Source organism: Mus caroli, chromosome 11, assembly GCF_900094665.2.
Source record: "Mus caroli chromosome 11, CAROLI_EIJ_v1.1, whole genome shotgun sequence".
In the NCBI taxonomy this organism is placed as follows: domain Eukaryota; kingdom Metazoa; phylum Chordata; class Mammalia; order Rodentia; family Muridae; genus Mus; species Mus caroli.
Window position 1 is genome coordinate 53724023 of NC_034580.1, and position 68605 is coordinate 53792627.

The following is a 68605-nucleotide window of genomic DNA, read 5'->3' on the forward strand; positions in this document are numbered from 1 at the left end:
TCTCCCTCTCCCTCTCCCTCTCCCTCTCCCTCTCTCTCCAAAGCCTTATGGGGCTTAAGCCACTCATCTCTGACCTCTTAAGAATCTTCTGGGTCCCACTTCTTCCCTCTTCAGCGCCCCCCCCCATATAAGAATGGCCAGTCTCAATAAAGATGACTTCAGTCCCCATGTCCCCATCCAGTCCCTGCCATAAGTCTTAAGAGGCCAGTTGGCAGGTCAGGACAGAGTCCCTCCAAGAACCTCTGGAGCACCACCAGCACTCTCAGGAATCCATTTCACAGCTCCTTAAATCTGTGTTCCCTCTGCTCCCTGCATACCTGCATCTCATTACTCTTAGGTGTGAGGCAATGACTCAAACCTAGAAGCCAGGTCCACGCTAGCTTTTGGTGAGTGTTGATGGATGGGCACTCTGACACTCTGGGTTAAGCTCAGCAAGAGCTGAGAAAGGCTCTGTCACCCTCAATCCACACCAGCATCTTTGTGACTGTCAGGTAGGTCGTTAGGGGATGTACTAACTGTTCTCTAGTTTCCATCAATTAGAGACTAGAAGTGTTGCCAGGTAACCTCTGAAGCCCACAGCAGAGACTCTCCCTCTAAACTCTCAGCTGTAGACTCCGTAGACTCTGTGCTCCTCAGTGAGGAAAACAAACAGAACTTGATTCATGATTTGATTGTTCTTGCTCTGTTACTACCAAAATTTCATGGCACTATTGCTGTACCAGAATACAGAGTTTGGAGTAAACCGAATCCCTGTTCCTAGACTCATGGTCACTGATATTTGGCTCCAGAATAAAGTATTTTCTTTCCCTTTGAGGTAAAAGCTGTGTTAATGGCAGCCCATACTAGCTTGGAGATCCATAGCTCCGCTGACTTCCAGGACTTTGTGGAAAGTCCTAGAATGGCCCAGAGAATTTATAGCAAGTGCTGACTCATGCAGTTGCATGGGATTCGACAGCTACTGCATAGCACAAGAGACCACTAACAGAGTGAGCAGTGTGGTGTGAGAGAAAACGCTCGCCAGCTACAGAGCCAACAGGGAACGAATAGCCACAGTGTGTGAAGAACTTGACTCCTGACGCTCGGGTCCAACGTTGTTTAAAAGAAGTACAAATAATGGCAAAACAAACCAGAAAGAAATGTTCAAATCCCTTAGTCCTCAGAAAAATGCAAACCTAAACTATGTTGGGATTTCATCTCACCCAGTGCAGAACAACTACCATCAAGAAAGCAAATGTGAGGGAGCCAAGGAGTGACTGCCAGGCACAGTTGGTAGGAATGTGGATTAGCACACCCACTGTGGAAATGCCCGTGGTGATTCCTCACAAAACTGAAAACAGAAAGTGTGATTCTGCTACGCCATTCCTGTGAGCATCCCCTAAGAATCTAAGCAAGCAACACAAAGGAAGAGAAAATTACCCATGAAAGCAAAGCACGTAGCTCTCACTATAAAGGGACCGGGTGTTCCCTCCTTCCTCCCACTCTGTGTTTGTGACAGGGTTCCTTATAGTCTAGGATAACCTTGAACTCTTTAATCTTCCTGACTACCTCTAAGGGCAGAAAGTATAGTGGGCACCAACAAGCTTGCAAGAGATATCTATTTTGAGCCAAATCTGAATGTATCGTGGTCCAGGAACACATCTTCACGTTGTCTCCAACGACACTGAGCACTGTGGACGTTTTTTACATGATTCTTTTATCATCACAAAGGAAAAAGAAAGTCCTAGGGGCCGGTAAGATGGCTCAATGGGCCAAGGTGCCTGCCTCCAGGCCTGAGTACCGAATTTTGATATCCAGGACCCAAGTGGTGGGGTGAGAAAAGTGACTCCTGAACGTTTCCTCTGATCTCTACATGTGTCATGGTAGCCATCATTTGAGAGTGTCTACAAACATTTGAATCCGTTAAAGGAAGAGTTGTGTGTGGTCTATTTGCAGTCTTTTCCTGGTCACTGCCCACGAGGCTGGGATGGAGCCACTACAAGAGGAGTCTAGACCTCCAGGATCATTCATAACATAGGAAATTCCACAAACGGTTTTACAAAGGCCTGTGCCACCAAACAGTTGTTTGCAAGTTTATTATCATCATATGGTTCCTTAGTTACTAGGGAGCAGGGAGGGACTTTTCTGGTTTAAGCCAGCCACCCTGGCCATCCTTAGCTTTAAAAGATCCAGTGCTAGGCCTAACCATTGACAATATTTTCTCTGGCTTGAAGCCTGAGATGGAGCTTAGTAACTCCTCCGTGGTGAACTCTTAGCTCCCTGCCATCTGTCCTTCAGTAGTCCAGAGATGAATGTCCAAAAGAGACTGAGAAAGCACAAGACCTTAGAGAAATAAGGGTTTTCCCTGCTGGGGGCGAGGGGGGTTAAAGGAGAAGAGGTTTATGGAATATAGACCCTTGGTAGGCTAGCTACCTTTGATAGACATTTTTTCTTTTCTCGTGGGGTCAGCTTATCTCAGACCACATGCCCTTTCTCCCCACTGCTCCACCCTTATCCTCTAGGCTGCTGTTAGACTTACAGCTTGCCTATTCTGAGGTTTTTCTTCACCTCCTAAACGGTCTCCCAGCTGCCATTTGAGCCCATTCTTTTATTAATGAAATTAAGAACCCCAAGAAGGGACCTTGATTTCCTGGGTATCATAATGGCTCCTCCTGAACTCCCCCAGATGTCTGGTAACACTTGTTGCCTGTCCTTCCTTTTAATTCTTCCCTAGGTGGACAAAATAACTTCTTTCCTGCATCCCCAGATGACATCAGTACTTTCTGCTGTAGACCTGTGAGCCCATGGCAGCAGGGTCCTGAAGACCCGGGGGCGCAGGGTGGGAATCTTTGTGATGTACGAAGGCAGCAGCTTACTGAGACTCTTGTGAGCTGAGAAGGACCTGCTCTGGAGGTCCTCTAAAGGGAAAGTGGCAAGGACCAGGGGCAACATCTGAGGACCTTTGGGTCAGCCTAGCCAGGAATGGAACATTTTCCCCGGTGAAGAGGCTGTTCTACATCTACGAAGCTACACCACGCCACTCCCCTTCCTTCTGTCCACCGACCCATCTGGCACAGCAAGGTTCCCACGGCAGGAGCAGCTACAGTCCTGGGGCTATCAGCACAGCGTGAGTGGTGAGCTCAGGACACAACCCTGTAGTTGCTACAAACGTGACGAAAGCCAGTGCAGTGGACGTTGTGCCTGCTGAGGTGGAGCTCTTTGGTGAGGCCCAGGAGCCTGGGGACCACTTTCAGAGGACCTTGAAGAGACTTCAGAGGTCCCTGCTTAGGGGCTTAGGAGCAAACCTGATGCAAGTGGAAACGGGGAGAGCCAACGGGAACTTTGTACAAATAAACTCCCTGGTTCCGTCCCAGGGAAGGAAGGAAAAACAACAAACAAACAAACAAACAAAAACAAAAAACCCTCTAAAGACACACAGATGTAGTGACACATAAACTCCTGCAGAGGGCGCCAAGAGCTAGAAACGCCACTAAGCGAAATTTAACCTTCTGTTTGCTGTTAATTTTTATTAATTTCATTCCGAGAGGGTGGCGTGTACCACTTTTCACCTCACCTCCTCTTTTCCTTTTTTTTTTCTTTTTCTTTTTGTTGAAGCTAAATTCACACAGCATAAAACAAACCACATTGGCACTTAAGACATTCACAAGTGTTTTTCAACTAGCACCCATATCTAATCTGAAAATAAACTCAGTGCCTAAAATAAGGCCTCAAAACCACTATGCAACCCAACCGTTCCACATCCATTTCCATCCCCTCCATTACTATGCATCTTAGCTGAATCCCTAACTAGCCCCCGCGGTTTGTGCTTACCGCTGAGGCACGTGGCTGGGTATCTCTTTAGCTCCCAGCTGAACCCTCTGGACCATGCATCACCGTGGTTGGAGTAATGTACTCAGGCCTGAGCCAATAATAAAAGAAGGCACACTCTGACTCAGTCTCCCGTGGGTCTGGGGGAAGCATCCCAGACAGCAGACCCCTTAAAGTCCCGGCATTTGAGAGGTAGAAGCTGAAGGATCAGGGAAACCTTTTTTGAAAATAACTTTAAATAAATGATAAAATGAATTCATTTTTAACTGGTAATATTAAGATTATACATAATTATGGGATAGCCCTGGAGTGATAATGTACAGGTGTGTAATGTACAGGTGGAACACCTATCTCTTCAAACATTTGTCCTATCTCTTTTTAAAGGGAAATTGTTTACGTGAATGTGTGGTTGAGTGACAGTACACACAGAGGCCAGAGGTGTTGGATCCCCTGGAGCTGGAGTTACAGGTGGTTGTGAGCTGCCCACTGTGTGCTCTAGAAACCTTTCGTGAATCCTCTAGAAGAGCAGCAAGTACTCTGAGCCACTGGCCCATCTCTCCAGCCCTGTCCTACTGTTCCTGTCTAATCTGTACAGATCCTCTGTGATCAGTACAGGTGCTCTGTGATCAATACAGATCCTCTGTGATCAGTACAGACCCTCTGTGATCAATACAGATGCTCTGTGGTCAGTACAGACCCTCTGTAGTCAGTACAGACCCTCTGTAGTCAGTACAGACCCTCTGTAGTCAGTATAGACCCTCTGTGATCAGTACAGGTGCTCTGTGGTCAGTACAGACCCTCTGTCATCAGGACAGATCCCCTGTGATCAGTACAGATCCTCTGTGATCAATACAGATGCTCTGTGATCAATACAGACGCTCTGTAGTCAGTACAGATCCTCTGTAGTCAGTACAGACCCTCTGTGATCAGTACAGATTCTCTGTGGTCAGTACAGACCCTCTGTAGTCAGTACAGACCCTCTGTAGTCAGTACAGATCCTCTGTAATCAGTACAGGTGCTCTATGATCAGTACAGATCCTCTGTGGTCAGTACAGACCCTCTGTGATCAGGACAGATCCCCTGTGATCAGTACAGATGTTCTGTGATCACTGTGATCAGTACAGATCCTCTGTATCAGTGCATTTGCTCTGTGATCAGTACAGATCCTCTGTGATCAATACAGATGCTCTGTGATCAGTACAGATCCCCTGTGATCAATACAGATGCTCTGTGATCAGTACAGATCCCCTGTGATCAGTACAGATGCTCTGTGATCAATACAGATGCTCTGTAGTCAGTACAGATCCTCTGTGTTAGCAGATCAGCACTTCTTGCTATTTAACACTTACCTCAGCATCCATTGATCAACCCCTTTGGCCCCAGACTCTGTTCCACAGCATTCCACTCTCACCTTCTCTGAGATCAACATCTTAGCTGCCATGTATGAGTAAGCTAGTGCTGTGCTCATTTCTCTGTGCCTGGCTCATCTGACTTAACATAAAAATCTCCAGTTCTGTGCATCTTGTTGCTAATGATAGGTTTCGCTCTGTTCCGGTTGCAGAGTCCTGCTGCCTAGCTTTTCGCCCTCCAGTGCTGTGGGTTTATTTAATTTCTCTTAGCTATCAAGAATAGGGCTGGCCAGGTAGTGGTGGCATATACCTTTAATCCCAGCACTCGGGAGGCAGAGGCAGGAGGATCTCTGTGAGTTCGAGACCAGCCTGATCTGCAGAGTGAGTTCCAGGACAGGTAGGACTATTGCACAGAGAGACCCTGTCTCAAAAAGAAAAACAAAACAAAACAAAACAAAATCAAAAAAAAAAAAAAAAAGAAAGAAAGAAAAAGAAAACCCTAGAGTGAAGTGCATTCAGCGTGCATCCATCATGTTTACATACTGGTATAATTTCCTTTGAGTGCATTCCCTGTGGTGAGACGCTTCATAGGGTAGTGTTCTTTCTAATTTTTTGAGGAATCTCAGTGATAGGTTATTTCTCTGCCGCTGAAACGAGCCAATTCAAACCAGATTAGATTATATTAAAGGCAGGTTTATTGGGAAGCTGCTCTCAGGTGGGCAAGTTCACAGGCCCCAAGGATTGAGGCTAGGGAAGTCGCCATGGGAAAGGGATGGAGGGGAGAGAGAGAGAGAAGAGGAGACCAGAATGTCTGGATTATATAGGGAGGAGCCTCTGGGGCAAGGACAGCCCAGCCTCTGGGCAGGAAAATTTAAGGTGGGGGCAGGGTATGCCAGGTAGGGACTAAGGGATGCTGGGAGAACCTGGAGGGCAGGTCTGCTTTGATATGTAAAGTAAGTACCTCAGTCCCTTGTCCCTTTCTGAAACCAAACCCTCAGGCTGCTGAGGGCTTCCTCTAGATAGTGTAAGTCCTCCGTTCTGACTCACAGGAACAGGGAGATGAGTTGCAAGGGGCACTGCTGCCTAGCTAACATAACTCATGGTTTCATGTGGCGCCCCCTGGTGTTTTTTACCAGAAGGTGCACCCCAAGGAGACAAGCAGAAAAGACCTTGGGCCTGGACTTTCTTATTAGTGCCTGGCCTAGAGCACCTAAGAGTCCTACACCGCCGGGTGTGGTGACTCATGCCTTTAATCCCAGCACTCGGGAGGCAGAGGCAGGCGGATTTCTGAGTTCGAGGCCAGCCTGGTCTACAAAGTTAGTTCCAGGACAGCCAGGGCAAGACCCTGTCTCGAAAAACCAAAAAAAAAAAAAAAAAGCTACACCATTTACTGAGTTAAAGTGAGCACTCTGCCCTGCACAGAGCCGAGTGGCCCTCCCTTACCCAAAGCCTCTAGGGACACCAACCCTTTTAAGTCAATAAGAAGGACAACCAGGTCAAATAGAGCCTGGCCCAGTGCCTCACGCAAGTGACAGGTGTAAGACTGGCTCTGGTGAAGCTTCCAGGACCTTACAGTGATGGGGCAGAGGGAAGAGATGAGGAAGGGTTTGCCCTGGATTTCTGGACAGGAGTTTCCACAGCCAAAGCCAAAATCCTGTCACTTTCCATACCTTGTCACAATGTTCCCAAAGGCAGCGGCACCAATGTGGCTGCTCTCGAAGGTCTCAATAACCAGAATTTATCTGAACTCCCCAACTCCTACGGCTGGCTAGGATCCCAGCACGAATAATAGATGTCCTCTTCTTTGGGCTCCTGATGTCCCCAAGTTGGCCCAGCTGCCACCCTCCTACAGGCCACCTCCCCTCATCTCCGTGCCTTCCCTTATCCCTCATCCCAGCGTCTTTATCTTATATGCTCAGTACAGCTGGCCATATGCCCCTTAGGGAGTGTTGTTTTTTTTTTTTTTTTTTTTTTTTTTTTTTTTTTTTTTTTTCTGTCGCAACTGCCCTTACCGAAGGTAAGAGTTAATTATTTTCTGATGGCAGTGACCAGACTCAACAGAAGCTGGTGAGCTTGTCTATTCTTCAGTTTCTAGGCTCCCCTCTCATATCGCTGGGAGACAAGGCTTGATCACTTGGCTTGTGCCCTGCCAATCTGAAATTCTCAGGGAACCAAACCAACTCTGACTCCCTCAAAGTCAGCAGAACCTGGAAAGCAGGCAGCCGGCTCAGAGGTAAGTGAGTGTTTTCCTCTTTAATGGCACTCCTCCATATTTTGGGTTGGACGTCTCCACATGCTCAATGGGCAGGGAGAACCTGTGGCTGTCCTAGTAAGCCAAGATGGAGCCACACAAGAGCCCTTGCCTACAGGACACACTAGATATGAAGGGCAGCCTAAGGCTGTACCAGGAAGGGCTTTTTGGAACTGGCCCCCAGTTACCAAAACACACTCTCCAAACAGATTGTGCTAACTACCCTAAATTCCTGAGTTGGGGGGGGGGGGAGGTCCTCATCCTGCTGAGGAGGGAGCTGTGTCCTCTAACCCTAGCTGGAGGGTTCTGCTAACTGTCTCAGGGCAGTTAGACAGTGGAGGGTGTCACAGGGTTCTGATGACCCGAGAGTTGCCTACTGGAGCTAGTTTTTCTCCATGTGCCTGCAAAGGGCAGGAGCTTGGGTATAAAGTCACACAGGAGTGGGTGGTGGAGGGAGCCTCACTCACACACAGGGCCAGCCGCGGGATTCTGCAGGTGGGGTCTGTGCGGAACAACCCTGTTACTAGGACTAAGAACTCATGTGGTAGGTGAACAAGCAGCTCTCTCCTTTAAGCTGTTTCTCCATTCTCCTATTAGATCCCTAGCTTCTCTCTCACCATAACTAATGTGTATCTAATTCTGTGTGTCCCCAATAGATATGGCAAGGGCACACCCTGGAGATGTTATTCTGCCAAGCATCTTGGTCAGCTTCATCCTCCTGCAACTCCTGACTTCTGGGAACGGTAGGACGCCCCTCCCTTTTCTGACCCTAGGAGCGCCCAGCGTCAGTTTGGGGCTTCCAACAAAGCTTGGGGCTTAAGGGAACTCTCAAAGAGGAAAATGGGGGCACAAGGGGAGCCCCTGCCTCCTGCCTGTGACCTAACCTAGTCCTTCCCTTTGCATCTCTAAGGAAAATCAGATTTCCTGGTCCTTGGACCTCCCCACCCACTTCTGGCCATAGTTGGTCAAGACAAAGAGTTGCCCTGCAAACTGTCACTCAACATCAGCGCTGAGGGCATGGAGCTGAGGTGGTACAGGGACAAGCCCTCATCAGTTGTGCACGTGTACAAGAATGGGGAGGATGTGTATGACGAGCAGATGACGGAATATAAGGGAAGGACCTCATTCAATGGCAGCCATGTGGCCAGGGGAGAGGCCGCTGTGAAGATCCACAACATCACAGTGTTTGACAACGGGACTTATCACTGTGTGTTTAAGGAGTACACATCCCACAGCCAGGCCACCCTGTGGCTGAAGGTGGCAGGTGAGGTTTCGTGTGTGTGTGTGTGGGGGGGGGTGTTTCTACTCCTCAGCTTCTCTCAGCGTCAGCCAGGATTCCAGACCTTGGTCCCCAGAGCCCTGAGTCCTAAGGCTGCAGAGGCTTTGGTGACACCTGCTTCTAGGCAAAGCTGTTTTCCCCGCAAGCTCTGTGTATGGTGTAGTTCCTGTCTGCCTTTCCTTCCTCACACCCTTGTACCAGAAAGAGAGCACAGATGTGGGGGAGGGGGTCAAGGCATGGGAACAGCTGGGGGAAGTGGAAGGAAAGAGACTGAGAGGGAGAAACGGGAAGACAGTGAACAGGAGACAGAAATAAAGTGAAGAAGAGAACAGAGGGAAGGCAGGAGCCAGGAGAGATAACAAAGAGAAACGGGGAGAATGGCAAAGAGGCTGAAACTGCTGAGAGTGGAGAAAGTGAGAGACAGGAGGGAGACAGGAGAGAGACTGGGGTTGTTTGGGGCTATGGAGAAGGTTTCCTAGGTGACAGACCCCAGCTCCTTCCTCATTCTAACAGTAGGAAGCTTTGGGTTTTTTTTTTCTTTCTTAACCCCACCCCCATTTCTCTCAACTGTTTTATTTGGGATGAAGGTATTGCATTAGTAATGTCATCACACTGATGTGGTCCATGCAGATTCATAGAACCTACTTAACACCTGCAAGCCATCCCTTCCCACCAACTGTAGCTGCAGGATCTGAGCTGCTATCTCTTCCTTCCTCCAGGACGGGGCTCGTCCCCCAGAATCCGTGTGACTGACACCCAGGACAAAGGCATCCGGGCCGAGTGCACCTCAGCAGGCTGGTACCCCGAGCCCAAGGTGGAGTGGCTGGACCTTAAAGGACAACCAGTGTCTGCTGAGAGTCACTTCTCAGTTTCAGCCAGCACTGGCCTCGTGGCCCTGCTATCCATTGTGACTCCCCAAGATACGGCTGTGGGGGGCCTGACTTGCTCCATCTCCAATCCCCTCCTCCCAGAGAAGGTGACCGAGACTTACCTGCTGGGTGAGTAGCTACTCAGTTCAAAGACAGCAGAACCTGGCCCTGGGTGCCAGGGATGTTAGGAGAAGGCCATGCAGGCAGAGCCAGAGAAGATCTTCCCTTCAGCCTGGCCAAGAGGGTCGTAGGGATATTGGTTTCCAAGACGATGCAGGGATAGGGATGCAGGGAGATCTACTAGGGAAGCAAGAAAGATTCACCCTGATACTGGCTTTTCTGTTGCTGTCGATGTTTTTAAATGGATCTTGGTTGTTGTTATTGGGGTTTTTTGTTTGTTTGTTTGTTTGTTTGTTTTGTTTTGTTTTGTTTTTAGAGAAGTTTTAGTTGATGGCAAATTAAATCAGAAAATGCATAGACTTTTTCTTTAAAAAATATTTTTATTTTATGTATATGAGTGTTATACTGACTGCATGTAAGTACAGTGTGTGTCTGCAGTATCCTTGGAACTGGAGTTACAGATGGTCGCTGTGAGCCGCCATGTGGGTGTGGGAAATGGGATCAGGGTTCCTCAGGAAGTGCAGCAGAGCTCCTAGCCACTGAAATGTCTCTCCAGCTCCTGAGTCTTCAATACACCTCATCTCATGGTCACAACGCTCTCAGTTATGAACTCCCAGAAAGGGAGCATGACAGGAATGAACAGGCAAGAGCAATCAGGCTCAGCAGCAAGTATGTAGGGCTCGCCAGTGCTGGGTGCTCGGGGTGTGGACATGGGAGAGTGGTTATCTGTTCATTGGTACTGCACAATGCCTGTAAGTCCACTACATTCCCTCTTCCCACTTAATGCCTGGAGAACCGGACCTTTTTTTCTTTTCTTTCTTTGCATGGTTTTGCCTTTCCATGATTCAGCTTTGCCTGGTAGATACTGAAAAGGCACCATGGCCAAAGCCACTTACAGAAGTAAGCATTTAGTTGGGGGCTGGCTTACAGTTTCAGAGGGTTAGTCCATTATCATCATGGCAGGAACCATGGTGGCAGGCAGGCAGGCAGGCAGGCAGGCAGGCAGGCAGGCAGGCAGGCAAGCAGGCAGAAATGGTGCTGGAGAAGTAGCTGAGAACCCCAGTTGCAGGCTGAGAGAGAGACACTGGGCCTGGCATGGGCTTTTGAAAACTCCAAGCCCATCCCCAGTGACACATGGCCTTCAACAAGACTATATCTAATCCTTCTCAAACAGTCCCATTAACTGGGACCAAGCACTGAAACATCTGAGCTTATGGGGGCCATTCTCACTCAAACCACCAAGCCTATAAATCATTTCTGTTGGGGGCTGAATAACTATCCCACTGTCTGGATAGATGACAGTTAGTTTACCTAGTTAGCTACTAAAGATTAGATGTAGCTTATCATGTAAATTTTTATTTCTTTATAATCCTTTGCTTTTCAACTTTTTTGTTTGTTTGTTTGTTTGTTTGTTTGTTTTTAAGCTTATCACTATGTAACCCTGACTGGCCTGGAACTCACAATAACCATGCAGTCATGAGGCTCCACCCTCAGGACTGTCCCACCTCCCATAGCCTACCTGCACCATCATCTAAGAGACTGGGATCTCAGTGTTTTGGGGTACACAAACCCTCAAGCTGTAGCGCTGAGTATTGGGAGACAACTCATTTTTTTCTGAACCCTCTTTAGAAAGGTCTACCAAAAATTGTATTCCTTGACTTTGGAATGGTGTGTGTGTGTGTGTGTGTGTGTGTGTGTGTGTGTGTGTATACGCATGTCTAACAAAGACGATCCCCTCCTGTTTTATTCTTGATGCCTTTGGAATCTCCTTAGCCTCCCTGTCCAGAAGGCCTCTGTCCACGGAAAGCGGACCAGCTCTGCCTTTGATCCTCACCGCTCTAGGGCTGGTCTCAGCAGCAATAGCCTGTGCCTTTGGGAAATGTCACAAAGAAGAGCATAAAACAAATCAAGAAGAGGAGGATCCAGGAGCCCGTGATGAGGCCGGGCTCTTCCACGGTGAGTGGGGCCTGACCGTCACACCAGAGACCTGCACGCCAGGCTCTGCTCTGAGGCGTTGTCTTTGTGTCACCCAACACAGCAGGGACAGAATGAATGGCTAGTGGGGATTTCCCAGCTACAACCCACCCAGGGAAAACCCTTCACCACCGAGAGAGGCCTTGGTGAATTATTTCTCACAAGTTAATTCTGCGCAGACTACAGGGCCACCTTCTGGGCAATGGATAGACAAGCGCTTAAAGCTTGAGTCCTTTTCCCACTACTGAAACAAAATGCCTGAAGCTGGGTGATTCGTAAAGGAATGTTTATTTAGCTCACATTTGGGGGCCTAAATTCCCAAGATCAGGTGGTTCATATGGTGAGGGCCCCTTGGCTGTGTCATATCATGGTAGATAGCAAGACAGAAGAAACAAGGAATTTGAGGACATATGGGAACTACCCAGGGTCCTCAGAGAACTGAATGGTGTTCCCATGAATGCATCACCTTGGACAAAGCTCCACCTCTGAAGTTTCCCCACCCCTTACTGCTCACACTGAAGACCAGGCTTCTAACACACAAAACCTGAGGGCACATGGCAGCCACATGCAACCCACAGAAAAGCCCACATCTGGGGTTCCAAGTCTTCTCTCTGCTGGAGATTGTCTCTGTGTTAGTTAGTTCCTCTCTGTCTCTGTCTCTCCCGCACAGAGCCTGGCCTCTGGCCTGGGTTTAGTGCACACTAGGAGCTGTCTCAGGCTGTGCTCACACCTCTTCAAGTATCCCTCATCCCTGCCTCCCTCATTGCCTGAGGCATGGAGAGCAAGGTAAATGGAGACAGTGAATGATGGCTAGAGATGGATGGGGAAAGCTTCAGATAGGAGACAGAGCTTGAATCCTTCATCCCCACAGGGCCAAGAGGCCAAAAGAAGGCATGGGGATACCTGTCACTTTCTTCTCTCTACAGTGAGTCTGTCCCTGGACCCTGAAACTGCCAGTCCCAAACTCATGGTGTCTGAAGATCAGAAAAGCGTGAAGCGGCTGCTATTTGACCAGGATGTGTACCCCAGTTCCAGGAGATTTAACCAGGACCCCTGCATCCTGGCTCAAGAGCGATTTGAGGCAGGGAGACATTACTGGGAAGTTGAGGTTGGGGACAGAAGGGCCTGGATTCTGGGTGTGTGTCTAGAGAGTTTGGTACGAGAAGGAAGGATCCCCAAGTCACCCCAGCATGGCCTCTGGGCACTAGAGTTTTACAAGAAGAAACTCCAAGCCCTCTCCTACCCCCGGACTTGCCTGTCTCCTCCAGAGCCCCTCCGGCGGGTGGGCATCCTCTTAGACTTTGAGGCAGGGCACATCTCCTTTTATAATTCAACCAATGGCTCTCTGATCTATGTGTTCTCTGGGTTCTCCTTTTCTGGTCCCCTGCAGCCATTCTTCTGCCTCTGGACCCATGACCCCAGACCCCTAACCATCTGCTCGGTGGTCACAGAGACCAAAGAAGACACAGAATCTTCTGGAGATCCCGGCCTCCCTGGGGACTCCTGAGATGTCCTTAAGAGAGGAAAGCTCCTGCCTTCTTGTGCCTCCTAACTCCTGGCACGATCTATCCCATTCCTATATAAAAATATGATGAGACACCAGGGGCTGGCTATGCTCCCCCTGCCAAATTTCTGTGCCAAATGCTGACACCACTCACCGGGGTCAGGGATTTCTGAAGGCATTGTAATTTGGAGATGAGACATTGAAAAAGATTGTGGATAAGGGGAGTCATTTATGTACCTTAACCTCATAGATCTGGTACTCTTATAAGAAGGAAGAGTAGGACTCGGAGAGATGCCACTCACTAGCCAAGGAGACCAGCAATGCCCTGGTCTCATATTTGTAGCCTCTGGGACCTAGAAAGTGGTTCCTGCCAAGTGAGAATCCTGGGAATCTCCTATGTTGCCTTCTTTACTATGGCTGCCCTCTCTCAGTGAGGCAAACTATACAATCAGCACACCAGGGGGTATTCCTGCCATGCACTTAGAGTGTATGTATGTATGTATGTATGTATGTATGTATGTATGTATGTAGACCATCCAGTCCAGTGGTGGGTGTGTTGTGGTTGCACAGTAAATAACAGTCGTACCCTCCCTTCTCACTCTCCCTCCATCTAGTTCATCTCTCACCTGTCCACTTCCTCTCTTTCCTCTCCCTCCTTCCCACCTTCTTTCCTTCTGTTAAATGATTTTATTATTTTGCATTATGTGGATGTGTGTGTGTCTGCGCACACAAGTACGGTGCCCACAGAGGCCAGAGGATAGCATCCGATCCCTTGGAACTGGAGTTAGAGAGTTTGTGCGTTGACAGAGGATGCTGGGAATGAAACTCCATTCTTCTGCAACAGCAGCCAGGGCTCTTAATCATAGAACCATCTCTCCAGTCCCTCTCCCTTCCCTTGTTTCTTTTCTTCCTCCTCCAATCTATTTCTACCTAAATCTCTTTCTTTCACTCACTGTGACAGACTAGTTCAAGTCACACAAAGGCAAAGATCCCAAGATTCCTAAGACTTTGGTCAGAGTTCAGTGAGGACAGAAACCACATCCATGTTGAAAGAGAAAACAGATGAGAAGTGGGTTTTAATGGACCCTTGAGAACACAAGTGCTGGACCCAGCTCTCGGCTACCTGAGAATCTTCCACTCCAAGACTGCGGCAGCAGGAGGAAAGAGCCCAGGGAGTGGGTGCTGCTCCATGGTGCCTGTTCCATAGGGACTGAGGAAAACGCTCTGTCTAGTGCTGCGAAGCTGGTGGCCCCAAGAGAAACAGAGTCTCACCATCCTGCAGACCCAACATTCCCTCTTGCTGTTTGTTGCAAGTTCAAGCAGGGATTGTTGGTGTGATTGATCTGGGGGTAATCAGGACCCCACTCCAAGGGGCCTGGGGCTTTTAGGTTAAGAGCTCTGGCCTAAAAGCCACTAGTGACTCTTCCCTCTACATTCTGGAGACCAGAAATCTGAACTGAAGTGTTGTCAGGGTTGGCTTCTCCTGAAAGCATGGGAAAACCAGGCCTCCCTTCCAGTGTCTGGGGGAGTCTAGTCCTCTTAGCTGGCAGTCACATCACTGCAAATGCTGGCCCTGTGGTCATATGGCCAGCTCTTCTCTGGTTCTCCTTAAAAATTTTCTCTTAGCAATCCAACTCAGAGCCCATGTTAATGCCGGCTGGCTCCACCCAGAGGTTTGTAACTTGACTGCATCTGTAAGGACCTTTTCCTCCAAATGATGCTGGTCACAGATGCGAGAGGTCCTGACTCCCACATATTTGGGGGGACACTGAACCTACCCTAGTGGGTTGGAGTTGAAGGGTCCTGGCTGAGTGGTGGGCACCCCTTTTGCATTGAAAGCCTCCTCGGAATGAGCAGATCATTGTCCATAGGGACTGTAGTAGTCTATACAGGCTTGCAAGAGAAAGGTCCTCAGACCCAGACAAAGGTCACCTAGTGTCTTGGGTTCCCAGTCAAGAGCAGTTGGGGTTAGTCAGTGGAGAAGCAAGGAAATGTCACAAGCACAGGCAGCCCCTAGGCTGGGCTTTGGAGAGAGGCTGGCATTTATATAGAAAGAAATGGGAGAAGAGATGAGACCCAATAAACCACACACGCACACACACACACTGTCCCCCACCCCACCCCCCCACCCCACCTCATCACCTGCATGTTACAGTTTTTCAACCTTGGGGTAATAAAGTTTTAACTTTTTTTTTTTCCTTCTTTATCAGTGTGATACTTATATGTAACAAATTGGCCAGATAGAAAATGTGTAGATCAGAGAACCACCTGCCTCTGCCTCTTGAGCTCTGAGACTAAAGACGTGGGCCACCACTGCCTAGCTAGAGAATTTTTTTTTGGTTGGTTGTTTTAAGATTTATGTATTTTATGTACATGAGTGTTTTGTCTGCATGCATGCCTGTACACCAGGAGGTGGCACATGCATTATCTCAAAAGGAAGGCGGATTTCTGAGTTCGATGCCAGCCTGGTCTACAGAGTGAGTTCCAGGACAGGCAGGGCTACACAGGGAAACAAAAAACGAAACTTTCTCTCTCTCTCTCTCTCTGTCTCGCTCTCTCTCTCTCTCTCTCTCGTGTGTGTGTGTGTGTGTGTGTGTGTGTGTGTGTGTGTGTGTGTGTACCTGTGGAGGCCAGAACAGGACACTGAATTCCTTGCAGCTGCAGTTAAGGTACCTGTGAGCAGAGCTCACACGAGGAATGTTGGTCAGAGTGTACAGTCACATGGCAGCAGCATCAAAAGTTTAGAGTCTTTGTAAACGTTCCCTGGGACTTGTTGGAACTTGATCCCTGTCTAGGGTTCCACTCTAGGTAGGCACTTGCCCTGTAGAGTTTGAGTTTATTTTGATTTTCCATTTTGCCTTGATGGACTTATTTTGAAGTCAGTCCTTTTAAATCGTGGAGTATTACTGATACCACAATGTGGAGAACTTTCATTTTCTCCTGTTCTACGTGATACATCTCTGCAGTGACCCTTTCTTCCCTGTTCTGGAATTTAAAATAAACTTTTTAAAATTTTTTCTGTGTTAATTTCCTGTTTTCATAATAAAATACCTGTAACTGGGAGACATGAATCTTTCTTAGCTCACGTTTTTGGGGAGCTCATAGGAAGACAACCCGATGAATCCAAAGTGGGCACCTGCCCCCTTTGCACCATCCAATCAATAAACAGCTTTTCTCTCTCCTCCTGTCCTAGTTTGGCTTTTGTCCTGTTGTCAACTTGACACAGGCTAGGGTTGTTATGGGAAGAGACCCAGCTGAGAACATCCTTCCATCAGCCTGCCTGTAGGTGAGACTGTAGAGCGTTTCCTTGATTATGGATGTGGGAAAGCCCAGTCCACATGGGCGGTGCCATCTCTGAGCAGGTGGACCTGGGTGCCATAAGAAAGCACAATCTAGTAAGCAGTATCCATTCATGACTTCTGCTTCAGTTTCAGCCCTAATTTCTCTTCATGATGAATTATACCTGTAAGCGTGAAACCTTTCACAGTGCCTTGGGTCATGGTATTTTATCCTAGCAATAGAAAAGTAAAGGACAACTTCTAAGTCCCCTAGTGCATCTGGGACTGCTTAAATGAGGAACACCCCACTGGCCCATGTGCTTGGACACTAGGTCCCTGTTTGGTGGAGCTGTGTGGGTGGAGCCTTAATGGAGGACTTCTGTTATTGGGGCAGGCTTTGAGGGCTTATAGCTTCAATCCATTTCCAGTTTGTCCTCTCTGCTTCCTATGTGTAGCTGAAAAGGGATCCTTTAGCTGCCGGACCCAGCTGCCTGCTACCATGCCTTTCCTGCCAATACACACACGCCACCTGAAACTCTTAGCCCTTCCATTTCTTCTGGTCCTGACGCTTTATCACAGGAACTGAAAGGTACCTAACACAACAGCGGAATGGGGAGGGGAGGCAGAGTCTGACTTTCTGTTGTTCTCTTGCGAGTTGGGATAAGCAGGCTGGACCGGAACTCCGATTCACATTCACCTGCCTCTGCCTCTGCCTCTGCCTCTAGAGTGCCCAGGTTCGTTTAGGACTGAGGTTTGCACTCAGGCTTTTCTGTTTGCCGACCCAGTGAGGCTCCAGTGAGGCTCTCAGCCAACTGGGCAATGGCCAACCACATCGGTGGGCAGGGCTCTTCACCTACTTACAGTTTCTTCAGTGCACTGTCGTGGACACACAGAGCAACAAAATGTCACCAAATAACTGGGCCTTGCTTTGCTCGATTCTGCTGGGACATTAACCACCATGGCCGGTTCACCCAGGCTTCACGGAAAGTAGAAGGATGGTATCCCTAAATGCTGAACAAACCCAGGGGATCCCATGGGACCGTTGGCCTTTTACAACACTCCCCTATCCTGTTGCTATACAGTCATTCCACATCCTGCTTCCCTATTCTCCCTTAATTAGTGTGTGTGTGTGTGTATATATACACTGTGTCACACATATAAAGGTCAGAGGACAAGTTGTGGGAGTTGGTTCTTTCCTTCCAGTGTGGGCTCCGTGGACTGAACTCCCTCAGGTTTGGTGGCAGGTGCCTCTAACTAGTGAGCTTTTCTGACAGTCTCCTCCCATTCTTTCTTTAAAACTCCCGTGACCAATCTAAGTTGAGGTCAGGTCCTCTAAGTCCCTTTCCAAGCTGGGATGCTGCCTTGCTGCTTAAAACCTGTGTTTATCTTGTCTGGTTTCATCACTGACAAAGGAAAAAGAGGAAGTGAGCACCCGTTTACCCCCTCCCCATTTTAGGGGCCACTCACTCTAAAACTCTTCTGAGTCTCTTCCCAGCTACATTTGCTTATGGTGTCTTCGGATGCCCCCCCCCCCCTTCTTCTTTCTATGGCTTGTCTGCATGGGAGGCAATCATGTGAGGAAGATTCTAAAAGATCTTCTCACTCCTGGGAGACCCATGAGTAAAACCAGTGTGCGGTGAGCTGGGGAGAGCATGTATGGAAAGACCCAAGCACGGCTATCAGGATGACTCGGCACAACCCAAGCTTCATGACCCAAGTTCGGTCTCTGGGACCCACATGGGGAAGGAGAGAACTCGCTACCAAGAGTTGCCTCTGACCTCCACATGCTCACCATAGCGCGGGCACACAAAATAAAAAAATATAATACGAGGAGGAGGGAGAGGCAGAGGAGGAGAGGGATGTCTTGGTTGTTGGGGTGATCTCCAGAATTATTCACTTAGCCAAGCTTCATAAACTTTCTTAATGAAAAGTCTGATAGGAAGAGGAATAGAATTCCAAGTTCTTTAAGAATTGCTAAGATATAAGCACATTTTTTGTCATTTTTGTTCATATATATTTATATTCATCATCCAGGCTATATCTTTTTCTGTTGTCATCAATTCATTGATTGAGCTACAAACCACTTTGTGTGTGTGCGTGTGTATAGCTGTTCTGCCTGCATGTATGCTTGTGTACCATGTGCATGCAGTGTTCACAGAGGCTAGAAGAGAGCCTGGATCTCCTGGAGCTGAATACAGAATAGATACAGAATATTGTGAGTCTCCCAGGTGAGTGCCACAAACCAAACCCTAGTCCTCTGGAAGAGAAGCCAGTGCTCTTGACTACGGAGCCATCCCCTCGGAGCCTAGCTATGATCCACATTTATCAGTAAAATAATCGACCAAAAATATTCTCAAAAATAATGACCACCTTTAGGTGAGGGCGAAAACCAGCTGGCTGTAAATACGGGGAGCGCTTGCTTCCACCTCTTATTAACAATCTTCCTGAAATTTTGCAAATAGATGGAAATGGGCTAAAAACTCAAATACTTTAATCAAAGTATTTAGTATTAATATTAGTACTAGTATGCATAGCAAAGTACCCACCACGTTGAATTTTTTTTATCCTAATGTGGATGTAATGAAATAGCAATGGAGATACTACAGTACAAATTTTCTCCAAGGAGAGCACCAGATCAAAACGGTGATGTTGAGCCAAGCACTTGCGGGGACTAGTTCCTTTGCTCTTCGGCAGAAGCTGGATGGTTAACATACAATTAAATCAGGAAACTGACGCCTGCTGGTTTGTTTTGTTCGTTTGGTTTGTTTACTTAATTTGAGATAGGATCTCACTTTGTAGACTTGGCTGACCTATCCTAAATGCTGGGGTCAAAGCCGGGGGACAGTGTCTCCCAAATGAATCGTCAAGACAACCGAACCTGTGGAGAGTCTAAGATCTGGCTGAAGGGACCCCACCCTTTGTTTTGGGACAAACCTGGCTTTCTAACGTGCCGCACGGTACTGCCTCGGCCAGGCCACCAGGGGGAGACTGCCCATTCTGTTCCAGGTCAGGAGTCCTTTAAGGCTTTTCCATTAAGCTACCCAGGGACTATGGTTATCTCTGAAGAGCCTTTGGTAGTCACTGAAGGGCCCCCGAGGGTAGACAAAGCCTCAGCAGCTGGTAGCCTTCTGGGCATCCTTGCACTGCTGAGAGATGGATTAGACTGTCTTGCGCTGTGATCAGCCACACAGCTCACAGACCTCCGGGCAGGAAGTGGTTGGAAGCGCAGACAGCTGTGGCACCCGAGTCACCAGAGCAGAGGAACTGAAAGGAAGGGGCGAGAGATCCAGGAAGGATACAAGCTGACCACCAGAAATAAATGAACAGCTTACAACACAACCCTGACTCTTTTAAATGGGCACACCCACAGACACTAAAGGTGGTCCACAACCTAAAGGCTTTCGTTGGATGCTCTGTGGAGACTTGTCCAATCAGAAGAGCCCAGGAAGTCACCTCATTTGCATACTGCAGAATTCCATAAGCTTGACTTCTGCTAGTTTTATTTCAAGGCACTGATCCCTCAGAAATCCTTGTTTCCCCTGGCTGATAACAGATGATCTTTCTTCTTTGCCAGAACACAGAGCTGTCCACAAGGAGGTGGTGCTTCACCCTCATGACACCTACTAATAAGATTTAGGAGTGCATATTCCACCCTCACAGGGCAGTGTGTAGACCCGTGTTTAGGAAAGAGAGCAGGCCTTTGAAAAGGATGGGAGGCATGACCCTTTATGATTAAGCATGGTGTTGACCTCGAGTCTCTAATCAGAGAACCTCTTCCTGCAAGCAGTAAATGGAGAAAGTCTCTCTCTCTCTCTCTCTCTCTCTCTCTCTCTCTCTCTCTCTCTCTCAAATCGAAAAGAATCCGGGGCAGCACAGCCTGAGGTTTGCTCATGTCCTTTAGGATTGCCGGTGGGAGCTATGCTTTGCCTGCACCAACTCCTCCAGCTAGCTCTTCTTGGCTCTGAGAATCCAAGAACTGTAGAACCAGGACAAGCTGGCCTCTAACTTGCCCCAAGGAAACCATCCTTTTTACTGATCCACCTGACCCAGCAGTGAGTTGAGCACAGGTCACCAGATACCTGGTTGTAAGGCAGTCTGCTCAGCAGGTCTGGGATATGAGGGGGGGGGGGGCACGTAAAGGGAAAGAGGGGTTTGACAGAAGGCTGGGGGCATTGACCAGCCTGCAGAGCTGTTCAGTCTGAGGCCAGGGGGACAGAATTCAGAAAACCCTAGTCATCAGAATACAACCCTTACACAGGAACCACAGGGACTCAGAAGCTGCCCGTCAAAAGAAAAAAACAAAAAACAAAAAAACTTGTCCTGTCCCGCCCCAAAATAAAATCTTGCTAAAACCAGACTATATGTTTTGTGAGTTCAGTCCTGGCTGGCTTGCGTGCTGTATCAATGGCAGGGATGCATCGGTAGCTGTTCCCCTTCTAAAATCTTATCAGTACTTAGCCTTGTTTGTTTCCTTAAATCTCCTTAACAGCACATTCCTTTTCATGACAGTTTAACAGAGAATCTTTGTTTCAAACTCAGTTATCCATCTCCAAATTAAATTTCTCTCATGGAAATAAAGCACCTCAGGTGGGCAGCCGGAGGCACAGACCTTGTGGGTGTGAGAAGTGGCCTTTGAACTGACCTGCCTGCAGACAGCTGTAGCCAGCTCCCTTAACCATGAGGTGACTGGGGTGAAGCCAGAGCCACAGCCAGTTTTCACTAAGGAAGAAATGCCATAGGCTTCACCCCCGAGCCTCTCAGTAAGTCCCAAAGGGCAGTCTGCAGGGGAGGTGCTACCAGAGAGCCTCTGGATCATCAAGGCCCGACTAAATGACTTGCGTGTTAGAATACAGTCAGCATGCTTATAGGTTCAACCTCTATAGACTCAGAGACCAAAAATAACTGGGGGTGGGAGTGGGGACAACCAACTAACCCAAACAACCCCCTCATCTAGAATGTATTTTATACTGTTGATCTCATCATTTTCCTCAAACCATATAAAACTAGTCCATAGTGCTAATTTTATTAGATATTAGAAGCAACCTAGAGGATTTGTCAAGCACCAGATGTCTGTCCCTGGGTTATAGACAAGGACCTATGCACATAAGGACTTTGGTACCAGAGTACTAGGACCAGCTGGCAATGTGCAGGAACTGAGTCCCTGTAATTCTTTATCCAGCAGCTGTATTGGCCTGTTATCTAGCACGCACACTTGTAAGTCTCCCACGAACTGTTCCCAACATGGCAGCACTGTTGCAGGAAACCTAAGCAAGGTCAGACTGAAATATGCCTTAAAACCTAGCTGTTTTCATTTTTTGTACCCCAGCAAAATCAACAAAACCAAAAATACTTGCTGTTTCTCCCCATAGTCTTTAAACACATGACCACAACCCTGCCTCAGCATCCTGCTTCAGCCATGCCCAGCTCTCCCAACCTTTTCTAACCTTACAGCCTAGTGATGGTTTTTGTTTTGTTTATTTGATATAGGTTTTTACTATGCCGCCTTGGCTGACCTAAACCTTGCTGTGTAGACCAGGCTGCCCTCACACTTTTGAGATGTACCTGCCTATGGATTAAAGGCATACACCACCATGCTCAACTGTCTGATTTTCAAAGTTTGGAATACTCAAATCCCAATCTTCTCCACTTCCCACCCCACAAGCACCACCAGCCCTTTGGGGTCCATTGATGCTGACATGGTCTCTCACCATATCCATCCTGCCTGCATCTTATGTGCAGACAAGAGATACTTATCACATCAATATAGCCCACCACCAAATTGTACTTCATGTGTAGACAGTGTCAAAAGGATGGATACATCTGTATAGGCCATTTGTACACATCACTTTTAGTTAATTACAGTACCCTGAACCACTCATGAAGTCCAGCTCATCTCTCCTGTCTCATGGGTTCCATCTTCTCTCCACATGACCTTTCTTTCACCTCCCTAGCAAAGGAACCCGTTGGCCTATCTTATAATGGAGTAAAGTAAGCACTACCCTGAGGACCTGGAGTGATGTCTTGGGTCACTGTGCCTCTAAGTTTGCCAGGCTCAGAGAGCTGACATTCACCCAGCAATGAAGGGGAGGAGCAGAGCATGTCATCTTGGGGAGTGTGCCTTTAGGTTTCTGCTATCATCGTGAAATCCCTCCTCCAAATGCTAGCAGTAGAAAGGTGAGATCTTAAGAAATGACTGGGTAAAAAGGGTAGAGCTTCATGTGGGGTGGGGGGTGACTGAGAAGTGTCCTGTGCAGCAGCCATTTAGGGTGCTGTTGACAGCACGTGTGAAGTGCAGGCTACTAACTGGCAGCAGAGCTGTGGTGTAAACTTGAGGCACTTTACATATCCAGTCTGCTGAGTCTCAGATCCGTGTTCATTGGGGGTGGAGGTGTTTACTCAGACATGGCCATACCATTTTTGGGCCAATCTAAGCTCTGAGGGACAAACCTATTGCTTGTTTCTGAGCTACCACCAGGTGGCCAGTCCTAGACCTTCTCCACACCTGCTAGTCTATCAGTTTAATGTTCATTCTGGTCCCCAACAGAGACCACATTCTGTCATTGAGGAGCACACTACTCAGGGCTGCTCGCTCTCGCTGCCATCTACATGACTCAAGGATGCTACACCCTGGGCACCCAGTCATCCTGGCTATGAATGTGACCAGTCTGTTACCTTCCACCCTGGGTGCATCTGCGCAGCTGGTCAGCCCTCTGCAGACCCTGTCTGGTGGGCTAAGCCAGAGTCCTCTCACCATGATGTCTCCTCTTGGTCCTTCTATTCATCCATGGATCCTGCTTTCCAGATGCAACTCCCACAGCCAACACTGGGTTTGGGATGACACACACCCACACCCACACCCCAACCTGGAATATCTTAGTGACAGTCTGCTTATCTTGCTTTCAAAGGTATCAAAGTCCTTGGAACCTGGTCAGGGAGGGAGCAGCTGTGTAGACAGAGACCAGGAGGTATGGAAACAGAGAGGCTGGAGCCAACCACTTTATTCAGCACTGAAAACCCAGCCCACCTGCGAGTCAAGCTGGAGCCGGTCACTACATCCAAGGCTGGGGCCTTCTGGGGACAGAACATTGTTACCTGAAACCTAAATGCATCTATGTCTTTGGCCCCTGACCTGTGTCTGTCCACTCTGCCGGGTTTTGTTTCTTGGACTAGTTATCTACACACACGATGCTGCAGGCAACCACACTACCGCTACGTCACAAGTTTTGTGAAATTCACCTATTGGAGAAAATATGAGGTGAGCAAAAGCCAAAACTACAGCGAAGTGAAGCACCCGGCGGCCTGGGGATGCCACCCTGCTGCTCTTCTGCAGGGAAGGAGGTCCCTTCCATCAGAGGTGGGAAGGAGGAGGGAGCACTTTGGGGATGCCAGCGACACCCAAAGGGGCACAAGCTGGGAGGAAGAGAGGCTGGGAAGCGAAGCAGAAGGCCGCTCCCAGGACCTGGCACAGTGAGACCCAAAGTGAGGAAAGAGGTCCTCTGGTGGGTGAGGAATACTGCATTAACACTCAGGTCCCAGCCAAACCCCAGGGCCTCCTGCATCCCTATTCTCTGGCACTAACACACACAGGTTGACTAACTGGTGCGCCTCAGAACCTTGCTGAGGGATGTCTAGTGAGCCAACCCTGTCATGGGCACCAATGGGGAAGGTGCGAGGCTTGGTTCCTGGATACTAAAATGAATGCCACACTAAGCTGAGCCACGGCAAAACAAGAAGCAGGGGCTTCCGAGCTGCCAAGTGGTCCCAGGCAGGGCTGGCACACACTGGGAAAGGAATCCCAGGACTGGTAGGTCTCTATTTGGAACAGGTACAAGCCCGAGCATATTCATGCCCCAAAGAAAATGAAAAACACTGCTGAACAATGGAACTATGTGCATGGCCAGCGGGGCACCTCTGATGCTTCATCCCAGACTGTCAAGTGTTGATGGAGATGGGGATCTGTCCAGGATGAAGGGTGGTGCCAGGCAGAGAGGCCTGAGGGATGTAGGTAGGGGTGCTGCAGGCCAGCTGTGGAAGGTGGTTCCTTCTGCCTCGCGCTCCAGGGGGCCAGCCTGCTGGGCCAGCATCATCACTGCAGAGAAGGGACAAACAGACAAAGGGGAAAGACAGGGAGACAGAGAAAATGAAGGGAGATACACAGGTAGAGATAGTAAGACAGAGTGCTGCTATCCTGAGTACAAGGCACGCAGAGCCAAGGTGACTTGACCACCCACCTAAGAGGGGTCCAAAGCCTGTGTCTCTGAGGTTGTATAGGCCCCAAACGGCTGATGGGTATGTGGAAAGGGAATACCTCAGTTACAGGTGGCAGCCGATGCCCCATTACAAGCTCAGGCTGACTGCCAAGCAAGCTGCCTCTGGTGTTGGTCCAAGACTTGGGGCATGAGATGAGGATGAGGGAAGACAGGGGGGATGCCCTGGCTACTCCTGCTCACAGAGCCTAAGGTGGGGAAAACCCTCCCATGTGAGACCCTAGGCATCTCCTAGCTTCATCAGCTCTAAGATCCTTCCAACTACTTTTCCCAACCACCTACTTATTCTCTGATACTCAGACCTGAGCCACAACAGGGGCAAGGTGGGCTGTGGCTCGAACCTTGCCCGTAGGAGAGTCTCTCTTCCACCGTGGCTCCAAGTTGACCACAGAGATGTGCTGTGGAAAGAGGTGCTCACCCCCTGCCCAGGTGGTACCTGCAGAAGCATGCTAAGGCCCAGGTTGCGGTGCTTCTTCTCCAGCTCTGACACAGCCTGCAGCAGGGACCGGAAGCGATCTGCCGGGTCGGCCAGCTCATCATCCTCGGAAGCACCCTCATCCTTCTCAGCCTCTTGCAGAAAGTGTTCCTCCTCCTCCACGAAGAAGGCCCGAAGCTTCTTATAGTCGGTCAGGGCCTTCTTTCTTCGGTCCATAACATGCCCCTGCAGGGTGAGAGGGGGAAGGGACAACGGTCCACACTGGCCCATACCTGCTGCCAATGTGTCTAAAGAGAAGCCCCTCTACTCTGAAAGAAATTATGCTCTCAAAATAAGCTGGGTCTTTTGAATTAAACCTACTTTTAAAACTAAAATCACAGGTAAGAGAAGACTCTCCCTGTTTTCCAAAACAAGAAGTGAAATCTCCACATGAAAGATGCCCCTGACATCCCTTAGGGTGGTATTAGCTTGGTCCCACTGTCGTGATGTGCAGTTGGCAGGGCCTTGTAGCGTTCCATCACTCATGTGGGTGCATCCTCTAAAGGGATGGATGCTGGTCTCACAGGCCACCAGCTGGCTCCCAAGACAGCTAGCTGTTACAGAGGGAGCCATCTTGGGTGCATTCACTAGACACAGTAGGCAGAGCCTTCTGATCTTTGACCTTCAGCTACTAGAACTCATAACTTGCCTTCTTTACACAGTGCTCAGTCCTGGCTATTTTGTTACAGCAGCAGAACAAAGGCTACCTCTCTCCTCCTACACTGCGATTTCATCAAGGGCAGAAGTGGAGGTGGAGAAGATGCCACACAGACTTTGTTAGGATACTTTTCTTTTATGCTTCCCAAATGAATCACTTTTTTTCTTTTTTTGGTTTTTTGAGACAGGGTTTCTCTGTGTAGCCCTGGCTGTCCTGGAACTCACTCTGTAGACCAGGCTGGCATCAAACTCAGAAATCCTCCTGCCTCTGCCTCCCAAGTGCTAGGATTAAAGGTGTGCGCCACCACCACCCAGCCCAAATGAATCACTTTTTTCCAACCTGCTAGTTTCTGTCCAATGTTCTCAGTGTATTGTAAGATGTGACAGCTTCTTTGGGTCATTGCCTTGCGAGGACTCTCACACCATTAGAACTTCCATGAAGGCAATGTTTGGTCTCCCCTGCACTGTCCTTCATGACTGATTCCAGGAAATGCATCCCCAAGACACTAAAATGTACGGATGCTCAAGATCCTTCTATGAAACGGCACAGCATTAACACAGAGCCATCTGCATCCTTTCCTTCCCTGTGTTTCAGGTCATCTAACACAGAGCCATCCGCACCCCTCCCTGTGCTGCAGGTCCTCTCCACTGGATACAATTTACCTAACACAACATAAATTCCTTTGTAAAGAGCTGACTAGAAAGAAGTCTATGCACTAAGTGCATCCGTGTAACACCCACAGGCCTGCTGTCTGTCTGTGGTGCTTGCTTTGCACGATTACATTCAGAGCCTCTCACATGCTGGACAAGCATTGCACCAACCAGACACACTCTCATTTCTGATTACATTTCTCATCTGAAGACTGTTAAGGCCTTAGACATACAACCCACATATACAATGCTCAGCTTACGTGAAGGCCCCATTCACAGCTTCCCAAAGTCAATCTTGGGGACTAAAGTCCTGTCAGAACACATAGCTGCCTTAAAGCAGCCACTTTTCTACTATGACTTCTGATAAGCCTGAGAGCAAAACTCGGTCCTGCCACCCTCAGCAACACTTCTAGAGGCCTAACCTTGACAGCAGGACTGGAAACAGACACTCCTAACTGCACTCAGATCTTCGTCCTGGCCCTGGGTCACATAGCACAGAGGACACCCATGTTCCTGAAGGAAGAATGTTTTTGCTGAAAGGACATAAATGCCAGCCAGATAACGGCTGTCTGGCCAAGCTCCTCCCTGACTACAGGATCCATCTTCGTATTTAAATCTTCTAGAACCTATCCTTGGAATTGCTGTGGGCTTGTAGAAAACTAGGTGTCCTCAATGTCTTCCAATTTTTGTGAAAGGTAGAGCAGGTGCCTTCAGCCTTAAGGTGCAGACCATCTGAGGGCTTCAGGGTTTCTGTAGTCTACAAAAACACTTTGGTTTTATGTTTAAAAAAAAAAATGGGCAGGGAACTATAATGAACTTTAATATATAAAAGGAAAAGATTCCAGCGTTTAAACTAATGTGTGGTTTTGTTGACAAGTAACCTAAAAACAAAACAAACAAACAAACAGTAACATAATGTCATCTTGGTGTCTAGCTGCTAAGTACCAACTCTGTGTGTCCCCAAATCCTCTGTGTTGAAACCTCCAGGCAATGGTGTTAAGTGGTGGCCTTTGGGATGTGGTTAGTCCCACCAAAGAGACGTGGGATCAGTGCTCTAGTAAAAGGGACTCCCAAAGAGCTCCCTCCCCACTCTCCATGTGCCAACACAGTGAGAAAGGCCACCGGAAGCTAGCCCCAACTTGGGCTTGCCATGGCTTGCTTGTTGGACTTCCAGCCTCCAGGGCAATCATGTGTGTGGTTTTGTGTGGCAGCCAGAAAACAGGATGCTCCACTGGTGACAGCTGGGGTTGGTCAGAATCAAGAGTACTAGAAAGTGTCCTGTGTAGAAAAGGAACCTGAAGCTCACAAATCATCCTTATATAAAGCACACAGAGGAGAGGAGCCCTACGGACACTCAGCTCACCAAGTCCAGCCAGCCAAACTCCAGCAGCTCAGCTTGGCTGCCCTGCTAGCTGCCCATTTCCAGGAGAGCCCACTCACCTTCCACACAGCAGCCGCTGATTCTGCCTGACCGTGCAGGTCCCGGGCATCATTTAAGTCCTTCCTCATGATTTCCACAGAGCCCTTGTTCTCCTGGGAGAGAGAAGCTGGTTAGAGCCTGGGAAGAAGGATTTGGACACCCCGATCAGCAGCCTGGCGACTGGAAGTACTCGTCCAGTCTCTGCTGGAAAGCGGTTGTTTCTTAAAAGGGTCTCCTGTGCTTCTACCTCTTCAGAACTAGGTGTACAGCAGACAATTCAAGGTCAGCTGTGTGATTCCAGGATTTTAGGTAGGTCCCGTTTAGTTTCAGCTTGATTTAAGACAGTGACTTTCCTGACTTCTCTGTGGCCTGCTTGGTCTTTGTGGAGACTGCTGTCTTAGTAAGGGGACAACAAACCATAGGACAAACCCTAGCAGCATGTTCTGACAGAGTACCTACCTCAGTTTGGGACCTGGATGTAACCACCTGCCTCCACCTCAAAAGTGTTCTTCACAACCTATTCCAGAGACTCATGGTGCATCATTGCAGAACATAAGGATAACAGCACCCTCAAACACGCTAAGCTACGATTTTCTCCTGTCCGGCGGAGACCACTGCTTTCCTACCTGGCTATTCAGACATCTCTCTCTGGGTCAGGGATGATACTCTATCTAGATCCCTGCAACCCATCTTCACAGAGTCTAATGGTCGGTTCAGGTGCTACGTGCAATGACCAAGAGAGTATAGCAGAGAAGGTTCCTGAATGAGGTGGACCGACAGCCCCTCAGAGGGCTGCAAATGGTAACTGGTAGACCACAGACCACTCTCAGATCTCCATAAGCAAGTGGATGGGCGGGGCTTGCACCGATGAAGTCACACCCGGGTAGGAGGAAGAGGCCTTGAGGAATGGGATCGGGACTTGAGGGGAAATCGAGAAAAATAGAAGTCTTAAGGTTGTATAGAGATTAAGGTTGTATAGAGATAAGGCACAGCTAGGCCAGAGACCTGGGATGAAAGGGGGACGGAAGAGCATGCGCTAGAGATAATAGCTCGAGGGACATAGCAGGGTCCGGGAGACAGATAACAGAGATGAAGGAAGGCAGAATCACGGACTCCAGGATCCAAGAGCCTCTAGGCATGGCAGGGTCCCCGGGGAAGGGAGGGTGCCCATGGGATGCGGGAGAGGGAAGAGGAGGTCAGCACACTGATCGAGAGCCTGACTCTAGGTAAGCCACAAAGGTGGACAGTGTGCAGGGGCCCCTCGCGCACCTTGCCGCGCAGCGCCTTCCTCCAGCGCGGTTCCCACTCGGGCGGCTCCGGGCCAGCGGCCATGCGGCAGGCGGAGCACAGCGGATCCCCGTCGGCGCGGCAGAGCAGCTGCAGCGCGGCCTCGCTGGCAGGGCCATCGCGCGCCGGCGCCGCGGCCGCCTCCTCGAGCGCCAGGAGGCGGCGGCTGAGCGGAGGGCGGCTGGGCTCTACGGCGCGCTGCCAGCAGTCATCGGCACACTCCGGGCACGGGAAGGGCCCGTCCTCCTCGGCCCAGAAGCGCACCACGCACGCCCGGCAGAAACGGTGACCGCAGTCGGCGCGCACCGGTTCGCGGGGCGCGCGCTGACACAGGGCGCAGATGGCATCAGCGGGGCCCGCGGGGAGCGCCAGGGCTGCGGGCGGCGGCGCCGACGAGGGCGCGGGCGGAGAGGGCGCAGAAGGGCCGAGGACCGGCCGGGGAGCAAGGCCGACGAGCCTCAGCCTACGACTCAGACCCAGACTGCGCCAACGCCGGGCACGCGCGCGCGCGGGGCGGGGTCCTGGCTGCCGTGCGCTCTGACGTCCAGGTCCTGGCAGCTGCGCATTCCTCCATTCAGGTCCTGGCAGCTGTGCGCTCTCATTTCAGGTTCTGGAAGTCGCTCATCGCCCTGCCCATGATTGAGCTGCTGAGCTCTATTCCACCCTGGTTCCTGTAGCGGCTCACGACCTTTGTCCTGATGGTGTCAGTCGCGGGCTCCAAACCCAGATCCTCACAAAGATACTCCCTGTGTCCTGTAAGATTACTCATCCTGCAGGGTACTGCCCCAACATCATGAATAATTGCCCATCTCCCACAGATGATTTGGGTGGTGGTCTGTCAGGAAAGACTTTTCCAGGGTGACTTATCTTTATACCTTCAGCCCTGAAGCAGGATAAAACTGGTTAGGTAGGCAGATGCCTGTGTAGTCAACCAGGAGTGTGACCAAATTAAGATAGTGACATAAAATGAAGTCAGGGAGGCTCACTGTGCACACAGAACAGCAGCAGGTTTTGCAGGAAAGCACTCTAAAGAATATTGTGTTAATACAGGTGTAGTCAGCTATCCACAATGTGTGACTCTTCAGACTGAGATTGCGGATATAACTGTAAATGTGACTGTGGTGTTTGGAATATGCTTGGCCCAGGAAGTGGCACTATTAGGAGGTGTGGTCTTGTTAGAGGAAGTGTGTCACTGTGGCCGTGGGCTTTGAGACCTTACTCTTAGCTGCGGGAGACAGTCTTTTGGCTGCCTTGGATCAGGATGTAGAACTCTCAGCTCCTTCTCCAGAGCCTTGTCTGCCTGGACGCTGTCATGCTTCCTGCCTTGATAATGGACTGAACCTCTAAACATGTAAGCCAACCCCAGTTAAATGTCCTTTATAAGAGTTACATTGGTCATGGTGTCTCTTCACAGTAATGAAACCCTAACTAAGACAGTGATGTTGCCATTTATATGCTCCAAACACTATGACAGCAGCCACATCTGTACTAAAGCTATACAGCCCTTTTCTGGTCATTATTTCCTAGACAATAGAATGAAGATTTGCACAGTATTCACTTCCTGTTAAGTATCATAAGTCATCTAAGAAAAAAATATTAAATAGGAAGATGCATGTAAATATTTTGATGTTTTAGCTGGGTATAATGATACATGCTTTTAATCACAGCACTCAGGAATTAGAGCTGGCAGATCTCAGTGAGTTCCAGGCCAGTTTGTCTACACAGTGAGTTTCAGGCCAGCCAGAGCTATATAGTAAGACTCTGTCTCAAAAATAAATAAATAAAAGTGTGTGTCTGTGTCTGTGAGTGAAAGAGAATTGTGTGTGTGTGTGTGAGAGAGAGAGAGAGAGAGAGAGGGAGAGAGAGAGAGAGAGAGAGAGAGAGAGAGAGAGAGAGAGATGTGATATGTGTAAGAGAAACATTTTATCTGAGGGATTGGAGTGTCCTTAAAATGTGGTATCCTTGGGGGTTTAGAGCCAACCTCTTCAACAGATATAGAATTTATGTATATATTAATTAATTAAAATTAATTAAATTAAAAAATCAGTTGTACTTAGGCACTTTCACACTCATCTACCAGGCCATAGCCAGATCCAACATGGTTCTCAAATTGTTACTGAGGTCTGGGGCTAAAACCCAGGGCATTATGCATCCTAGGCAATGGCTGTACTTGTAATCCCAGCAATTGGGAGATGGAGGCAGGGAAATCGAGTTCAAGGCCAGTTTGAGCTACAAGACAAGACCTTGGCTTAAAAGAAAAACCAAACCAAATAAAGATAACAACAAAAGCCATAGCATGGATGGGAAGCAAGGAGGAAGGACACATGGGAAGACATACGATGTAACCTGGAAGGAGACCCAGAGCATGGGCATCCCCGACACCTCCTACAGTCATGGCCAAGGCATACCTGACAGTGCACTCTGCTGACGCCACGTTACGTGGGAAGAGATGCAGAGCAGCGGGAATGGCTGAGCTTTAAGATTAGTTACCCTTATCAGAATTCGGGGATCAAATGAAGGGCCTTGCATCTACTGGGGAAAACCTCCCCTACTGAGATACATCCATAGCCTATGAGCTGCCTTTAATATTTGATTCTATGGATAAACATTGAAAAACATCTTATCCTTTTGAGTTAAAAAAAATTCAGCAATTCTCTGAGAATTCCATACCCACTTGAGGGTGTGTGTTACTGTCTTCTACATAAGACTCTCTCTTCCTCTTTTTAAATTGATTACATTTTGAGATATTTATTTCTATGTTATGTGAATGAGTATTTTGCCTGCAGGCGTGCATGCACAGCAGATGAATACATAGTACCCAGAGAGGCCAGAGGAAGGTGTCAGAACTGGACTGATAGACAGTTGTGGGCTGCCATGTGAGTGCTGGGAATTGACCTCAGGTCCTCTGCAGCAAAGTCAAGTGCTCTTAACCACTGAGTCATCTCTTCAGCATCCTCTTTCCTCTCTTACAGCCTGTGCTTAAGCTTATACTACAGCCTTTTCTTAAAAAAAAAAAAAAAGATTTAATTTGTGTTTGTGTGTATGTGTGTATGTCTGCATATGCCTATGGGTACCTGTGGAGGCCAGAAGAGGATATCAAATACCATGGAACCTGAGTTAAAGGACGCTGTGAGCCACTCAACGTGGGCACTGGAAATCCATAGGCACTGGAATCTCTCTTCTGAGAGAGCAACTTAAGTGCCGAACCATCTCTACAGACCCAAAACTGTTTAATAATAAAATATAAACTCCACTTCAAAGAACATTGCATCAAGCCAGTTACCTAATAACTATTACCTTTTAAATATTTTAGATGTGAAAATAAATACTCAGATGTTTAGAACTCATTAGATTATTTACGATCCTAAAAATCAAAAAGCCAGGTAGTAGTGGTACATGCCTTTGATCCCAGCGCTTGGGAGGCAGAACCAGGAGCGTTTCTGCAAGTTCGAGGACAGCCTGGTCTACTGAGTGAGTTCTAGGTTGGTCAGGGCTACAAAGAAACCTTGTCTCAAAAACCAAACCAAACCAAACCAAACAAATGAACAAAAATCCAAAAATTCAAATATACCTATGGTGTTCACAAATATAAGTCACCACCACCAACAGCAATAATAATGTGAAGAGTTGGCGTTATCCTATATCTTTCTGAAACAATCCCCTTAAGCTGATCAACGCACATGGGGGCTTTGTTTGTAAAGCCCTACATAGATGAATGACAGGAGACTAGACATGAATAAATTATAGGGCTCTGAAATAAATGAGTGATTGACTATCAAGTGGATAGATGTAGAGCCCTGATATTGATGATGAACAGGGCAGTGAAGTGAAGGGATCAGGTCCGGCCTGGATGACAGAAAGGGGATTGAAGTGCCTGGAAATAAGGAAGAGGATGAATGACAGGGACCTATCTATCCATTTACCTTATAATTAGAATAAAAGTAATTGGTCTGATACAATTTTCTGTATTTGTGATGGTAACCCCCTCCCCCCCAAAAAGGGAGATTTTGTAAAGAACAGTATTTAGAAAGGGCATCATGTCAGGAGAGGAACACAAGCCACTGTAAACAGGGGGGCTGAGGCAAGTACATTTGAGAAGCAGGGGAGAGCATCACATGAGATGCTCCAAAACAAGGCTCTGTGGCCACGAGAGAGCTGTGGGCAATCTCCCTGTAGTATCCTATGTATATGGTGGCAGTACCCTCTGAGCCTCTGAGATTGTCTTCATTGGGCATGCCTGCTTTACAATTACATATTTTTGGTTAGTGCTGGCCAAAACATTGTATGACTTCCTGGGAAGAGGTGAGGACATGCCTATTTGTCCAGATAGGGCACTGCTATGTCAAAGAAATAATTCCACCAAGTTCAATACGTTTATTGGGATTACTGACATGACATGGGAAGGGGTTATGTATGGGATCATGCGTGAATTAACAGTAATATTATTAAAAAGTTCTATGTCCTGGGAGATAGCTCAGGAAGACTGCACCCCATGGTTCCCACCTCCAGTATGGTTCTCACCTATACTCCAGTAGGAACCCCCAAGACCATTGCAGCAGGGATGTAGGTACCTCCTCTTACTATGAATGAATATTAGCAGCCTCACTACTGTTATTATAAACCTATATGTCATTTATTCTTCAGGTCACTACAGCATCTCTGTTATGTGATGGCAGATGGTCTTGTCAGGCCCAGAGGAAGTCACTTCACTACAGCAAAGAGAGGCTCCATTTTTGTTTCTGACAGCTTTCACAGTGGTATTGATTAGTCTCCTGCTCTGTTGCCATCACCATACCTGAATTTAAATAAATAAATACACAACATATATACATACATATATAATATATACATATATGTAATTATGATTAAGGTAGGGGTGTGTGTGTGTGTGTGTGTGTGTGTGTGTGTGTGTGTGTGTGTGTGTGTGTGTGTGTGTGTGTGTGTGTATTACGATAAGGGACAAAGCCCAAGTGAGAAGCAACAAAGCCTCTTGACTGCAGGATAGGACAAGGAATACTTGGTGTCCTGTGCACAGCAGGGCCCTATCAGGTGGAGAGAAACGGTGGTTAGGACTGTAAGGAGACTACCAGAAAGATGGAGACTCCAGGAGCAGGTGGGGCTTTGTCAATGGTTTTCTGCAGCTGTGACCAAAGACTGCATAGTTTATACGTATAGAGAAGCTCATCTGGGCTCCTAAAGCTGGTAAATTCAAAGCTGAGGGGCTGCATCTTGCTGTGGGGATTCTGCAGAGCATTCAGAGCATCCCAAGGCGAGACAGAGCCAGCGCTAGCCAGTTATAACAAGAAAGGCTCCAGTGGTAACCCACAAATTCATTCTTCCAAAAGTGGATTAATCCAGTCCAGAGGCCTGGGATGATTTCAGCGCCTTGCTTTCAGCCTAAGAGCGGCTTCACCAGCTGCTCCAGCACTTCCCTAAGTTGTCTTTTATCCTATCGCTTGGCAGAGGCCATCAGTTTTGTTCCCTGGTGAGGAATTTGTTGTATTTCATGAGCGTTCATACCGTCATGTTCTCTCTTGTCCCTAGAAACCACAGTGATTTCCTTGGATATGTATGCCCTGCGGGGTGGGACAGGAAACCCTGGGGCGGGGCAGGCTCTGGGATCTCCTGGGGCAGGCCTGGGATGGGACCTCATCTTGCTTAAGGCTGCAGTCATTCCTGATTCTCTCCCTTTACCCCACTCCCAGTAGCCCTCCCTCTAGAGCCACCGTGACTCCTTTGCCCCTCCTCCACCCCCCAGGCCCACCCTACACCCCACCCCCTGTAAATTCTATGTCTCTTGAGAAGGTACATATTCTCATAAATTCTAAGTCGGATTGAGTGTGGAGTTTTTCATCTTCTCTGGATAGTGCTCAAAAGCCGCTGGATCCCCTTCAGCAGCTCCTAAGACTTTTTTTTTACTGTGCTGAGTGGGAAGAAGCATGAATTATCTAAGGGCAAGAGGAGGAGGTGATCACTTGCATGGGAGAAAATGTCACCAGAGCCTGTGGGGCTGGTGCACAGAGACACCAAACTTCGGATGCATGCAGAGCTTTCCCCAAGCTGATGCATGGGTTGAGAAATTTTACCTTAACAGCTCATTGTCATTTGCCACTCTTGCTGATGTAAAAAAGACATGGTCACAGAAGTCTCTTCTGCAAACACAGGCGAGAGGAACAAGCCAGCTTCACATCCCTATTCATGGGTATGATCAGCTAGAGCCCTTGGTTGTCCAATCAGAGAAAACAGTACCCCGAACTGAGGGACTGTCCAGCAGCCCAGCCCCACGCCACACCAGAGATGTCCCTAGAGGAAAGGCTACAGTGTAGTGGTGGGCAGGCCTTTGTCCAAAGGATGCCAGCTGGAAACTGCAGAGGACAAAGGACCATGAACCCTGGTTCCTACTTTTATGAGAGGAGAGGATGCAAGCTCTTCACAAACGATGCCTGCTACCTACTCCCATAGCTCCAAAGTCAAAGGTGCAATGGCGCAGGTAAGCCTCTAAACATGCTCTCCACGTTCTGCAACCCTTTATCCCACTGGGGTCTGGATGCCAAGTGTTACTTCTGCTCCGTCAGCCTCCTTCGGGGACCCTACCCCTCCCAAGGGTGTATGTCATACATCAGCCATGATAGTGTGTCACTTTTATTAATTGTGGAAATTTTAAAAAGAACCCAGCTTCAAGGTTGGGCGAGAGCCTGCTCATAGAAGAAAAGACTGTATGCAGAGCAGAACCAAAAAAAAAATATCCCGCATATCAAGGTGCTTATTAATGCCAAAGAAACTCATTCCACGTGTGGACCAACAGCCAACAGCGCCAGGCACTCGGCTTTAGAACCAATAAAGAAAAAAAAAAAAAGTTTCAATATCCCCTTCTAAAGTTACTGCCGACCCCAAGTGTATCTGCCTTTAGTGGCTGACGTGGAAGCCATTTCTCCTTAGCTTTTCCCTTTTCATTTTCCTCTCTTAATTTTTCAAAGTTACATTTGATTCATGTTGTATGGCTTTATTGGTGTCCAGAGGACGACGTTTAGGAATCCCTTCTCCCCTTCCACTATGTGGACACTAGCATTGGACTCTAGCCTCCAGGGCGTGACACTTGGTACCTTTACACCCACTGAGCTAGCTCTGGTGGCCTTCTATTCTCATTTTCTTATCTTCCTCTCTCCTGGATTCTCCTTCCTTCCTTCCTTCTCTTTACCAACTCTTTCTCCTCTCCTCCTTTCTTTCTCACAAGCAAAATTCTACAGTTTGCCAGTGTGTCACCTGTGACCCAACATGTTGGTCCAATAACAACAGGAGTTCTCCAGACCAACGATACTGCTTTATCAATAACGGGATGCTGCCATCGGAGAGCCAAGTGCTGCAGTGGGAACTCGTGTCCCAAAGTGAGCGATGGACGGCACATTCAAAGAAGCTGGAGCAAGGAAATAGTTTGTTGTTTGTTTATTTGTGTGCTTGCTTGCTTGCTTTGAAAGACACAAATGAGGAGGAATATGCAAGATACTTTAAAACAATAATCTTCAGCCAAATGACCAATGGCAAAAGTGACACCAGTTTGGGATTGGACAGGCACTTGTTGGCAAGGTTTTCATGTAGAAGTAATATGAGTGTGTGTGTGTGTTGCTGGGGCCTGAGGCATATTAATACGAAGCTCAAATTGTATTTAACTGACCTATGGCTCAGTCCCTTCGAAGCATTCTTTAAGGTTTCTGTATGTCCTGTGAAAGCTCGTCGTTCTGGAGTCTTTTGTGACTGATACTATTTGGTTTATGAGTGAGTTAGCCCTTCCTTCACAACCTCTCTGCTTCACTTCTCCACACCTTCCTCCTGTGAAGAAGGACGGGAAGCGGGAAGTTATTGTGACTCTGACAGCTTTTATACTTTATACAATTCCAGATCCACTGAGTATGGATTTTTTTTTAACCATGTTAAATGACCTGTAAAATAGGACATCTTTATTCAGGATCACCCCATCCCCATAGGTGAGTCACCACTGCAGTGTGGCCTTGGAGTGAGGGAGTGAGACAGGGTTTTGTCCACTTTGAACACAGTGTGGACACACAATAACACACTGCCGAGGTGGGTAGAAAGTGACTTAGATGTCTATGTCACTTCAAGGGACACTTCATGCAGTTGTACTTATTATCAAGTTTTGTTTCATATTATTTTCACTTGTTAAATAGCCTTTAAAACATCATTTAATGAGCCAGGTGAGGCTAGCTGTTATCTCAACCACTGGAGAAGGAAGCAAGACTATGGATCAGAAATGCAAGGCTGGATGAGCTACCAGAGGCCCTGCCTTTTTTCATGGTTTTGTTTCTTTTGGTTTGGTTTTTTTGGTTTTTTGAGACGGGTTTATTGGTGTAGCACCAGCTGTCCTGGAACTCGCTCTGTAGACCAGATTGGCCTCAAACTCAGATCGACCTGCATCTGCCTCCTAAGTGCTGGGATTAAATACATGTGCCAGCACTGCCCAGTCAAGACTTTAACAGTATTAGAATCAAACTGCATTGTAAAAATGAGCCTCAGTTGATTCTACTGTATATCTTTCATGGTTGAGCTTCGTCTCTTTTTATATATATATTTTTAACACATACTATTTATGAAACTGAATGCTCACTTTCGCTTGCAAGCATGGTTGTTGCTTGGGGAGACTACAACAGTGGGGTTTCTGGCATAGCTTAGAGAACCTTGGTATATTTTTCCAGATTTCCTCAGCGTTTTTTCAGTGTAGGGCAGTGTTTTTGCGTGCACTAGGCTGCTCAGGCCACTACGATTTTAGTAGGTGAGACATTTGCCGTTGTTTAAATGAGCATCTCTTTTATGTCAGTTTGATAGCAGTGCTATTTTTTCAAATTTCCCTTTCCTATTCATATTCTTAAACAATTTGTAAATTTTCTCTTATTTATAGATATTTCTAACATTAACCTTTTGGCTCTCAGTAGTTGCAAATTTTAGCCCCAGGTTTCTTTACATTAAGTGTATAGGAGGGTTGTCCAGCGCGCGCACCCCCCCCCACACACACACCCCTAAATTTTTTTCCCTAAGTGATTTTTCTCTATTTGCTTGCTTGCTTGTTCTTGTTTGTGTTTTTCAAGACAGGGTATCCCTGGATGTCCTGGAACTCCTTCTGTAGACCAGGCTGGCCTCGAACTCTGAGACCTGCCTGCATCTGCACCCTCCATGCCCCCGTGTTGGGATTAAAGGTGTGGGCCACCATTGCCAGGCTCTACATCGTTTTGTTTTTTTTTGTTTTTACAGTGTTGCTTTGAAAGCATTTTCTCTTGCTGATAACCAGGAGTATGTTGTTGACAAATGAATTCATGATTCTGAGCATTAAGACATTCGAGGCACCAGCAGCCAGCTGAATAGGCTTCCAGGTTTGTTCTTTCACCAAGCATTGGCTGTGCATCTGCCAAGTGCCAAATTATCTTTCACCCCGCAGACACCTGAGCGACAGCCACATCTCTATGTGGGAGATTATAATTCTCTCTGTATTTCGGTGAGAGATTAAAAAAAATGCGTGTCGACGTGAATAGAGCTCATAGAAATTATGCACAAGTATGCGCAGGGCACCTTGCCAGCCTCTTCACTTACATGAACTCACAGTATCTAACAGGCATTACATCATATGAAGAAATGGCGATGCAAAGGACGTAGATTGCCTATCCCAGGTATAGCAGTTAACTGACCTTCAGACCAGGATTTGTCAATCAGTAATATTCAGATCCTCACTCAGCGTATATCTTTAAGGTAGGACATTAACAGTTTGCTTTTATAAAGCCAGCTCTCCAAGTGATGCTGAAATGTGAGCCATGAGAACATACAGCATTTTTTATTTTCTCTCAGTACCGTGCGGGGGCAGGGCAGGGCGGAGGGATGGTGTGCGTGAGCGCGCGCGCGAGAAATAGAGCGCATCGTAACCTCCCTAACCTGCAGCGTCCTGTAATTATGGTACCCTTGCTTCAGCTCCAGACGTGATGGGCGTCCCAAGTATCATACCTTTCTCCAAATGAAAGTCTACCCAGTCACACACTTCCAGTGAAACAACCTTAGTTTGCTTTCAGATTTCCCAATTAACTGTTGGAATTTGGTCATAAATCCTTATAAAAATGATGGAGACTGACTAGAAACAAATGGAAGTCGGAAGCTGTCATTTCCTCCTCTAAGCAGGCAACAAGCTTCTCTCCCTCATTAGCTGAGGGTGAGAAAGAAATGGCTGGCGATTTAGCTCAGCAAGGATCAGACCCAGCCGCATTGTTCCTTCACAGCCAGATGCACAGTCGGCGAAGACGCTAAATCGTACCCGTTGAAACAAAGGGTTCAGACAAAGATAAGACACCTGAGCTTCCTCTGCCAATACACTTTTGGATTGGTTGGGATACTGTCCAATAGGAAAGAAGAAGCGGGGTAACCTAGTTACAACATTTTATATTTGTCCAATCAGATAAAAGCACTTTGGAGCCTTCATTTAAATATAAAGATGACAAATAACCCTGCCTTCACCGTTTGCCTGTTCGTCTGGGTGCAGCCAGTGCAGCAGGATGCCGGAGCCTTCCCGCTCCACTCCCGCCCCGAAGAAAGGCTCCAAGAAAGCCATCACCAAGGCGCAGAAAAAGGATGGCAAGAAACGCAAACGGGGCCGCAAGGAGAGCTACTCCATCTACGTGTACAAGGTGCTGAAGCAGGTGCATCCGGACACCGGCATCTCGTCCAAGGCCATGGGCATCATGAACTCGTTCGTCAATGACATCTTCGAGCGCATCGCCAGCGAGGCCTCCCGCCTGGCGCATTACAACAAGCGCTCGACCATCACGTCCCGCGAGGTGCAGACGGCCGTGCGCCTGCTGCTGCCCGGGGAGCTGGCCAAGCATGCCGTGTCCGAGGGCACCAAGGCAGTCACCAAATACACCAGCTCCAAGTGAGGCGCGGCGAGAGCGCCCCCAACCCAAAGGCTCTTTTCAGAGCCACCTTCCGAGCTCAAAAAAGGAGCGTGCTACCTGAATAAGATTGTCATTCACTTGATGAACATTGGGGGGTTGGGGGGGAGGAGGGAGGGGTTGTACTGGACCTTGGGATCCTGAGATAATACCTCTTGTTCATAATGGTATTAATAAATTTGGTTCAATTTTGGCCACAGAGAGCGTAGTTTAATAGATGGCTCCTGGGGAAATTTGGTATGGATTGCGCGGTGGGAGGGGGGCTGTGTCAGCAACAAGATTTCTCTCCATTCCCCTCCCCCTGCAGAGTGCTGTGTGAGGCTCAGAGTGCTGCGCTCAGCGCTGCTGCTGTTGGAGCCATCTTGCTCTATCCCCTTGCCAGAATTAAAATCTTCTGGCCAGAAACAGTTTAAGCAGGTTTTCTACTGTATTCTGCTCAAAATGCCTAACAGTGGGCTGCACAGCTCCTGTTCTCCAACCTGATCTAACTAAGCAACAATCCCGCCGGTGAAGATTCTGGTATTTTATCCATAGACATTTAAACAATGAAAGGTCCTTTTGTTTCATCTCAATGTATGCGTATGTATGAGAGTATATGTCATATAAATGTGTATATATTAACAAAGCTCTAGTAAATGGTGAAACATCCTTTAAAATTAATTAGACCCCTTAAAATAACAAAAGCTACGTACGTTGTATTCAGTGTAGGTTGCATTAAATGAATGAGGCTTGCAAGAATAGTACAAACTATTCGTCCTCTAAAATTCAAAGATCAGTGGTTCTTCACTGCATGTCGGAGAAGCCCATCTTCCATGAACTCCTATTTGCCCCAGGTTCCGATTACATAGTGGTTTCACTGGTGAACAATGGCGGTCTTCCTCCTCACACCACCTCCAGCAACAGCCACTCACTTGTCAACATTTAACCTCTTCCTGTCTCATACACGACAGGCGAGTTTTTCTATTGGTAATTTCTTCTTAAAGAGACAGTTTTTCCCACTCGCTCAAAATTCTTGGTTGGTTCCCTAATAATTAGTAAATTGGTCCTGAACATGTAGTTGAGCGTGGGGAATAACCAGCTCATTGTTTCAGACTGTGTGCCTGCAAATCCCTCATCCCCTACCTCCCCCAACCTCACTAACACTAAGTTTTTCAGGCTCAGAGAACGAGCCATGTACATTGCCCTGATTCTTATGATTGTAGATTCTCATATATCTGTTGTACATTCCTGACATTCTCCAATTGTTCAGTTTCACCTGACCATTGCTTTTTTTTTTTTTTTTTCTCTTATAACATGAAGCCAGAGACATTGATTTTGTATACAGTTGCTCTCGGTTTTCTATATTATAAAATCTCAACAGCAGAGACAAATTTCTACATTTCTTCGTCTACTCCTTAATATTCACATTCTACAAAAGGACAGATCATGCCCCATTCTGAGCTGTGGCTGCCAAAGTAACACCTGGGCAGCTTCTTCAGAACACCTGGGCAGCTTCTTCAGAACTTCCAGCTTTTGTTAAAAAAAGGAAAAAAAAAAAAGAAAAGGAAAAAAATCCATTGCATTACCGACAACTATAAATGCGTTGCTAGAGAATTAATTATACTTGGAAATTGTGTGCTAGATTTGCTCATTGCTTTTTTTCCTCCCCTTGGCACTAAATAATGTTTAGGCTCATCTTTCGTCTGCAGGGAAAGGTTCTATTTTATTGAAACCCAGTACAGTATAACTGTAATGTACTGGGTCTCGATGAAGCAACTGTAAATACTCCTTTAGCATTGGATACTCAGGTCTGGAGAAATGTCTCTGGGGTTAAGAATATGTACTGCTATTGTAAAGGACCTTGGTTCAGTTCCTAGCATCCACCTGATGGCTTTACAACCACCAGTTACACTAGTTCCAAGGGATCTGACTCCTTCCTAAGAGCACCTCTTCTAACTTCTGCACAAATTCAGTGCACATAAACACAGGAAAAACCACTCATAGCTAAAATTAAAAAAAAAAAAAGAATAGTTGGCACCAGGGGCTGGCCATGCAGCTCTGTATGTAGTACCAAAAGCCCCAGAGGCCTTGACTGTCACTTGGCATCAGCGCAGAGGATCACATTCCGTCTTTTTGAGTGCAAATCCTGTTTGTTTTATTTGGTGACTGGGTCTCATTATGAAGCTCTGGATAGCCTGGAACCTGATATGCACTCTACACTGGCCTTGAGCACACAAAGATCCACCAGTTTCTTCTCCCAACTGCTGCCATTACAAGACTATGCCATGTCTGGCTTTCAAATCCTCTATTTTTGAGACCATTAAAAATACTGACAGTGGTGGTGGGTGCCTTTAATAACAGCACTCAGGAGGCAGAGAAGGGAGATCTCTGAACTCCACACCAGTCTGATCTACAGAGTGCAGTCGAGACAGAGACAGGCAGAGACGGAGAGACACAGAAAGAGACAGAATGTGAAAGACCTGTTGACAGGCCTCGCTTCTGATGCTTCTGATGGTCATCAGGATTCATGTTTTCCATCATAACTAAGGAGCAAATGTATTGGATGAGGCATTCATGACAAGATGCCCTTTACTATCGGCTTATTTCTATCCTCTTAAAAGAGGTCAAAGGAAAGTCATTTATGTGCCACAAACTGACTGTCTGTGCCCAGGAATGAATTTGAAATAATAATCTGGGCAGTCGGACAAGAGGGACTGAGCTGCATCTCAGTGGAGAACCTTGGCTAAGCCTAGAGGTCTGAGGTTCGAGTCTCGAGCCAACCCCTCCTGTCTTAGTCAGGGTTTCTATTCCTGCACAAACATCATGACCAACAAGCAAATTAGGGAGGAAAGGGTTTATTCAGCTTACACTTCCACATTGCTGTTCATCACTGAAAGAAGTTAGGACTGGAACTCAAGCTGGGCAGGAAGCAGGAGCTGATGCAGAGGCCATGGAGGGATGTTCTTTACTGGCTTGCTTCCCTTGGCTTGCTCAGCCTGCTCTCTTATAGAACCCAAGACTGCCAGCCCAGAGATGGTCCCACCCACAAGGGGCCTTGATCACTAATTGAGAAAATGCCTTACAGCTGGATCTCATGGAGGCATTTCCTTAACTGAAGCTCCTTTCTCTGTGATAACTCCAGCTGTGTCAAGTTGACACAAAACTAGCCAGTACACCTCCTCCCACGAAACCTAAGTGAAAGACTAGTTTCACTAATTACCAAAACTAAATGGTTCATGTTTTAACCGATTCTCCACTGTCCCTATGTCCATTTTTAAAAATACTGAGATAATTTAGTTGGCATGTTTAAATTTCAATAGACAATTCTGGAAGCAGCACATAGTTAATGCAATATACATGTAACTTGTTGGCAGAAGGAAAATAAGAAAGATATTTTCAAAGAGAGTAATATGAAATATCTTTTTAAGAATTATTTTGACCTGACTTTTGTTAAATTGATGAAGCAATAGGTATTTTCAAGAATGGTTTTAAAAAATGATTTTTAAAAAAATTCCTGCTTTGTCATTTGTATCTTTGCAGTTACTTGAACTTAGGATAAAAATACTTCAGATGCTAACTTTAAAACACATGACGTTATCAAAAACCCTTTTATGTGGACCAAGCTGGAAAGCAGAAGGTGGCCCAGCTACTGTAGGAAGTTCCAGCAGAGATAGCCTCCCTCCAAATGCCAAATGCATGAGTCCAGATTAGAGGGGCTCCCTTTGACAACTTGGTAAAAAAATAAAATGTACATAGTATTCCCTGCTGGTGACTATAGGATTCTCAATATGTCTCGTAACAACTCAAATAATTATCACGAATCCTCTTTTCATAAATAAAAGCCAAACCAAGGAAAGTGGTGATCTTTCCACAGGTAAGATTTCCTGCCCAAACGTTCTCGATAAAAATGACATTCTCCCCAGTGTAGGGGAATGCCAGGGCCAGGAAGCAGGCAGGAGTGGGTGGGTTGGTGAGCAGGCGAAGGGGGAGGAAATAGGGGGTTTTCGGAGGGGAAACCAGAAAAGGGGATAGCATTTGAAATGTAAACATCTAATAAAAAATTTTTTAAATGACATTCTCCAAATAAATGCCGAGTGTGGATTATTCTTTTACTAATACTTCACAGAAAACTACGCAGCTTTAGGGGAGCAACTCTTGCTCAAAACAACGGAACTCTTTCCCACCTCCCATCCCCTAAACACTGAAACTGCTGCTGGCAGCTCAGGCTAGTTACATCCTAGCTCCTGCACACAGGCATTGCGGTGTGCTACACCTCCCCGCGCCCCGTTTCCAGCATACTGCTAGTGCAGGGTTTATTGACATGATATAATGTCAGAATAGTTTTCAGGGGCTAAAGACGCCTCTCTATTCCAGAAAAGGATGGAAAAGGTGCTAAAGAAAACACAGATTCAGAGGCCACCAAGGGGGCCACATCCAGAATACCACCTCACTGTGACCTCACCCACCGAAACTTCAGGCTTGGGGAGAGGACTCACGCCCCTTGCCTGCTCCTGTGGCTGTCGTTCACACTCTACGCTTAGGAAGGGCAAAGCAGCCATACCGCCGCATTTCTCGCTCAAAAATCGGACTTGGCCGCACCCAGTGTCAGGGAACGCCTCAGGCGCGTGGCAATCGTCAGTGGCCCACACTGTGTTCAAGACCCTTTTAACGACTGTATGGGTGGCTCTGAAAAGAGCCTTTGAATTGAGGGCACCCTCGCCGCGCCTCACTTGGAGCTGGTGTATTTGGTGACTGCCTTGGTGCCCTCGGACACGGCATGCTTGGCCAGCTCCCCGGGCAGCAGCAGGCGCACGGCCGTCTGCACCTCGCGGGACGTGATGGTCGAGCGCTTGTTGTAATGCGCCAGGCGGGAGGCCTCGCTGGCGATGCGCTCGAAGATGTCATTGACGAACGAGTTCATGATGCCCATGGCCTTGGACGAGATGCCGGTGTCCGGATGCACCTGCTTCAGCACCTTGTACACGTAGATGGAGTAGCTCTCCTTGCGGCCCCGTTTGCGTTTCTTGCCATCCTTTTTCTGCGCCTTGGTGACCGCCTTTTTGGAGCCTTTTTTGGGGGCTGGAGCCGATTTGGATGGATCAGGCATAATGTCTAGTTGCACTACGGAAACGCGTACGCCCCTGTAGCAAGAATATTTGTATGCCTTGTATTCAAATGAAGGATCAGGCACCACTCCCTTTGATTGAATACAATTTTACATTACGTCATCTCGGGGTAAGGCATATGCAAATTAGGAAGGCTCCGCGTTCTTTTCTGATTGGTTCTTGTTGGCATCCAATAAGAAGGTGCAGTCTAGCCTCCCGCCTCATCATATATAAGAGCTCGCTGGCGCTAAGAATTCGTTTTCGCTAGGTTTTTTTTTTCTGTTTCTGCGTATTTTGGTTATCAGTGGAAGATGTCTGGTCGTGGCAAGCAGGGCGGCAAAGCTCGTGCAAAAGCGAAGTCTCGTTCTTCCCGCGCCGGCCTGCAGTTCCCGGTGGGCCGTGTGCACCGACTTCTCCGTAAGGGTAATTATTCGGAGCGGGTGGGCGCTGGTGCCCCGGTGTACCTGGCGGCTGTGCTAGAATATCTGACAGCTGAGATCCTGGAGTTGGCTGGTAATGCGGCCCGCGACAATAAGAAGACGCGAATCATCCCGCGCCACCTGCAGTTGGCCATCCGCAACGACGAGGAGCTCAACAAACTGCTGGGCCGCGTGACCATCGCGCAGGGCGGCGTCCTGCCCAACATCCAGGCCGTGCTGCTGCCCAAGAAGACCGAGAGCCACCACAAGGCCAAGGGCAAGTGAGGCCCCTACTGGTCGTTAGTGCGACTTCTACGGACACCAAAGGCTCTTTTCAGAGCCACCTACAACATCATTAGAAAGCGCTGTACACTGAGCCTGTCGCCAGTTACTGGCCAGGCCAGGTCTCCTGACTCCTTCCCTGCATCCCTGCATCCCTGTGCGGCGCCTGGGGAGCTCAAGGGAGACCAACGGCTTCATCTGCGGGTGGCCTGCGGTCCGTTGGAGGCGTTCGAGTTTCTCCCCACCACTCCGTGTCAGACACAAGGTTGCAGTTAACGTTCGTGTTTGGACCTTAAGGGGATACTTAATAGAAATTAGCATAAGGTTCTGGTTTAGATGCTAGTGTTTCTATTGAAACTGGGTTAAATTGACATGTTCAAATCTTCCAATTAGGACGCGGTTTCCAAAGGTTTTTGAGGGGAGACTTGGGTATTTCAAATCTACTTGTTTATATAAATGTTCTGTTACAAGGCGATTTACAACATTGGAGTTTTGCTGGTTTCCTTTGTGGGGGTGGGGAGCCGGTCTCTGGGCTGCTTCAGCCTGCTTAGTGGTGGGATTACAGATGAGCATGGTGGTCCTGCAGGCCTTTGGAACTGGTTAATCGGATCCACTTAAAGTAGCTTAACCTTGGAGAGCAAAGTGATTTGTCAGGTTTTGGTTAAACTAGGTATGAGAGTACAGCAGTGTCCTTTGTCATAAAGTTTAAAGGAAAACAGCAGCATCATACTAAGTACATGTTTTTACAGATGAGTGTGACTTCTTTAGGCAGCATGACGAATAGTTCCAGGTAAATCAGTAGGAGCGAGGGTGGGAAAGGGAGAAGAGGGGCTTAAATGAGTTATCTTTAAATCCTTTAAAATGGCACAGAATTGGGCCTCTTCCCTGTTAACTGCTGTACACTATTTAAAATTTAACAATACAGGCCGTGAAGGCAATTATATAATGTTTATTATATAATTTATATAGACTGTACCGAAACTGGATCGGTTCAAGCCTGGGCTCCTAAGACACCGTCTGTAACTTAACTACAAATCTGCTTATAAAATACCAACGTCTTAAAGTCATTTGTCTAAGGATAAGCAGTTTTCCTTAACGGTGAGTCTTAACACAATAATCAAAAGACTGCATATAGATTATACATTTGCAAATGGGTGGTCTCAGTAAAACAAAGCCAGAGGGTTGGGCCTCCAGAGATCTTTTCTTTATGTTTTTTTTTTTTTTTTTTGTTAGAATCTCTAGTTTTAGTTTGTATGTGTTCATAGGTCATTGTAGTTGCTTAAACGCTTGAGTGGAGGTTAAACTTTTTAGGAATTGGGTTATGTTCCCATTTAATGGTGTTATAGAGGCATCGTGGAGGGAGGTGTACTAGGGTAGTTTCTCATCTCTTCTAAGGCTGCTGTCAAATGCACAACCACGACCCAAAAGGAATATTTCATTTCCATTTAGGTAAAATGTAATGTAAAGACGCAGCTCATAAGTTGCCCAGGCATATGTGGCTAGTGAATAACTAGAGAGCACAGATTCGGAATGTGTCTATAAAATTAAAGGAAGTTCCAATTATAGCAGCTGTGATCATCTGCATGGTCATCTGGATTACCATTTCCAGATGTGAAGTACCAATAGCAGCTACCTTGAAAAGAGAATGTTCACTGGATTCAAGCACCCCATGACCCATTCCTAGGTATATGCCCAATAAAATCAGAGTATGTGTATAAGATAAGCTACACAGGTGGAGGAACAGTTATTAGTCATAAAACCTAAAAGGTAGAGGAAACCCAGCACAAAACTGTTCTTGTGACGGAGCATTAGTCAATGAAGGGACTACGGGCAAAAGATACAGGAGCTGAAGGAGGGGAGAGAGTAAGCATGGACCTTCCAGATGTGATCATGGAAGAAGGCTTAAGAAATGCACTCAATGTCCCTCAACTGCTCACATGGAAATGTTTCACCATAGCCTGTGAATTTCACCTCCATTTTTAAGAAACTCAGTGACTAGGCTAAAGGAGACGGGGCTGGGGAGATGACTCAGTAAAGAGCTTGCTGTGCTCGCATGAAGACCTGAGCAGATCCAGAACCCATGTAATGCAGGGCCAGGTTAGCACATAACTAATTCCAGTGTTGCCAGGGAAGACAGGAAAATCCCTGAAAGCTCACAGGCCAGCTGCTATGGCATAGACAGCAACTAACGAGAGACCCTGGCACAAGGTTGGAATTTGAGACCAACACCTGAGATTTTCCTCAGACCTTAATGCGTAAGAACATGAGTGCCTGCACTCACATTCATACACTCATATGTGCACAGGTGTGCAGTGCACACTCACAAGGGGGTCAGGGGCAGGGTGGACGAAGGAAGCCTGGAAGCCCTAAGGACAGAAAGAGGACAAAGATTTGGTCCAGTGTTTCCTTTCTAGAGTAAAACTGACCCACCTCAGGTTAAAGGCGAAACTCCTCGTACCACAGCTGCCATCGTGAGAGACCATGTGGAAAGGCAGGAGGGGACCTGATCCTCACTCTGCTGCAGCTCTGAGCAGGCCTTGGCAGATAGCCTTTCCAGGTTCAGCCTGTATGGATGTTGTGTGGAGGAGGTATAGAGGTCTTTCCCTGGCTCACTGTGTCTCTGAACACATACCTGTATTAGTCATTTCAGCCACTCTCCATGTGTTCCTGTGCACTGCTGAAGGCAAGAGAGGGTTCCAGAAGGATGCAGCTTGAGCCAACCTTGAAAATAGTACAGGCAGCTCTCTACCTGTCTCCGCAGCATCCCGTGTTCCTCTTCTGGGTGTGGGTCTTTCCTCCAGCCCTGCTTCCCACAGTTAGTCTCTGCTCCGTGGGACTATTTCTTGTGGGCTCACCCACATGTCCAATAATCTCCCACCTCAACGAAATTCAAAATATACCTAATATGCAGTCCAGCTCCCCTACTTCTGGGCATCTCTCCAGACGAAATGAAATCAGTATGTGGAAGAGACATATGTACTGACATGCTCATTGTGGATACTGTCGATAGCTAAACATGGGACTGATCTCAATGTCTGTGAAGGAGCAGATGGAGATCCAAAATGTGGTATATACACAGATAAATATTACATAGGCTTTTTTAAAAACCCAAAATTACATTTGTTGTCACATGGATGAACCTAGAGGACATTTCAGTGTCTTTTGGCATCATAGGGAATTACTGTTAAGACACACACGATCTTTGAAATCGCTACAGTTGCTGACCAATCAGACCGTACTGGGGATTCACCTCGCTCCTGTTAGGATGGCTGTCAAAAAAGGAAACAAACCAAAACAAAAAACAAAACTCCTCTTCCAGTAGTCGCTGTTTCTGTTCCTGTACCACTTTCCAGGTCCCTACATAATCGCTTCATTCCTGCTTAGGGATAAACTGCAATGTGATCAGCTCAACTAGCTACCATCGACGTCAGAGTGCAGAGGCACATTTATGTATGCTGTCACTCCCATGTGTTGAGTATGCCTTGCACATAGTGCTAAATATCTATTTGTTAATTTAAAACAAAGGATTTCTTCCCTGTCTAAGCCGGCGATGGGAAGAAATTGCCCTCCCATGGCAAGTAGCAGGGAACTGAGAGGGCAACGGTGTCCCACTGCTGCGCTCCCCGCCCCCATCTTCTACCCCTAACACTAAACCTTCATTTGATCCTTTCCCACAAGGCATAGGTGCAGATCGAATAATGATTGGGGGAAATTTAGTAGGGAAAGGAAACTACAGGCTCCAGAAAGGAAAGAAGCTCCTTTTCAGATTTTGAGACGCTGCTCTGCATTACATCCAGCCTTGTATGGCGTGACTTCTCTGGGAAGCTCGGCGCAGTCTAGTTGAAATAAAATAAAGATTATAGCAGTGGCTTCCATAGGTGCAGCGCCCAGCTCGGGAACCAGCGCGGTGACGGCTATAGTTTGGCCTTGCCGAGGTTTGGGGTGCGGGAGTGTGGGAGCGTGAGCGCCGGGGTGTAGGGGACGTTTCCCGCGTCCTCTGATGGGCACCTCAGCCTTGGGTGCTGGAGAAGCGACGCGCTTTGCCCTCTCCGGCTCCGGAGCATGGGCATGCTCAGGGGCGTTTTCTGATTGGTCAGTCCAAAAGCTCTGACCGATCCAATTGGCTGCGTGAGGTGCAAGATGAAGGACAGCTCCTTCCTCCCTGGCTCCCTCAGAATTTCAAGCCCTGTGTGTGGCTGATTGTCTCACAGGGTCGTACATTCCCAGAGGCAAGAGTTTCGGCTCTTTCTGAAAGTGAAGCTATTTTTCCTGTCACTGTATCCATAAGCTGGCGCTAGAGAGTGGCGCGGGCCGGGACGCCCCGGTTCCTGGGCACCACCTATGGACGACTCACGTCCTCCCGGTGGCGTAGCGCCTACCCGCGACCGCACACCGCAGGCACGGGCTTGGGATTCCCCGCTTTGGCGTTAAGGCGTCAGTTTAAGCGACACATACATGTTTGGAAGCAAAACACATGATTGTCAGTGCGTTCTATTTTTTAACCAAATCCGTAAAGATGCACCACAGTTTGATTTCTATCCTTTTCTGGATTCACGTTTTTTGAAATTATGCGGACATTTCTCATCCTCTGACGTGATGTAAATAACCATTATTACTATTGTTTGATACCCAGATTGTGACCTTTGGGGGATCCTTGAATACAGCCCATGTTATCCTTGAAAGTCTTTGCTTCAGAAATCCTTTTTTTTTTTTTTCTAGTTTTCTTTCAGATCTAAAGATGTTTTGTTTGATAAAGCGTCATTTCAGTGTACTCTAATTTTGAGTCAAAATTGTTATCCTTCCGATTCAGCTACCGAGTACTGAAGTTATAAGCATGGACTACTGTTCTTTGAGTCATATCTTTTAGTTTTTTTTTAATTAACATACATTAACTGTGCTTAGTAATAGGTTTCATTTTGATAACTTCACACACACACTCACACACACACACACTCACACTCACACACACACACACACACACACACACTCACACACACACACACACACACACACACACACACACACGCTCTCCCCTTTTCTTCTTCCCTCTGGTCCCTTTCTCTCTATAAATACCACCCCGACCCCATTTTTATGCTTAAAAAAAAAAAAAAANAAAAAAAAAAAAAATCTAGCTTCCACATGCTAGAGAACCCATGCCATGCTTTTCTTCCTGTATCCAGCTTACTTAAGACTGTGATCTTGAGTTCTTTCCATTGTTCCAGCAAACAACACAATTTTTCTTTACATTTTTCTCTTTTATTTATTTTTTTTCCATTTCTACCCCTCCCTATTTTTTTAAAAAAATAGTGTTATACTATGTAGCCCTGGCTAACCTCAAACACACAGATATCCACCATCCTTTGCCTGCCGAGTCCCGGAATTAAGCTTAACTGCTGAGCTACCTCCAGCCCTCGCCCCCAGGGACGTCCTTAAACCAGGTGGATGTTTTTTAGCATTCCAGAACTCAGGAAAACTATGCCTCGTTGTTATAAAAAGGAAGCATGCAGAAAGGTTCTAGAAGGTTCTTTGTGTCTTGGGAGTCGAGGCAAGATTGTTTTGTTTTTTATTTAACAACAATAAAAGCTCCAAGAAAGCAACTCGAGTTTTTCCTACAGACCCCGCTGCCCTCCTACTGAGCCGCAACTAACAGCTCCGGAGTCCACACCTCTCAGAGAGAATATAAGAGGCAGGGTGTAAAGTCAAGCCCCCAATGGACCAATCAGAGTGCAGCATCCCATAATGCCACCTGGCGGGCAGCCAATAGGAATGTAGCTGGGTCTATAAAAGCAGTGCTACTCGCCCCCCCATTGCGCACCTGAGGAGCAGGGGAGGAAGAGTATTCAGGAAGATGGCACGCACCAAGCAGACGGCACGGAAGTCGACGGGAGGCAAGGCTCCGCGCAAGCAGCTAGCCACGAAGGTGGCCCGCAAGAGTGCCCCGGCTACCGGGGGCGTGAAGAAGCCGCACCGCTACCACCCTGGCACGGTGGCGCTGCGCGAGATCCGGCGCTACCAGAAGTCGACCGAGCTGCTGATTCGCAAGTTGCCATTCCAGCGCTTGGTGCGTGAGATCGCCCAGGACTTCAAGACCGACCTGCGCTTCCAGAGCTCCGCGGTGATGGCGCTGCAGGAAGCCTGCGAGTCGTACCTCGTGGGTCTGTTCGAAGACACGAACCTGTGTGCTATCCACGCCAAGCGGGTGACCATCATGCCCAAAGACATCCAGTTGGCTCGGCGCATCCGCGGAGAACGGGCTTAGGCTCCCACAGGCACTGCTCATGAACCCAACGGCTCTTTTCAGAGCCACCCACAGAGTCGGAAAAAGTGTGTGTAACGTAGACTTAGGTGTCCTGTCTCCTCCGGAGGTGAAGACAAGGTGGCCGGCAATAGATCAGTCTGGAGGGCTTAGCAGCTGATCCTTACCCATTGAGCTATTTGACTTGCAGCTCCATCTATTCTAACCTGCCTTCCCTTGATAGGTAGTGGCCTGAGCCCTTGTACTACAAGATGATGGTTGTATTGCTGACTGGCTTTACCAAGTGAAGGTAGCTGCTATGGGCAGTAAACGTTCTATGTTTGCATAGTTAATAGTATCCAAACGCATCTACTCAGTAACCAACCAAGTTATGTTTTGTGCTTTAAGGCTGATAATGCCTGGAATTAAAAAGGCTAGCTATTCCTGTACTTGAAAAGTTGGCCTTTCTCCTGATAAAGCCCAGTGAAGTGCCTTTGATCAAAGTTAATTTTGCCCATCTGTTAATGGCGGCAGCAAAAGAGTCAGGAAAATGTTAACTTACATATTTCCAGGGGACACATCCAGAGAATCCTGTCTACGATACCTGTAGGGTAGGAAAGTCTAGCTGTTGTGTTGACTCAACCTGAGTTGTAAGCAATAGGAACCTTTCATCAAAAGAATGGTTTGCCCTGGAGTTTAATTCTCTGAGCCTTGATTTTTTTCATACTGTCCAGTACTGTATGACTTCTGAGCCATACAAAAAGGGTGGTGTTCAGAGGTGACAGGCATGGACACCAACCGGCTTGATCAGAAATCAAACTGGGAGGAGCTGGAGACGATTAACCGAACTGCATTAGCGGAGGGCTGAGGGGAATAGCCTGAATAAGCCTGTGAGGTTAACACAGAAAACTTTACCTCTCCTTTGTAGTGGAATCACTCATTAATGCCAATGTTAAATACATTAATTACTCCTAGGGTGTGCATATAAGTATGCAACTGAAAAATTTTGAAGCCCATTATGTCTCCAAGCCCAGGGAGGAGGTAGAGGGGGGAAGGATGGGGGGGATGAGTCTAAAGACTGTTTGTGTAGCCTTGGCTGTCCTGGAACTCCCTCTAGCCTCAAACTCAGAGATGAGCCTGCCTCTGCCTCCACCTCTCGAGTGCTGGAATTAAAGGCATGGATCACCACCTCCCAACTTTGAGTTCCTAATTTCTAAATTGCCCCCTTTTCATTTTCCTAGCCTCAATCGATGCAAACCTGACCACATTTCCCCTGCATTCCCCACCTGAGTCACCAAGTCTCCACCTAATCTCTTTGCCCTGTTGATCTATTGGTCCCACAAATATGGTCTAGCGAAGCCATATTTCTGTCACTGCCCCCTTCTCCCTGGCTCCACCCTAAGCAACGAGGCCCCGCCTCCTCCCTTCGGTGTAGCAGCCTCAGCCCCGCCCCCACGGCATCTCTGCCAAGCAACCTGCCTGCGTGAGTTGACGCCACAATGCCCCTCTGCCCAGGTCCTGGTTTTCCCCAGTGCTGTAGCATAAACCCAGCCTTTCCCCCACGCGGCGCACTTGGCCCTGGCACCTGGCGCAGTGCAAGGCTCCTTCCTTGTGAGTAACCACCGTCCAGAGAATTCGCTCACTCACTGTCTGGGTCGAGATTCTGGGGGCCCCTTCTCCTGTCCCCACCAAAGTCAAACCATAAGCTTCAAACCGTGGACCACTCTGGTTACGTCGGTCTCCTGGATGAGCCCTCATTGACCTTAGATGACCCAAGAACCCTGATGTCTGTCTCTGCTCTAGGGAAGCCAGACAACCTTGCCCTTTTGGCCCTGGTTCTGACAAGGTGGGCAGTGGTGAGACTCTTGAGATTGGTTCGGGAGAAGCTAATGCCCTGTGCTCTACTCATAGAAAGTTCAGATGAAATTAACATGGCAGCCACTCTGGAATATCCAAAGATGCCTTGGCTTTCAGGATTCAGAAGAGAAAACAAGATGGGGAGCACTGAGAGTCGACCTCATCATTCCCAAATTCTCAAAAAGGACCTTGGGAAACAGAATTAGGGGCAGTTCAGGGTCTCCACCGCCTGGGTTAGCAGGACTTAGACTTGAGGGATGCATGCATATGTGTTCTTGTGCACATGTGCATGCTGTATGTGCCTTCAGAGTGCATCCATGACATGCCTGTGTTTGCTATGGTGTGTAAGTGGGCTTGCACGTTTTCTGTGTGAATGTGTGCATGTGTAATTACAAACGTTTTTACCCATGTGCAAGCTTGTATATGTATCTGCATGTCTACATGCAGGCCCTGTATTTGTGTATGAATGTGTTGGTGTGTCCATGTGTCTATATGGAACCCCTGTATCTGTGTTTTGTTGTATCTTTTCTGCATTGCACCTTAACTGAAAGGATTTCTATTCCTTTCTAAGTTTCTTTGTTTTACCAGGGGTGAGTTAAAGACATCGTTCTGACACTTGACTATTGCAGCCTTTTGGGGTAGAGATGCCGCTCCAGGGCAGACATAGGACTTGACAGCAAACACAGCAGAACAGCTGGGAGTCCCTAAAGGCCCGGGAGGGAGCTCCTAACTAAGCTGGCCCAGACGCCAAGCCCAGCTCAGCAGCTGAGGTTCAGGGCTCTGGCTAGCATTTGGTCAGTGCCTTTGTATTCCACATTTGGACAGCAGCTTTTGTTCCCATCTGTGGATCAGCAGAGGAGGCACTCGTGCTATGCTGTACAGGGGCCCCAGGGGAGTTGAGCAAGGCGCCATTCTGGGATTCTGCTCGCCAAGGGCTTACAGTGGAAGCGCTCCCCTTGTTTCTCCCCAGGAGCCATGGATGCGGTGGAGCTTGCCAGACGGTTGCAAGAGGAGGCCACATGTTCCATCTGCCTTGACTACTTTACTGATCCTGTGATGACTGCCTGTGGCCACAACTTCTGCAGAGAGTGCATCCAGATGAGCTGGGAGAAGGGGAAGGTCAAGAAAGGGAAGAAGAAGCAGAAGGGGTCCTTCCCCTGCCCCGAGTGCAGGGAGATGTCCCCTCAGAGGAACCTGAGGCCCAACCGCCTCCTGACAAAAGTGGCTGAGATGGCCCGCCAGCACCCTGGGCTGCAGAAGCGAGACCTGTGCCAAGCACACCAAGAACCCCTTAAGCTGTTCTGCCAGGATGACCAGAGCCCCATTTGTGTGGTCTGCAGGGAGGCCCAGGAGCACCGGATGCACAGGGTGCTGCCTCTGGATGAGGCTGCAAGGGAGTATAAGGTGAACCCAGGGTCAGGGGTTGCAAGTCCAGGAGGGGGAGTGGAAGTTCAGGCAAGTTGGCCTCAATGTAAACCTTCATTTCATTTCATAATAAGAGCACTGGTACTAACAGAGTGGCGGGTGTGTGTGTGTGTGTGTGTGTGTGTGCGCGTGTCTAGAGACAGCCACAACAGGAGGAAGTATCCTTTGCCTCCAAAACAAAATAGGTGTGTGACTCATCCACATGTTCCCAGGGATGGTCTATAGTAGCCACGTTTATTAACTAACGAGTGGCAGGCAAAGGTAAGAACCCATAATGAGTAGCAGATACAAACAGTACACAGATGGCAAAGTGTCATCAAATGAGTTTACAAAGTCCAGCAGAAACAATTGAGGGAGGAGCCTGGTCAAGAGAGAAAAGGCAACATCATCGAATAAGGGTCAGCAGAATTGACTAGGGAAGTTGAAGCAGTCAGCTGCAGAGGCTTTTTGGTTTGGCTTGGCTTGGCTTGGCTTGGCTAACAGAGCTCTCTCTCTCTCTCTCCCTCTCTCCCTCTCTCTCTCTCTCTCTCTCCCTCCCCCCCTCCCTCCCTCTCTCTCTCTCTCTCAATGTGCTTCTGATGACTGAAATTCTGGCTTCTCTTTAACACTAGATACATTTTTACATCACAGGATAAACAATAGTAACCTCTGTTGGGAGTGGCTTGTCTTTTTTAAAAATTATTTATTTATTATATGTAAGTACACTGTAGCTGTCTTCAGACACGCCAGAAAAGAGAGATCTCCTTACAGATGGCTGTGACCCACATGGTTGCTGGGATCTGAACTCAGGACCTTCAGAAGAGCAGTTGGTGCTCTCAACCCACTGAGCCATCTCACCAGCCCCGGGAGTGGCTTGTCTTATAGTTGTTTCTAAGCACACAACATTTTTTCTCTTGGGCTATTTTGCTGTTGGTTTTTTACTCCTACCTGTTACATCAGAGTTAGGGGAGAAGCCAATCTCAGGACAAGGGGCTTTCAAGGGCACTTTCGACAAACATGCCTGGGTGTAAAATAGATGTGAGTGTGTGTGGGTGGGGCTAACCCTGCTTCCAGAGCCAGCTTCTCAGTGAGTTCAAGCAGCATAGACAGTTTACCAACACAGTGTACATACATCACCAGGAGCTAACCTCCAAAGCCCAGGTCAAGAGAGGCTCATTTCCTGGCTGCTGGAATGGGAAGCTAGACCACCCTGTCTGTAGGAGGATCTCTGGGGTCAGTACATCTGCAGAGACTGCACTCCAGATGTGGGCAGAGGTGGGGTCTGCTGACCGGAGGCCTGTTTGTGTGTCCAGCTCAAGTTGGAGGAGGACATAAAATATCTACGGGAGGAGATGATGAAGACAGAGACACTGCAAGCCAAGGAGGAACAGACCTTAACTGAGTGGCAGGTAGGTGCCCAGTGGCTGCTTTTCCACCCTGTGTGCCTATACCCATCCTCATCTGTGACAGGAAAGTGCCTTTCAGGGCTTCAAGGAGGAAAAAGGTTCCTGTACTCTGCAGGTCCGGTGCTTGACCTGCAAATTGAGCCAACACAACAGGTGAGAAGGATTTTTAAAGTGAGTCTCAGGTGAAGCCTGCTATAACACCTGAGGTTTGTCAGAGGACAAAATAACACTGCATTAAAAATTTTTTTTTTACGGGTGCTCATAAATTCAGGTTAGCTTAAGTAATCCTCCTGCCTCTGCCTCCCCAATAGCTATGTGTACTGGCAGTCACTACTGCACCTGGATGGTTCAAACAATTGTTTTTAAAAAATTATCCTCGGGTTGGTAAGATGACTCAGCAGGTAAGAGCACTTGACTGCTCTTCCAAAGGTCCTGAGTTCCGAATCCCAGCAACCACATGATGGCTCACAACCACCTGTAAAGAGATCTGATGCCCTCTTTTGATGTGTCTGAAGTCAGCTACAGTGTATTTATGTATAATAAAAAAATAAATAAAATTATCCTCATTTTATGTGTATTGGTATTTGCCTGCATGTATATATGAATAATGTGTATGCAATGTCCAGCAAGGCCATAAGAGGGCATCAGATCACCTGGAACTATGGCTTAGGAAGGATGTGAGGCATATGTATAGGCGCCCTGATCCTCTAGAAGAGCAGGTACTGCCCTTAACTGCTAAGCCATCTCTCCAGCCCCGCTTTAAAAGACTCTTGTTATTCAGATCTTAAATAGCTCTATTTCTTCACTCTAGAATCCAGGCTTCCATAACATAGATGTGGGCTGTATCTTTGATTTAAAAAACTGAGAAAGGCTGCAGGTGATCCTTTCATTTCAAAGTTATCTTCCTTGTAAAGCGGGATCAGGAAGACATGAGTTTGTTAACCATAGATAATCTTCGGTGCCGTTGGGCAAAGGCTGACTTCCTCCTCTTCACGGGAAATGGCCTGCTCGGGTCTGGGGGATGTAACTTTGTTAGTGCTTATTTGGAATCCCAGAACTCAAGGAGGCAAAAGCAAGATCTGTTAGTCCAGAGTCAACCTGAACTACGTAACCAGTCCCAGAATACCCAGAGCTATGTGGGGAAAGCCTCTCTCAGAGGGAAGGAAGGAAAGATAAACAAGTACATAAAACATGAGGGGCAGGTATTTAAGAAGTTTGTCTGTTGTCTTTGAAACTCTTGATTTCCTACTATTTTTGAACAACAGCTTTAGGGACATGGGTAACTCCAGAATCATTTTAGCCTGGTCATTAGGAGCCCCCATCCTTTTTTATGAATCATGCCTGTGTCTTTCTTTGAGGTTGCATGTTCTAAACCCACTGACACAGGACACATGGACATTTGAATGTATGGGTGTTATTACTCAAGGCCTGTTAGGGTGCAATAGGGATGGTGTGGAGAGTCTTGGTCAAAAGTCTGGCTTCCCCAACTTTTCCTAAGAATTCTAGGTCACCAGTTGTCCCAGAATTGCTGTGTGGCAACCTTGAAGGAAATCCATCCTTTCTGAATCCATCTCATAGTCAGTTTGGGGTTCCCCCATTCCATTTCGACAGGAGAGAGTGAAAGAGCGGAGAGAACGCATCCTGGAGGAGTTTCAGAAGGTGGTCTTGTTTCTGGTGGAAGAAGAACGGAGGATCCTCCAGGTCCTGAAGAAGGAGGAAGAAGACACCTTAGGGAAGCTGCAGGACAGCAAGGCCTCCCTGGACCACCAAAGCCGCTCCCTGGACCTGATCCTGTTGCAGCTGGAGGAGCGGAGCCAGCAGGAGCCCCTCCAGATGCTGCAGGTGAGGCCAGAGAATGCTGAGGCATTCCTGTCTTTGGGATTTTCTGTGTTGCCACAAACCCGTGGGTACACCACGAGGTAGGGTGTGGCCTGAAGATGTGCACTCAGCCCAGGGGCTTGCGGAACAAACACAGCCTGACAGAAAGGATGAGGCTGGGCTGATATTTGAAGGTCACTGGCCCGTCCTGTCCCGTCCTGTCCCAGCGCCTCACGGTGCCTCACAGCAAACAGTCCACATTGTCCACAGTACACACACACACACACACACACACACACACACACACACACAAAGGGAGAGACAACAAATACTTTCTTAAAAAGTGGTTTTAGCCCAGGGTTCTGGAAGTCCAAGAGCATGCTACCACCCACGGCTCCGCTTCTGCTCATGACATAACATGACATGACATGACATGACATGACATGACATGACATGACGTAACAGCCTGCCAACACCTGCCAGAGTGAACAAGGGTAGACTGACTTCAACACCCTTTCTCATCTCCGTTCACCATGGAGGGCCTGTGGCCTAATTACCTCTTAAGGGCCCTCCCACACTCTGACTGCTCAATACCGTGACTCTAGGAATTAAACTCCAACCTGATGTTGCTGGGAACCTAACATAGCTAGCCAAGGCAGGTGGATCGTTGTAGTTTTCTAGGCCAGGGTGTTAAGGGTGCTTCTGTAGATTCTGGCTTCTAGAAAATCTCCAGGGACCCTAGGCTGTCACCCCCAGCCCCTCTCTCTCCCCCATCCATGCCCACTGTGTTCTCTGATGACCTTTCATTTGCCCCCTTGTTCTATGCATCCTAACTGGATCTGCAGCTACCAGAGTTCTGCAGAGGAGAAAACTGCTCCCTCCTTATCCAGTTTAATCCCCAGATGGCTTCATTTATGCTCAACCTGAAAATATCAAAGGGGGAAATCCAGACGTAAACAAGCATCAAGTTTTAAACTGCATGCTATTCTGAGGAATATGATAAAATCCATCTGGGCCGGAAGGGAGGGAGGCATCCCTTTGTTCAGTATCTATGCTGCGTGTTATCACCAGTGACTGTCTTGGCTATCAAAGCTACTGTGAGGTGCTCTGCGGGTGTGCACAAGGAGCAGTGAGGTTAGCAGAGTTCTTTTGCTTCAGAGAAGCTTGATCAGCCAGCAGTAGAGTGCTTGCTTAGCAGGGAGGGGCCCAGCCTCCTTTAAGTGAAGCTCTGAGAGACTCAAGTGCCAAAGTTGCTTAATGATTTGTGAGCACAAGCTCGCCATGCTCCACTGTTAGAGATGGCTCTGTTCTATTATGTTAGCATTCTGTGTGCCAGACTCATAAACAGCATCATAATACACACACACACACAAAAGCACGGTATGTGAAGGACTTCTGACTCAGGGTTTACTGGATTCCAGGGAGGAGGCGTGGGGAAAGAGCAGGGCGGTGTGGCTCAGTGATAGTGCTGGCTTAGCAGGGGTTCTGCCCTGTCTCCATTACTGTAAGTGCTGATCATGGTTCCCAGGACTTGGCCTCCTCTCCGCTGACCAGACCTCAGGCTTGCGACCGTGGACTGAGGGAAATGCTTAGGGTCTGCCAGGCAGGAGTGAAAGGGAAGCCTCCAGGAAGAGTACAAAGTTGTTATCTGACAAGGGACTGTCCAGCTGAGGACATGTCCCAAAGTAGCGGGCAACAGAGGTAGCTTTGACACCAACAAGCAGGACCAGCTCTGAACTCTCCTCTCTGTTATTGCAGGATGTGAAGGACACCTTGAGCAGGTACTGTCACCCTCAATAGAGGTAGTGGGGGACGTGGGGGAGGGCAGAGCACAAGGAGAGGCAGAGGGGACATGAGTCTGTATTCCCTGGAGGAAGGAGAGCCTCAGCGTGCAGTACCCAGAGGTGGTCCTCCCCGCGGCTATCAAGACCGTGTGCAGAGTTCCAGGACAGATAGAGGTGCTCAAAAGCTTCCAAGGTAAGTGGAGACCCCGGTCTCCAAGGACCCCAGTTGTCTGGGCACTGCTCTGCCTTACCCAGATGCCACCCACGACCAGAGCTTCCAACTAGAAATTAGTGTCTCAAACTGTAACTCACCATCTTTCTAAGTCTGACTGCTGAAGTAAGTTTGCCCCCATTTAGCCCTGGTGACTCACCATCATCAATATCCACAGGGACTTGTAGTGTAGAACCCTTAGGTAACCCCAAGCGGTTGGAACTGGTGGAGGGGAGGCTTTTGGGTGGATATGGAAAAGAGCCATTTGGCCACCGAGTCTGTCGCACCCCGCCCATCCTGAGGGTTCTGCCCCATTCACCTTGAGTGACCCCTACTTCTCTGTCTACCTGGCCCTCTGCAGAGGATGTGATGCCTGACCCCAGCTCAGCATACCCCTATCTCCTCCTCTACGAGAGTCGCCAGAGGCGGTACCTGAGCCCACCACCCGAGGGCAGCGCCCCCTACAGTAAGGACCGGTTCGTGGCCTACCCGTGCGCTGTGGGGCAGAAGAGCTTTTCCTCTGGAAGGCACTACTGGGAAGTGGGCATGAATCTCACCGGGGATGCACTCTGGGCCCTGGGGGTGTGCAGGGACAATGTGAGTCGGAAGGACAGGGTGCTTAAGTCCCCAGAAAACGGCTTCTGGGTAGTGCAGCTGTCCAAGGGGAAGAAACAGCTGTCCCTGTTACCCAATTCCACTCTAGTCACTCTCACAGAGCCTCCCAGCCACATGGGAATCTTCCTGGACTTCCAGGCTGGAGAGGTGTCCTTCTACAGTGTGAACGACGGGTCCCACTTACACAGCTTCTCCCAGGCTGCCTTCCCTGGGCCGCTGCTGCCATTCTTCTGCTTGGGGGCTCCCAAGTCGGGCCAGATGGTCATCTCCACAGTGACCATGTGGGTGAAGGGATAGAGGCTTGAGGCCGGGTAGACACTGGGTATGCCACGGTTCTCCAGAAGGCAGGGTGCTTCACCACCGTGGCCACCTACCCAGGCTTCTCTGGGGCACTAAGAGTTAATACCTGTGCTGGCAGGGCAACTAACCGAAATACAGTCAAGATTCAAATGCTCAAGTGAGACCGACTACAGATAAGATGCTAAATGGGGGAACTTTGGAAAGGGTCCTGCTTATCTCAGAGTGGACTCAATTCTAAATACATACCTGCTCACCAGGCAAGCTGGTCTCCTGTTTCGCTAGCTTTCTCCCTCTCCCAAGTTTGTTAATCTCTTGGTTCCTGATACCCTTCCCTGGCCATTAGTCCTTGGCAGAGAAAGTGAGGCCCCACCCACTCCAGCCCTCTTAAGATAACTGAGGGGTCCTCTCCCCTTCCTTCACATATCCTTTCCTAACACCCTTCCCCAGGAACCCCTCACGCTTCCTGTTAAAAGTTTCTAGCATGCCAGGACTCAGGTGAGACGGTGAACTGGCATAGCACACGTTTCCACTGTGACCCTTCTGTGCCCATGGTGTGACATGTATCTTGTCTCCCATTGGGGTCAGTCAACCACAGACGTGCTGGAGGCTCTGAGCAACAACAGGTGCTGCAGGCTATAGACTCAGAGTAAAAGTGCAGAGGGAAACCACCAACTCCCTTGGCCACCACTCTCAGGGTTTTCCATGTCCTTGAGGTCATCCTGCCCATCAGTAGTACCCTGCATCCTTTTCTGAGCCCTGGAGTTACGCACTTGTGCATGCTTGTGTCTATTCTCACAGCCCCTGCTCCTAGGATAACGCTGAGACTCAGATATATTTACAGATACCTAGGCCATAAACCCTGGCTGTTCCTTAACTAGCTCATAAGCTAATCTTCCCGTTACTCTAAGGTCTGCCACATGGTTGATAACCTGGTCCTCAGGTTTTGCTCAGGTTTTGTACATATCAGCATTTGGGGGCCAATCTTCCACCCGTCTCTATCCCAGCATCCCCCTCCTCCTGCTCTGTCTGATGTCCCATCTAATTTCCTGCCTCAGCTCATTGGCCAATCAGCCTTTTATTGACAGGTGAATGCTTTTACACAGTGAACAAGAGTTTCTCTCTACATTTCCCCCTTTTAGTCCAATAAAAGGCTCCTTTTCTTACAAAATAAGCTATATGCAATAACCATTATAGTGCTCAGCCCGTATGTTTTCGTAACCTTGGAGAACAGATTGTTACCTACCCTATGTTGGTGAGTTAATTCTGTACCTAAATCAGCTTCTATTGTAACTTCTATTGTATTCTCATTGCCAACTTAAAATCCTAAACAATTTAGGCTTAAGTGTGAGACTATAACTGCCTAGTCTTCAACTCCAGGGACCTGAGAAGGAATAAATCTATCACCTGAATATGTAGAAAGTGCAGGCAGCACGGCTTCCAAAACTGTAGACATGACAGGCTAGCTGCTTTGACAGCCCCCCAGAACTCCTGTATAACGGTAGAACTTCAGTCTTCAGCCCTCTGGCCCAGTAGACCTGACAGACTTTTCTGTGCAGCAGGAATGATGAAGGACTTAGCTACCTTGTTCTTGCAAAGCCCGGCAGTTGAGTTCCCTGCATCCCAGTTTGTCCATTCCGGACAGCATTCAGTCAGCAGTTGAAGCACGGACAGTTTCTTGCCCAGTGGCAGTTTGCCACATTTGAAACAAACTCCATAGGGAGATTCTTTGATGCTCAACTTTCTTTGAAGTAGAAAGACAGGTTCTGTTGCCAAAAAGCCTTTTAATAATAAAACATCTTTAAATATCATATTCTGTAGATCTCTGATGTTTCTGAAAACCATCTATAACTAAATTGTCTGTTTCTAGCTACTCACTATTTGATTATTAGTCTTGAAAACATCTACTGGAGACTAAATAAAACATTTTGAAAATAACTAAACTGGTACCTATAAGACCACACATCTGATTGACTATTAACGTGTATTAATTATCCTAAGCTGTTTGTAATAGTGGCTTTTAAGAGACTGGGAACTTTATACCGCATTTTAATAATCACCTTGGTACAAATATTATTTGCAGCAGCAAATAAGCGTTGAAAACATAGTACGTTGTAGCAAAATATAACCTCAATTTTGCATTAAAATAAAAAGATTTAGGGCTGGAGAGATGGCTCAGTGGGTAAAAGCACTGACTGCTCTTCCAAAGGTCCTGAGTTCAAATCCCAGCAACCACATGGTGGCTCACAACCACCCATAATGAGATCTGACACCCTCTTCTGGTGCGTCTGAAGTCAGCTACACTGTACTTATGTATAATAAATCTTTAGGCCAGAGTGAGCAGGGACTGAGTGAGCAAGGTTGACAGGAGCAAGCAGAGGTCCTAAAAATTCCCAACAACCACATGAAGGCTCACAACCATCTGTACAGCTACAGTGTACTCACACACCTAAAGTAAATAAATCAAAAAAAAATTACAAAGATATATGCCAATGTAAGATTTTTGGCTTGCTAATACTCTTTGGTCTAAAAGTAGAACTTAATACTCCACCCTTTTTTCCTATTACTTCTCTATCCCCCCACCCCCTTTTCCCTCTTAACACTAGATAGGTGAGAAAGGATCGAGGAAAGAAAAAGAGAAATCTCTGAGTCTAACCATTATTGTTTCCTCCCTGATCCAAGACCATTACTACTTGTAACCACATCCCTTAAATGGCAAACACCCATAACTTATCCAACTACCAAAGCAATCACCCACCCTGCCTCTGGGAATGGGGGATCGCTTTCTTAAAATTGCCATCTGCTGATTTGGGGCAATTTCCTTTTGGGGACCAAGAAAACTGGGAAGATGGTCAAATCCTAAGAAAGCAGTAGCAGTCGCTGTCCTGTCTCTATGTGCCGAAAGTTCAGGGCTTCAACAGTCTGTGATGCTGACCAACTGGGGTTAAGTAGCTCTCTTTGAAGCTATCCTGGATGCAGACTTTTGAGGAAACATCATTGAGGGAGTCTGAGGTAGGATCAGGCAAGATGCTGGAATAAATACTGTCCATGAATCGCTGAAGAATGATACCCCAGACTCAAATAAATGCAAAAGCAGAGTATTTTATTCTGCAGAAGTCCCGCATGCTGGGGTCTACTGTTTATGAAGATGGAGATGCCCAAGTGAGCTCACAGGCCCTATTTAAGCACATCAGGGGAAATTCCAGGGAGGGGTAGGTAACCTTATCTTAATTCACTGGCTCTATATCTGGGGACATTCCAGAACCACCACTGGGGGCTGGGGGCTGGGGCAGGAGGTGGCGGGGTAGGTGCTGACTGTTGCTGGGGAAGCCTGGAAACTGTTGCTGGGGAAGCCTGGAAACTGTTACTGACCATAGCCCTTGCCTCAGGCCAGGTGGGGGGCAGCTACTGAGGGTGGGGCACTTTCTGATTGGCTGACTGAGGCTTGGAGGTTTTTCCAGTAACTGACTTTTGCCCAGTTCTGGGAAACAGAGATCTAGGCCTGGTCTCCTGAACTGCCAGTTTGAAGCCTGTCATGGAGTCAGCCTGTCTCAGTCCTCTCACAATCCTCAAGGTGGATCTTGTCAGGGCTGCTTTTCTGGTGGTTTTTCAAAGGTAATCAACATGTCCACGTTAACATAAAGTGTGAAGTGCACACAAATCAGTGAAAGATGAGTCTTTGCTCTTTGAAGAAATGAAAGACGTCTGTCTTTATACGTTGGTTTGGATTCTCTGACCAACTGTGATATAAACTTCCATCCATGCCGTATGAAGGGATGGAATGACAGATCCTAAGTGTACCCCAACAAGGGGATACCCTGTCTGTCTCTTTCTGAGCTACCATCGTTAGTCCTGTTAGCCTTTGCCACATTTTTTGTGTATTTCAGAAGGCTGAGCCTTTTTTTTTTATTATCTCTAGAAAAACATTGTTTCTAGGAACACTTTGCCTATAATCCCTTTTGACCTTATTTATCGTAATTAAAACATCTGACATTGATTTTTCTTAAAACCTTTTAGGACTTTTTTCTATTAAAGTAACATCTGGTTTTGTGTCCATTAATCCTTTGAGCTCGTCTACCCAACTGTGATTTTAACTTTGGCCTCTTATCATTTATAGTAGTTTGTTATAATATCTGATTTTTGGTATCTTTAGAATCTCTTGTTTTACCCATAAGAGCAGCTCTATAGTTAATGGCTTTCATAAGTTTTGAACAGGTGCTTGTCCTATCAGGCTTAGATTTAAGCCTACCAGGTTAGAATGTTTTTCAGAATACTCTTTCCTTGATGGACAGGAAATGAATGGCTCATGTTGGTTTTTGTAGAGCCGGGAGCAAAGCCTCTTTGTTTTCCAACTGACATCAAGGAATTGCCTTGAGTATCTTTGGATGGCCTACATTCATGAGCCTTATACCCATCCCTTCTACACCTTCTACACTGCACAGGAGACTTCTTCCCTGGATTATCACAGAAGAATTTATCCTTAGGAACTATTCACAGTCACAGCCACGGGCTTTGTATGCTGAGTTTGTCCCACCATAACTGAATTTGAGTATTAAACTCTATATCCGCAGTTTTCATTCATTTATAAAGAGGTATAAATCTGGCCCTTATATGTCCAGTAGCCTTTTTGCACTCAGCATTAGCATTTTTAAAAGCTAAACATTCAATTAAAATCTCTCTAGCAGTTGGATCTGATATTGCTCTATTTGGAGATAGAGTTAACCTTGGTAAAAAGCCAGTGAAAGATTCATCTGAGCCCTGGGTCACCTTTGTAAAAGACTGAACTCCACCCTGTTGTAAAGCACCGTGGTAGGACTTCATTGTCAGGGTAATTTGTACTCTCAATCCAGAACAGTCCTTCACTTAGTAACTGATCGCTGACACTATCAACACCTCCAGTCTTATTTCACTGCCCCACAATGGAAGCCCCATCTTTCCACCTCAGCCATTGCAATTGAGGGCCAGGCGTTAAGATGGCTGACATCAAATCTCTCCATTTGTTTGGAATTAATATGATTTTGTGTGGCCCAGTTATTACATATGGTGAATGTAAGCCATAGCTCATTACTGATTCCTTAAGCTTTCTAAAATCCTATGCCTCTAGAAGTTGCCATTCAAATTCTTGAAAACCCTGTGAATTTCTTTCATCTCCTCCCAATTCCTTTATCAAGTCTGGGAAAATCATCTTAGGTTTTTTAACAGATGTAGACTGCCCTTTTCAGTCTTGTTCCAAGGTGGTACTGAATGTTTTAGCCTTCTTTCCCCTGTCTATCTCAGTATCTTTCTCAATTCTAATTATAATTTTTTTTCTATTTTTTCTCCTAAGACCCATCTCCATTTTTTATATTTTTTTCTTCTTGTAGCTCTACTATCTTAGTATTTTCATTTTTATTTATAAATCTTTCCAATTTCTCTTCTATGACCTGTCTTCATTTTTCAGATATCTTTCTCGTTGAATCTCTACTACTTTAGAGTTTTCCTAATTTTTATTTATATTTTTCTCTAATTTTTCTTCTAAGGCCTGTAACTACATCTTCCAGTCTTCTCCTTATCTAAATTTGCTTTTTGATCTGTCTTAAAAAGGATATATAAAATTTGTAATCGTTATTGAAAAAAAATTATTTATATGCTGATAATTATAGCAAAAATTATACAGACTCTAGATGCCCTGTGCCACTGAGTTCTTTCCATTTTTAACATAGAAGATATTTTTCCCTTTAATTTCTATCTCCTTAAAAACTTCGATTTACCAACTTAAACTATTATTTGTCTACGATGTTTTATATTTTAGTCTCTTTCCTCTTTTATTGTTTTCAAACTTAATACCTTACCGGTCCAGAAGTTTGGGGCTTTTTAGTCCCATAGCAGCTGCGGGGATAACATTTTTGCTCTTTTGTGCGTCTGCAGGCTCCACAGACCCAGCAAGTGTCTATGGTGGCTAACTTCACCCCCTCAGCTCAGTTCAGGAGGCTGCCCCCATTGGTTCCATCTTCTGCAGGCCCTTCCGATCTGCTGCTCGAGAATGGCTTTAGGTCTTTACCTGCAGTCACCGGCTGAAAGCCAGGCCTACGTGCCCCAGCTCTGGATCGAAAACTGCGCTTGGTTCGTGCAGCTCTGAGAAGCTGCCCGCCTGCGGGCCACGCCAGAGGCTCGTGGCCGGCCGCTGCCTGACTCAGCAGCCGCGGGAGTGCTGGACCCGAGCCGCTGCAGACGCAGGCTGGAGTGCGTTCCGGCTCGCTACCCACAGTTGCTTATAGACGGCCGCTCAAGCGCTCAGCCGCCGCTACGAGAAATCCTACGTGAGAGAAGCCGTGCCTGGCTTTCTAGTTTAGCACTCGCTGTCTACAACTTTTCTAAGTTGCTGGCCCCAGCAACGTCAGATACACTCGCGGCAGAAGTTGTGGCCGCAGACGGTCACCACCATAAGCTTTGACTGTTTCCTGATTCGTGCACAATCATCCCGTTATTCTAAGTTCTGCCACACGTGGCTGGTTACCTGGTCCTCAGTTTTTGCTGCTATCCCCATCAGCGTTCTGAGGCCAAACTTGCGTCGGTGTCGATCTCGGCATCCACCCTGGACCCTCTCTTTTCCAGGCATCACACCTTCTAATTTCCTGCCTAAACTCATTGGCCATTGTATTGACCGGAGAGTGGTTTACACAGTGCACGAGAGATTAGCTACAGAACCCATGGCCAAAGTTTGCAGCATCCGGGTCTTGGGGTGCGGGGACACCACCTGTGGAGACCTGTCACAGCGAAAATGCGATCTCTTGCACTATAATTCGATTCCGCCCCCGGGCCGTGTGATACACAGCAGCCAACCCAAGAACAAACGGGTTCTAAAAAATAATAAAAACTAGCTTCCTGCTTCCGCTGTGGTTTCTCTTCCGGCGGAAGTGTGAGAGCGTAGTGCCGGATGTACCCACTACCCAGGAGGCTGAGAGTGCCGCTACCTGCTCCTGGCCGGTTCCCACTGCGCTCTCGCGGCGGAGTTGCCCGATCCCGGTGCACCACGAAGAGCTCGATCCAGGCGCAGACGCCAGCACCATGGCCGCCCCAGACTTGTCC

General features: G+C 47.6%; 8 protein-coding genes across 11 annotated transcripts in view; 6 read left to right on the forward strand and 2 right to left on the reverse strand.

The window, feature by feature from the left end:
- The first annotated feature begins 7212 nt into the window (after positions 1–7212).
- Btnl10 (butyrophilin like 10) lies at positions 7213–16107 on the forward strand. 2 transcript variants are annotated; one of them, XM_029483219.1, is made up of 6 exons: positions 7213–7386; positions 8061–8147; positions 8315–8668; positions 9403–9681; positions 11446–11628; positions 12573–13153. In XM_029483219.1, the coding sequence occupies exons 2-6, from the start codon at positions 8063–8065 to the stop codon at positions 13151–13153; spliced, it is 1482 nt and encodes a 493-aa protein (XP_029339079.1). In that variant the 5' UTR covers positions 7213–7386; positions 8061–8062. The 2 variants fall into 2 exon arrangements, with proteins under 2 accessions (XP_029339079.1, XP_021033236.1); XM_021177577.2 differs by lacking the exons at positions 11446–11628; positions 12573–13153 and adding an exon at positions 15790–16107 and having other exon boundaries at positions 9403–9659.
- A 7287-nt stretch (positions 16108–23394) lies between these two features.
- Positions 23395–34711, reverse strand: Rnf187 (ring finger protein 187). Its single transcript, XM_021175920.1, has 5 exons — positions 34706–34711; positions 29168–29722; positions 27919–28011; positions 25132–25356; positions 23395–24517 (listed from the first exon to the last, which is right to left on the reverse strand). Exons 1-5 carry the CDS (start codon positions 34709–34711, stop codon positions 24515–24517), a joined length of 882 nt encoding a protein of 293 aa, XP_021031579.1. The 3' UTR covers positions 23395–24514.
- A 4992-nt stretch (positions 34712–39703) lies between these two features.
- LOC110305686 (histone H2B type 3-A) lies at positions 39704–40324 on the forward strand. The gene has a single exon (XM_021177752.2). It carries the CDS (start codon positions 39730–39732, stop codon positions 40108–40110), a length of 381 nt encoding a protein of 126 aa, XP_021033411.1. The 5' UTR covers positions 39704–39729; the 3' UTR covers positions 40111–40324.
- A 4457-nt stretch (positions 40325–44781) lies between these two features.
- LOC110306127 (histone H2B type 3-B) lies at positions 44782–45289 on the reverse strand. The gene has a single exon (XM_021178329.2). The coding sequence runs from the start codon at positions 45209–45211 to the stop codon at positions 44831–44833; it is 381 nt and encodes a 126-aa protein (XP_021033988.1). The 5' UTR covers positions 45212–45289; the 3' UTR covers positions 44782–44830.
- A 163-nt stretch (positions 45290–45452) lies between these two features.
- LOC110306126 (histone H2A type 3) lies at positions 45453–47103 on the forward strand. Its single transcript, XM_029483169.1, has one exon. It carries the CDS (start codon positions 45521–45523, stop codon positions 45911–45913), a length of 393 nt encoding a protein of 130 aa, XP_029339029.1. The 5' UTR covers positions 45453–45520; the 3' UTR covers positions 45914–47103.
- Positions 47104–51664: 4561 nt separating this feature from the next.
- Positions 51665–52385, forward strand: LOC110306125 (histone H3.1). The gene has a single exon (XM_021178326.2). It carries the CDS (start codon positions 51759–51761, stop codon positions 52167–52169), a length of 411 nt encoding a protein of 136 aa, XP_021033985.1. The 5' UTR covers positions 51665–51758; the 3' UTR covers positions 52170–52385.
- Positions 52386–53649: 1264 nt separating this feature from the next.
- On the forward strand, positions 53650–61694 carry Trim17 (tripartite motif containing 17). 2 transcript variants are annotated; one of them, XM_021178321.2, is made up of 7 exons: positions 53650–53756; positions 54973–55406; positions 56720–56815; positions 58424–58654; positions 60389–60411; positions 60504–60607; positions 60987–61694. In XM_021178321.2, exons 2-7 carry the CDS (start codon positions 54978–54980, stop codon positions 61535–61537), a joined length of 1434 nt encoding a protein of 477 aa, XP_021033980.1. In that variant the 5' UTR covers positions 53650–53756; positions 54973–54977; the 3' UTR covers positions 61538–61694. The 2 variants fall into 2 exon arrangements, with proteins under 2 accessions (XP_021033980.1, XP_021033981.1); XM_021178322.2 differs by lacking the exon at positions 53650–53756 and adding an exon at positions 53784–53991.
- Positions 61695–68437: 6743 nt separating this feature from the next.
- The window catches only part of Trim11 (tripartite motif containing 11), a 13816-nt gene continuing 13648 nt past the window's right edge, over positions 68438–68605 (forward strand). The window contains exon 1 of one of the 2 annotated variants that reach the window (XM_021178323.2): positions 68438–68605. This exon is cut by the window's right edge and continues 384 nt beyond it. In XM_021178323.2, coding sequence (XP_021033982.1) covers positions 68585–68605 — 21 coding nt within the window. In that variant the 5' untranslated portion in view covers positions 68438–68584. The other variant, XM_021178324.2, reaches the window with a different exon arrangement.

Excerpts from the sequence above, each read along its gene's own strand:
- LOC110306125 (XM_021178326.2), top strand. The coding sequence starts at position 51,759 with ATGGCACGCACCAAGCAGACGGCACGGAAGTCGACGGGAGGCAAGGCT.
- Rnf187 (XM_021175920.1), bottom strand. Across the intron at positions 28,012-29,167 it reads GGAAGGCGCTGCGCGGCAAG|GAGAACAAGGGCTCTGTGGA; the intron begins GTGCGCGAGGGG and ends TCTCTCTCCCAG. Across the intron at positions 25,357-27,918 it reads CAGCGGCTGCTGTGTGGAAG|GGGCATGTTATGGACCGAAG; the intron begins GTGAGTGGGCTC and ends CTCACCCTGCAG.
- Btnl10 (XM_029483219.1), top strand. The coding sequence starts at position 8,063 with ATGGCAAGGGCACACCCTGGAGATGTTATTCTGCCAAGCATCTTGGTC. Across the intron at positions 9,682-11,445 it reads GACCGAGACTTACCTGCTGG|CCTCCCTGTCCAGAAGGCCT; the intron begins GTGAGTAGCTAC and ends GAATCTCCTTAG. Across the intron at positions 11,629-12,572 it reads TGAGGCCGGGCTCTTCCACG|TGAGTCTGTCCCTGGACCCT; the intron begins GTGAGTGGGGCC and ends TTCTCTCTACAG.
- LOC110306126 (XM_029483169.1), top strand. The coding sequence starts at position 45,521 with ATGTCTGGTCGTGGCAAGCAGGGCGGCAAAGCTCGTGCAAAAGCGAAG.
- Trim17 (XM_021178321.2), top strand. The coding sequence starts at position 54,978 with ATGGATGCGGTGGAGCTTGCCAGACGGTTGCAAGAGGAGGCCACATGT. Across the intron at positions 56,816-58,423 it reads AGACCTTAACTGAGTGGCAG|GAGAGAGTGAAAGAGCGGAG; the intron begins GTAGGTGCCCAG and ends CCATTTCGACAG. Across the intron at positions 60,608-60,986 it reads GGTGCTCAAAAGCTTCCAAG|AGGATGTGATGCCTGACCCC; the intron begins GTAAGTGGAGAC and ends GGCCCTCTGCAG.
- LOC110305686 (XM_021177752.2), top strand. The coding sequence starts at position 39,730 with ATGCCGGAGCCTTCCCGCTCCACTCCCGCCCCGAAGAAAGGCTCCAAG.
- LOC110306127 (XM_021178329.2), bottom strand. The coding sequence starts at position 45,211 with ATGCCTGATCCATCCAAATCGGCTCCAGCCCCCAAAAAAGGCTCCAAA.